This window comes from Trichosurus vulpecula, chromosome X, assembly GCF_011100635.1.
Source record: "Trichosurus vulpecula isolate mTriVul1 chromosome X, mTriVul1.pri, whole genome shotgun sequence".
Lineage (NCBI taxonomy): Eukaryota > Metazoa > Chordata > Mammalia > Diprotodontia > Phalangeridae > Trichosurus > Trichosurus vulpecula.
This window is the reverse complement of record NC_050582.1, coordinates 15,236,347-15,308,435: the sequence shown is the minus strand read 5'-3', so window position 1 is coordinate 15,308,435 and position 72,089 is coordinate 15,236,347.

Below are 72,089 nucleotides of genomic sequence, written 5' to 3'. Positions count from 1 at the left end.
ATTTTAACTCTCTATACCAGCTCTGTATTATCTGCACATTAAATAAGCATGCCATTTATGTCTTTATTCAAGTCACCAGTAAAGATATTAAATCCACAGGGACAGGGTGGGACCTGTCAGTATACATGCAGGAATGGGCAGTGACAGGCATTCACGGCCCTTTGTATACTGAGTCAGAATCCCACCCCGCCCCCTCTACTCAAGGGAGAGGCTTTTATATCCATTAGGGGCTAAGTGGAAAATCATTCCTATAGCTTCGGATTTTTATTCAGGAACCAGGAAAATTTCCTTAGGCTAACCTAGAAGAAGGCATCAGTGAAAAGAGAGAGGCAGCAGCTTGGGACAGGAGGTACATGCCTTCTCCATCTCTTGTGGGAAAGTCAGGAGCTGAGAGAAGCTCATTTCTGGGAAATAGAAAATTAAGTGCAAAAGCACTTAATCAAGCAATCAATCAACAAACATTTATTAGGTGTATACTACATGCCAGGGAGGCATTGTGCTATGTGCTGAGGATACAAAGGCAAAAAGGCAACAGTTCTTGTCCTCAAGGTGCTTTCATTCTATCAGTGGAAACATCAAGTACATGAATAATTAAATATGAAATATAGAAAATGTATACAAAGAAAATAAAAAAGGAATTTCAGTGGAAGGAGGGCACCCAATAACTGGGGGACTGGGGAGATCATTTAAGTCCTCCTCTCAGATATAGCCCTTAAGCTGACCTTTAAAAGAAATTGGGGATTTTGAGCAGTAGAGGTGAGAAAGGAGTGTATTCCAGTTATGGGGGAATGGCATGTGTAAAGATACAAGATAGAAGATAGAATATCACATAAGCACATAACAAGTAAGCTAGTTTGGCCAGACTGTGAAGTGAGTGGAGGGGAATAATAGGTAATAGGAATAGAATGTAGGCTGGAACAAAAATGTGAAGAGTTTTAAATGACAAACAGAAGAGTTTGTATTATACCCTAGAAGCAAGTGGGAGCCACTGCAGCTTCTAGAGAAGGAAAGTGGTATGGTCAGACCTGTCTGTGCTTTGAGAATATTATTTTGGCAGCTATGTGGTAGAAGGATTGGTGGAAGGAAGGATATAATTGTGGCAGGGAGATCAATTAGAAAGCTACTCCATTAGTCTAGGAAAGAAGTGGTAAACTAGCACTGTGGCCATGTGAATAGAGAAGAGAGGAAGGATGCCAGATATGTTGTAGTCATAAATTTGCCTAAAAGACTATTTTACGGAGAACTTACACTCACACGGAGATCAGAAGAAACAATACAAGGACACTCTCAAGGCCTCCCTGAAGAACTCTGGAAATGATTGTGGGACAAGGGAGACTGCCCAGCATCGCATGCCAGCATCAAAGGAGGTGCTGTGCTCTATGAGCAAATCAGAATTGTAGTGCCTCAAAAGAAACATGAGATGTGCAAATTTGGAGACATCTCCACTCCAAATGTTCACATAAGCTATTTGTGCCCGACCTGTGGTGGAGCCTTCTAAGCTCATACTGATCTGATCAGCTCCAGTCAGACTCACTAGACCTTGAACCAAATATAGTGATGTCATTTTGGTCAATCTTTGAGAACTAAGGAAAACAACCGGAGATAAATTCTGTGAAACTTGGAAACTGACTGGATTTGTGGGGTGAGGAATTTAAAATGCCAATGAAATCATGAAACTAGGTGAGTTCAGAGATTGTAATATCCTCAACAGAAATAAGGAAGTTTGGGAGAAAAGATAAAGAGTTCCATATTGGACATGTTCAGTTGAGATGCCTATGGGACATCCAATTAGAAATGTCCAAGAAGCAGTTGTAGAATTGGAGCTCAGGAGAAACTAGGACTGAAGGTTATCTACGTAGAAATGATAACTAAACTGACACGAGCTGGTGAAATCACTAAAAAATAGTATAGGGAGAGAGTGAGAAGGCGGCCCAGGACATTTAGGTTCAATGGCTACCTTTCATTCTAGTTGTGGCATGATGGGCATTTTTCTACTAAGCTACAAATGGAATCTTTGGTTTCTGATATATCTTAGTGACTACCATCCATCATGCTTACAAAGAAATAATCTATAACATGATGGATTCATTCAATTCACTGTAAACATATCTGGAAAAATTATGGGAATCATTTGGAATTTTTGGAGTAGCTTCCTCAGAGATAACCATGTGCTATAATTAATGATGAATCACAAGTCAGCTTCTTCACTAAGGAAGTCCTTGAAGGTCATAAAGAGGCTGTCCAGCTTTCACTTGAAATGCTCTAGATGGGGGAATCCACTATGTCCTTTTTGTAAAAATCCTTCTAAAGGTTAGTATATATTTTAAATTGTTAAAAATTAAGCAAACGAATTTTAAGTACATTTATCATTTAATACAGCAGTTGTCATTCATCAGTAGAATAGTATTTTATATCGTGACTAGTAATTCATTCTTTTTTTCTTTTATTGTTTTTTATTTTTATTTTCAGTTCCAATTTTCTCCTTCTTTCCATCTCTTCTCTCACCCATGGTGAAGATGATACGATACTCATTAGACATATGAAGTCATGCAAGACATTTCCACATTAGTCAGGTTGTAAAAATAAATAAGTAAAGGCAAAAATGAAACAAGAAAAAAATATATATGCTTCAATATGTACTCAGAGCCCATCCACTCTTTGGAAGTGAATAGCATTTTTCATCATATACATTTGAAAATGTATTGGGTCACATACTGATCAGAGTAGCTAAGTCATTCACAGCTGATCACGATTATGGCATTGCTGTTATTGTGTACAAATGTTCTCCTCGTTCTGCTCGCTTCACTTTGCATCAGTTCATGTAAGTCTTTCCAGGTTTTTCTGAGAGTATCCTGCTTGTTATTTCTTATAGAATAATAGTGGTCCATCACAATCTTATACCACAACTTGTTCAGCCATTCTCCAATTGATGGGCATCCCCTCCGTTTCCAATTCTTTTCTACCACAAAAAGAGCTGCTAGAAATATTGCTGTATATATGGGTGCTTTTCTTTTTTTAAATCTCTTTAGTATATTTTTCATGTCCCCTCCAGCATCTGTCATTTTTCTTTTCTGTTAACTAATCTGATAGATGTGAGGTGGTAGCTCAAAATTGTCTTAATTTGCATTTCACTAATCAATAGTGATTTAGAGCATGTTTTCTTATGACTATTAATTTTTTGGGTTTCTTCTCCTGAAAACTGCCTGTTCATATGCTTTGACTGACAATGGCATGATCTTAAAGTCCATTTACATTCTGGTTGCTTTTGTGGTTGTCTTCCAGCTTCTAAACATTCTTTTGTAAATGTGATATGGACACAGTATTTCAAGAGAAGTCAAACTGGGGCAGAATAGAGGCAGCTAGGTGGCACAGTGGATAGAGTGCCAGGCTTGGAATCAGGAAGATTCACCTTCCTGAGTTCAAATCTGGCCTCAGACACTTCCTAGCTGTGTGACCCTGGGGATGTAGCTTCACCCTGTTTGCCTCAGTTTCCTCATCTGTAAAATGATCTGGAGAAGGAAATGGCAAACCAATTTTTTATCTTTGCCAAGAAAACCCCACATGGGGTCACAAGGAGTCAGATAGGACTGAAACAACTAAACAACAATAGAATAATCACCTCCCTAGGCCTGGACACCATACCTTTCTTGATGGCTATAATATAACACCAGCGCCTCATACTGAGCTTCAGGTCTGCTAAAGCCACCAAATCTTTTTCAATTTATCAACTTTTTAGTCAAGGTTCTCCCACCCTAATTTATAATCTGAACAAATAGTGTGATTAAACAACTGAAAGGCCCAGTCACTCCCCACAACACCCTAAAATGAGTATAGGAATACCTTTCTCTGCTCCCCAAAATACTCCACTGATCAATTCATTCATTTCAAATACAGTAATAAGTGGGGGTATAAGAAAAGAGAATTACACAAGGAGAAGTGGAATAACAGTCACCATCAATGACATATATGACTGAAAAAGATGGGTCGTTTGTGTGGCAAGAAGGGGAAACAACTGGGGGATAACCATGTGCTCCAAGATGAGCAGGTGTAGATAAATGGTGATCTGCATCATAAGAGGGAATATACCCACCTCGAATCAATGAGATCACAGAGTCATTAAAGTCCCAGAGGAGAAGAAAAGAGAAAATGATTTTTAAAACTGGCAAGCAAAAAAAAATTCCACAATTGTAGACTTCACAGAAATGTGATAGAATTACCCTTTTGTACTTCCATGACCTTTAGAAACAATGAGACTTCAGAAAATGTTCTTATCAGTTTGCTCTGTTAAAAATACCTATAAATTCATTATTCAAGGATGTTCCATTTTGTCTGGAGATAAGACCTTAATGAAAAGCTGCCTTTACTTACTTAGTAGACACTCAATCAGTTAGATGAACTAACTGAGATGACTTTAAATTATTTATTAGGCCTTAATGTTTCATTTCCGTGGAGAGCAAGGTAGCACCAGAATGGTTTCAGTTCGTTAAGTGACCCACTAAATGATGGCACATGGCTCTTTTAGGGAAAACATCCTTTGAGGGAAAGGGGGACCAGTTATTCATTTTCTATTTCTGATCTTTGGGAGAAAAAGCCAAAAAAGTTTTTCACTGAAAAACCAAGGTTAACTTGTCAAACTCGAAATAGACAGTAATAAATTATATAGAGACAAGTTTAAGTTCAGGTATTAATGCTAAAAGAGTGGGGGCATATTTTGTAGAGGAACTTTGAGGTTAATAAATCTACCTCCTACTTTCTTGGTATGTATGCCAGGACTCTATCCTGGGCCCTCTTCTTTTTTCCTTCTCCTCTCTCTTGGAGAGTTCACTCTCATAGGTTAAATTCCCATCTCTATACTGATGATTTCCCAAATATTTATATGTAGCCCTAATCTCCTTTGTGAATTCCAACCACAAGGTACTGGCTGCCTGCTATATCTACCCCACAGGTATCTCAAGCTCAACGTATTCAAAACAGAACTTAGTATCTTTTCATCTGCAAAATCTATCCCACTTCCAACCCCGTCCCCATTTCTGTTGAGGGTCTCACCATGTTCTTAGTCAATCAATGCCATGACCTATGAGTCAAGTCACCCCTTTCCATTCAGCCAATCTGGAGGCCATCCTACCATGTGTTCTCTCCATCTAGACCAGCATGTGTCACACTGAACCTAATCTAAACCTTTGGACTTCATTCTTCCAGAATCCATGCTCCAGACCCTGGTAAAGTTAATCTACTCATATCTGTAGTGCCCACCCTAGGACCCAATCTGGTTTGACTGGTTACTAAATGTGAGGAAATAAGCCCTCTAAGTGAATAGATCACATAAGTCTCAGCTTTACATTTCAATTAGCCAGTCCATTTTGTCACCTGCCTGCTGCCACCTTCGCACTTCCTCCCCATCTGCCCCTTACCCAACTCAACAAAACTCCCCTCCCTGGGTCAACTCTGCCCTATATGTCCTGTCTTGTTTTATTAGAATGTAAACTCCTTGAAGGCAGGGACCATCTCTTTTTAAAGCTTTGAAACTCCAGCATTTAGTACAGTGCTTGGACATAAAAATTACTTAATAAATGCTCATCTATTCATTTCCTCATTTCTCATATCTAGCCAGTTACCAAGAGTTTGTTGTGCCTACCTGCATATCTCTTATATCCAACCCCTTCTCTCCAATTACTGATCAGAACCCAGAATGAGGCTCATCAGGACTACTGCAAACACTTTCTAATTGATTTCCCTGATTTTCATCTCTCCCTATCCAACCTGTAAAGAACCTCCAAAAGGTGATGAGGACCTGTACCAGAGGGACAGCTATGTGAATGAAGAGAAGAAGACCTATAAGAAAGTTGTTGTGATAGAAATGACAAGATTGGATGATAGATTGGACTTGTGGGATGAATGTATAGTGGACAATGTTCCTTAAGCTGTGAGCCTGGATGATTTGGGAGGATGATGATGATGTTCTCCATAGTAATAAGGTAGTTAGGAGGGGGAGAGTTTGGTGAAGAAAGATGACAACTTTTTTTGGATATTTTGAATTTGAGATGCCTACTAGTTCAAAATGTCCAAGAGGCAGTTGAAGATGTGAGACTGGAGGTCAGGGGAGAAATTAGCACTAGATACAGATGGAGAATCATCTGTATAAATATTACACATATTACATGTGAACTCATGAGATGACAAAAGAAGATATTATAGAGATAAAAGACTAGAGTCTATCACAGAGCCTTGAGGGGTACCCATGGTTAGTACATATGACCTAGATAAAGAACCAGCAAAGGAGACTGAAAAAGAACAGTCAGACACAAGGGAGGAGAGAGAGGAGAGGACACTGTCTTGAAAACTTAGAGAGAAGATAATATCCAGAAGAAGTTGATCTACATGACAAAGGCTTTGGAAAGGTCAAGGAAGATCAGAATTGAGGAAAGGCTATTAGATTTCACAATGAAGAGATCACTAGTAACTTGGAGAAAACAGTTTCAGTTGAATGATGTTGGAAGCCAAATTGCAAAAACAAATGAGAAGAGTTGTTATCACCAATGCAAGATGATTTTCATAAGAAGTTGAGCAACAAAGAAGTGGAGAACTATAGGATGATAGCTAGTGGGGAGGGTATGATTATGTAAGGTTTTTTAATAGGATGATAAAAACATGGCCATATTTCCACAGCAGGGAAGGAACCAGTAGACAGCACAAGACTGGAGAGAGAGAGAGAGAGAGAGAGAGGGAGAGAAGATGATAGTTGAGGCAATCTGATGGATATAGACTGATATAGAAAGGTTGGCCTTGGCAAAGGAAAGAGACACCTCTTCATGAAGTTCACTTGCCAGGTATGTTGGAGGGGAATACCCATTGAGGCTCATACTAGGTTAGACTAGATGCCCTCAGAGGGCCCTTCCAACTCTGAAATTTTATGATAAAAAGTCTATATAAAATATCAATGTTCTATCTGTTATAGGGCCTAGCACATTTGGTGCTACATGGATACTTGTTTAATGGACGACTAAATGTCGCTTCTACTCTCTGGACTCCAAATTCCTCATCTTATAATCAGAAGGTGCTAGGGGATTTTTCAGGCCCCTTCTATCTCTCAAATTCCCAAATTATGGTACACGCCATAAGATTTTGATTTGACTTTACTGTTTTTCCTTGCTGATATGGGGAATGGTAGACTATGTCTACTTAGAGAGGGCCTTTACCTCATCATGGAGTGTGGAACTTCTTACTATAGGAAAATACATTCTGATGCCTGCAAATACCTTGAGAGCTGTCTCTGGGTGAGAAAAAGTGCAGTGTGTTCATGGTACATTCAAGAATGCAGACAGAGTATTCTTCAGACAACTATCACTGGCTTTTCCCCTCTTTCTGGTGGTCTGCCTAGGTGACAAACATTACTTGGTGGAGGGAATATTGACAAAAAGATTCCAGTGTTTATTCTGTCAGGACAACACATTTTGTCAGAGTAAAAATATGGTAAAATAATAGGGCTTCTTTGAAAGATGGTTTCTCAAGCATACGGAAAGATGTAAAGTATGCTCACCATGCTGAAATAAACTTTTAACCTCTTCCAAATATCATCCATTTAGGTGCCAACAATAAAAGCCCTAATGTAAAAATCTCCTAAGATACAAGATAAATGCTAATGAAGGTGTGGGGCTGAGAATCAATGTAAAAGAGACTGGAAATTCAAAAAGATCAAGACTAGTCAGAGGATGGGGAAGAAAAATGAAGAAGCAAGAGAACCACATACCTTGTATGAGGAGTGAACAACAGGACTGGATGAAGATAAGTGCATTATTAAATAATTTTAGAAACTGACAAATGGCTCCAGTCATAGAACAGCAATGTTAGCATATAAATTATTTTAAGACAGAGCAGGTAGGGGGAGAAGGGCCTTGGAATATAACTGTATGTCAGCTACTGTAAATTTCCTCGAGTCAAAATTGTCAGTTCCAGTGAGTATAATATGAACTATATACATTAGCAATTCATTTTGAGAACTTCCTTGCCCTGCCAAAAACATCAGCCAAACTGACCAGGCTCTTCATTTAATAGGGACGGGAGGGAGTCTCATTAATGGAATCTTTGAGTTGGCAGGCACTACAGATGTTATTGAATCCAACCTCCAACAGGATACAAGAATCTTCTCTACAGCACTGCTGTCAGGTGGTCACCGAGCTTTTGCTTCCTCATTCACATTCCATCTTGGGATAATTCTAATAAATGAAAAGTTCTTGACATGGACCTCAAATCTGTCTCTGTATGACCTACTGGTTTTAGTATTACACACATTATAAATCTAAGTCTTCTTTTCCCTGTGACCCACATGGTAAGAAGTTCCTACTTTCCAAGGGTTCCAGAAAGTAAAGAGAGCCCCCCCCCACTTCTTGCACAAACCCTGCCAGATCTTCTCATTTGGCAGTCCTCTCTCTGTTCTTGACAGGGTCTTCTCCTAGTGGGACCCCCTTGTGGGCTTCTGGCAAACCCAAGCTCCCCAAAGAGATGAAGCCTGCACTCCACTATTCATGCAGCTTAAAATCACATGAGCTTCGGGGGCAGCCATATCACCCTGTTTTGTTGTATAAGACTTGCTGTCCACTAAAGCCCCTAAAGGTTTTTCATGTAGAGTGGCCACTATTAATTCAGCTCTTCCTCCTCCTGCACTTCCCAGTTATATCTGGCATATTCTTTCATGCTTTTGATGAAATAATCCTTTTGGATCTTGTTTCCACCATCAAATACTTTGGCTAAGCCCACATTCTTCCTGTCATCTGTAAATGTGATTAGCATGGCATTTGTGTCTTCAGCCAGGGTTGTGGGAAAGAAGTGGTTACTCTCTCAGGTATAACTCTCAGCTGACTGAATGTTTTCTATTGGTCTCCTCCCTATCATTTTCCTCCACTCTTCTCTGCTTACTCACTTTCAATCAGTCCCACCAACCTTTTTGCTGTTATTGTTCAGTCATTTTCAGTCCTGTCTAATCCATTTAGGGTTTTCTTGAATATTGGAGCAGCATGCAATGTCCTTCTCCAGCTCATTTTACAGATGAGGAAACCGAGGCAAAAAAAAGGTGAAGTGACTTGCCCAGGATCACTTAGCTAGTAAGTGTCTGAGGCTGGATTTGAATCCAAGAAGATGAGTTTTTCTAACTCCAAGCCTGGTACTCTATCCATTGCGTCATCTAGCTGCCTCCCTTTCCCCCACTAACCTTAGACTGCCCCTTTTCCCCTACATCAGCCACACAATGCTTTGCTTGGGAAATCACACACTTGAGATCAGTTATACCACTTTACTTAGAAAAGCTTTGCCCCTTGCACCCACAATGTTGAACAGAATGTGGGGGCTTAATTTCAATCCTATTCTGCCAAATAAAATTTTTAACACTAACTCATTAATGAAAAGAGTTATATATCACTTTTGAGAAAAAGACATTTAAATATAATCTGCATAATTATGATACAATTAACTGTTAATTTTCCTGATTGAAAAAAAGTTACTAAGTGACATCTGAGACCTGTAGAGAACTAACACACTTACAAAATTCAGATCTATTCAAATAATCACAGACCTAGTACTTAAACAATCCTTAGAAATCATGTATTTCAAACACTTCATTTTATAGATGAGGAAACAAGCCCAAACAGATTAAGTGACTTGTCCAAGTTCACACAGGCAGTATAAGGTCCAGGATTTGAATCCAAGTCTTCTGACTCTCAATCCAATTTTTTTTCCACTGCAACACATAGCCTCTAATAGAAGTGGCCAAAGGATTTGAACAGGCAGTTTTCAAAAGAAAAAATGCAAAATATCAACAACATCTGAAAAATTGCTCAAAATCACTAATCAGAGAAACACAAATTAAAGAAACCCGGAGCTGTCACTTTGCATCCATAAAATGTCATAGATGGTAAAAGGTGGAGAAATACAAAGTTAGAGAAACCATAGGGAAGCAGTGCGCTATTTCCTTGTTGGTTGACTCTCATTTGGAATTATGAAAGAAAAGTTACTGAAATGTTAATTGCCTTAGACCCAGAAGTCCAGCCTAAAGAACTGATATCACCAAAGAGGTTGACGTCAGCAAGAAAAGAGCCTTACATGGTATACCAAAATATACAAAATGGCATTATTTGTAGGAATCAAAAACTGGAAACAAAGCATGTGCCCAACAATTGGGGATGAGTTAAACAGTGTGGTCTAGGTACGTGATGGAATATTACTGTACCACGGGGAATGGTGAATAGGAAGAACTCAGGGATGACTAGTAAGAAATGGTCCAGAGACAGAAGAATCATGTATACACACAGTACAATATAAATGGAAAGTGACAAGAGCCAGGTCACATACAGTTGACAACGAAGGTACCATATCATCAAAGCTAACTAATGTGTCTATCCTTCTTCTCTGTTTCAAACTTTTCAACTACAAAACTGGAAAGCTGAAGATACTAATTACCTCCAGAGAAAGAACTGATAAAAAAGTAAGTAGAGGATTGTTTTACATAAATAAATATATATGTGGCAAATGGTGAGCCTTCTCTAGGGCAAGGTGGGGAGGGAGAAAAAAATAAAAAGTGCACAGCAGAGAACAAAAGAAAACTCAGAAGGAAGCACAGGAAAGCAGGGTAGTTTTGAATACAATGTATAGTATTTCTTACATTTTTAAACAAATTAAAAAATGTGAAATAAAGATTCATGGTTTCATACTGAATCTTCTTTTTATGTTGTGCCATATACATGGAAATGCTTTTTTTTTCCTTTTTGTATTTAAATTGAAAATGAATTTAAAAAGTGGCAAGTGACCCATATGATTGGTTGCAGGCATGCCATTAGGCAGTATTGCTTTTTAAGGTAACATATTTTGCAGGGATGGAAAGTAGTATCTGTTGTGTTACAACGAAATCATCCAATAAATTGATGCTTGAAGGGATCTGTAGTAGTAGAGGTGATTCTGTTTTGTTTTTTTTTTTTTGGAGGGGGAAGGCAGGGCAATTGAGATTAAGTGACTTGCCCAAGGTCACACAGCTAGTAAATGTGTCAAATGTCTGAGGCCAGATTTGAACTTAGGTCCTCCTAACTCCAGGGCCATTGCTCTGTTCACTGCACCACCTAGCTGCCCCTGTAAAGGTGATTCTGAGAGAGTAGTGTGATACCCCTTTAACAAGGCAGATTTCAACCTGTATTGTGACTCTAGTCATAAATCCTAAAGAGGGGGTCCACCCAATATTCTAGGGGCCTTCTCTATGTCTTGTTACATGGTATAGGTGGCACACGGGTTACCTATCAGTTACCTTTCTCTCTTGCTACATAAATTATCCACTTCCTTTCCTGCTTATGCATCTCTGTGATGTTTTCCTTCTTGCTGCTTCTCATGTATAATTCTTCACTGGCAATATGGCACAACCTACCGACATTCAAAACCATTTTAAGAGCTAGCAAAATAACCCAAGTTTAAGACTCACAGGACTGTTTATGAGATTTAAAAATTATATCTACATCTTTGCACTGGGTTACTTAAGCAAGTTTCTCATGTAGTCTTCTATATACACCTATAACAAAGCCAATATGGTCCATGAGAGGGAAAATGTGTTAATCCTTTATAATATATTTATATTAAGTCCCCATAGTACAAACTCGTTTCTTTTTACAGTTTTGAATGAAACAGTGAAATAATTATGGTGGTGACCAGTGGTTCAAAATTGAACACCAATATGGAGCCAGCTAAATTTAGAGATGTTCATCACCAGGTTGTCTTTGGGCTAATAATGTATTCTTTCACTCACCACAGCTTTTGAAGGAAGAGTTGTACTGGGCTTACAGTAAATGTTGGTGGAATATGTAACCCAAATGATAAGAGAGGAAATCTTCTGCGTACTGAAAAGAACCTGAGACTTGGGCTCAATCCCAATTCTGCTACTTAGTAGCCATGCAGAACCAATGTCTTTACACTTGTGGCAATACAAAAAAGCCACATGTTGTAGTGGGTGCAGTACTGATCCTGGAGTAGCCAGGAACCTCTCGGTTTGAATTCTGCCTCAAGAACTTCCTATTTGTAACTGATCAGTGCAAAGCATTGAATCTCCCTGGCTCTTAGTTTCCTCATATGCAAAATGAGAGTTTGGGACTAAATGGTAGCTAAGTTCACCATCAGCTCTTGATTCATGACCCCAGGAGCCTATGACTCCAATACCCCAATTGGTGATAAGGTGCATAAAGAATTGGAAATTGTGCTAAAGAAAATGGAGATGGGAAAAGCAGCCAGATGTGACAGATTATACGCAGAAACAGTCCATTCTGGAAGCAAGAGACTTTTAAGAGCATTAAGAGATCAAGATACTTAACAGATTCTAAAGATACTTGAAAGAAATACCAAATGAGGAGAAAAAATAACGGGCGTCAATATTACAAAAAAGGGAAGGTTGCATTAACTAGTGACTAATAGGCCAACTTTTATATCTCTACAAAATCTTCACCAGAATACTTAACATGTGTATCAAGGCTGTCCTTGATGAAAAAAAAAATAGAAGGGAATGAGAAGGATTTCAACATGACATTTTACAAAGGCCATATCTTTATAGGCACAAACTGGATTGAACGGTCCAGAGAAGAAAATATCTTGCTGTGCTTATTCTGTGTTGATTCTAAAAGGCATGTATGCCATAAAGTAGTAGTAATAACAATAACAGTAATAAATAGTAATATTTAAATAGCAGCAGCTAGGTGGTTCAGTGGATAAAGTGCTGAGCCTGGAGTCAGGAAAACTCATCTTCTTGAGTTCAAATCTGGCTTCAGGTACTTCCTAGCTGTGGGACCCTAGGCAAGTCACTTAACCTTTTTGCCTCAGTTTCCTCATTTATAAAATGAGCTGGAGAAGGAAATGGCAAACCGCTTTAGTATGTTCACCAATCAAACCCCAAATAGAGTCAAAAAAAGTCAGACACAACTGAAAATGACTGAACAATAACAAACAATGTTTAAATGTGGCTTTAACATTTATAAAGCATTTTATATACATTATCTCATTTGATTCTCATAACAACCCTGTGAAATATGTGCCTATGTATCATTGGCCCCATTTCATAGACAAAGAAACTGAGATGCAGAGAAGTTATTTAAGTGACTTGCCCAGGGTCACACAACTAAAATATGTCAGAGGTGGGATTCAAACCCAGCTCTTCCCAACATCAAATCCTGCACCCTATCTACTGTACCCCACTGCCTCCACAAATATAACCACAAATAGGAGATTTATAGGGTCCAAGGACAGATTTCGGGGGTCTGTGAATTTGGATAAGAAAAAAATCTTCATTTTCAATAACTTCTTCTTGAAATTTAGCATTTTTAAGAAGGGGTTCATGGCCTTCCCAAGACTGCCAAATGGGTACCTGGCATACCTTAAAAAGGTTAAGTGCCTTTGCCTTAATGGTTTGACTCCAACAAGATTTGTTTCCCATACATATGTTAAAATCTTACAAGATTCCTCAAAAGATTTAACAATAGATATGTTTGTTAACTTCTGATTATGAATATCAAGTGAAGCATAAAACAGAGGCCACCTTTACTAAGAATATCCAAGACAGAGTCAAGTAGAAGGGAGATTCTCCGGGATGCTCAGGACCTCAGACAAGGAGCTGCCATATGCAGGTGACATTTTACTGGGTGCCTCAAGTCATGGAACATTGCAAAGACCCTCAAATAATATCTAACATCTCAGAAAAAGGTTAAACCTAACACTTCACATGGGGAAAAAGTGGACAAAGAATGCCTATTGTCCAGATAATGCTAGACAGTTACCTGAATAGTCCTTTGAGCTGATTCACTGGTACATCCCTCTTGGGCAGACAGCAGAGATGGACAATGACTAGGCTCAGGACTAAACAGAAGAAAGAAAGGGGGCTCTATTGCCTTTGAGAAATTGTGCGAACTTTCAATAGCTCCTAGTCTCTCAATGGAACAAAAACCCATCTTTTTTAGCACCAATGTTCCTCAAAAAAGATGCTATAAGGCTGTGGATCATAGAAAAGCAAAATCTCCATGGAATTAAAATTGCAGGTTACCTGAAGGATAATGAATGGAGAGATGCATGATAGGAAAAAATAAGCAGGAACACCATATGAATGGTGATTTGTGTGAATAAAGTGGTAAAAAATTCATCAAAGAGATATACAACATTTTCATGACTTCACATGTATAATCAAGGAAGGGGGGAAGGAGGAAAGGAGAGAATCTGGAACTCAGAAAAATTTTTAAATGAATGTTAAAATTATTTTTATATGTAATTGAGAAAAATATTTTTAAATTAAAAAAGAATCTATCCTACCACCACCACCAAAGAGATATAAGACTAGAAACAGAGATAAGATGGTCATTCAGAGAGAGCGAAGGATAACCAATGCTAAACTGGCACCCACGTAATATCCAGATATAAAGATGAAGGCGTCCATTTCTCCTCCCTACCATTTGATACACTTCAAGAAATGCTAACTAAAACAAGATAACAAAAACAGAAGCATAAGCATTAGCAAAGAGGAGAAAAAAATTATCCCTGTTTGTTGCTGACGTGCTATACTTAGAAAACCCCAGGGAATCAGTGAAGAAACTAATTAAGGCAATTAAGAGCATTGATAAAGTAGCAGGATACAAAAAATGAATCTATTAATTGTCAACATTTCTATAGCATAATAAAAAGAATGAAATGCTAATAAGAAAAATTATTTTCAAAATGATTACAAAATGCAAAAAGCTTCTAAGAGTTAACTTACCAAAAATATACAAGATTTATTGAGATGCAGTACTCAAGGTGTGTTCTCATCAGGGCAAAGTACAGTGGGACTATCACCTCCTCCTTCCCATAAGTTATGCCTCTCACAATAAAGCCTAAGATTGCAGTTTTTTTTTAGCTGCCACATCACATTGCTGACTCATGAACTTACAGTCCATTACAATCCATTAAAACATCCATTTGTGTGTGTATGTGAATTGCTGTCTAACCATGCCTTGATCATCTTGTACTTGCGAAGTTGACTATATGCACCCAAGTATAAGCCTTTACATTTATCCCTACTGTGTTTTATCATTTTAGCCCAAGCCCATCAAGATCTTTTTGTTTGTCTGTTTGTTTTTGTATCCCGATTCCAACATCTACTTTATTAGTTATCCCTCCCAGCTTCATGTTGGTTCTTGACCTCATCCTGTCCTCTCCTCCTTCCTTGCAATCAAGCATGTTGTTAAGTTCTCGTACTTGCAATACACTCTCCTTGTTGAAGACCCACCTAGGTGCCATCTCTACCACAAAACCTTGTCTGACTTTCTCAGCTGAAGCAATCTCTCTGTGCCCAAATTTTCTTGCCACAGTACTTTGTCTGGCTTCCTCCTTTGCACTTGCATGACAATTTACTTTGTAAAATACTTATTTGTTTAAGTTTTATCATATTTACTACTTGACTATAATCCATTTGAGGGCTGGGACTGCACACCATATGATCAATTTAATTCAAACATTTTTAAGAGGTAGGACCAGATAATGGAGACCTAGCTCTGTGACCCCAGCACTTAGTAAATGTTTGCTGAACTGAATTAAAGGTCAATGCTTTGAGCTACTATTTATGGACATTAGAAAAATTCCTCCCTCCTCTACCCCATTCCCATTTCTGGCCTGTTGATTATTTTAGGAGTTAATCATATCATTGATGCATGTCTAAATTGGATTCATTTACTTAAAGGACTGCTTCCTGAAGGACCAGTACAGTGAAAGCTTGTGTTCCTTCCACGGTCCCCGGATAACAAACATGATGCTTGGGTACATAGAAAAAGATTTTCTTTAAGATTAAGTTCATGTGTCAAATATTTTTAAAATTAAAGAAATAAATGCAAGAGCAGAGCATCATTCTTCCAGGCCACTTTGCCATGATTATGACATTCCCCTGGGTTTCTGAAGCACCACTTCCAACAGCCAATGTTTTTTAAAGCCCAAAGGACCATGAAAAGACAGATCAAAAGATCTGCAGAATAGCAGATGCAAGATACTTTTTTACTATATAAGTGTTAGTAGAAGTACCCAGATAACAACATTTTTGTCGGTCTTTTTTTTCTAAATAAAATAGCTCTATCTTCTTCACACTAGGAATTAACTCACTTTCTCAAGACTATAGCTGAACAAAGTTAAGCAAAGAAGGTTTAGGAGTAGCCACAAATGGTGTGGGATGAATTCTCTAAAAATAAGACAAAACCTATTTTACCATCCTATAAAGAACTGAGATGTTTTATAACAGTCCTTCCTAGAAATAAAAAGGACATCTATTTCATCCTTCATTCCCAAATCTATAGTCTACTTACTACCTAGAACCTACATTCTGTAGACAACATAAGGGCTTGTGCACTGACATAATCCTCTCCTTCAAGTGGATGAACCTCTGCCAATTTTTTTTCTGAATAGTCTTGATGGTCCCAGTTATGCCAATATAAGAAGCACACAGGAGATCATAGCCCTCAACCCTCAGGGCAGGGAATAATGCCTTCTCCCTCATGGCAATTAAAGAGGGGATAGTCCAACTATGGCAATATTCCCAACAATAGAGGTGGGCAACCTACCAAAGTTGCATTTATTCACCAAAGGGAATGATGAAGGAAGAAGAGGGAATATGTCACCCAGTCCACAGAATCTTCTAGAAGTATAATAGTGGTAGGTGTTTAGGAGGAAGAGGGATGGGGGAGGACTCACCTCTTGGCCTCAGGAGATGAAAGATGAGTCCATTTTAAAACCCACCTACTCAGGTTTCTCCCAGAAAGATGGCAGAAGAGTGAGTGGCTATCTCAGCTGAGCCCCACCCCACCTCCTCAAAATGAGAAATGTGCCAAATAAGGGAGGTGAAACTGAAAAAGAAACAAGGAGGGGAAGAAATATCTTTCCATAATGTAATTAAACCTTGTGAAAAAAAACAAAAACAAAACCAGAAGGCTCCATGATGATCCAACTATTTCTAATCATGCCCAGTCTATCCTGTGCCCAGTACAGACAACACATCTGAATTTCAAGCTTTGGCTCTGGCAGTTTTATGTAATATTCTCTTAGTAGGAAACTAATCTAAAACACACATACACACATCTACCCCTAAAAAACAGGGGGAGCACTGAAATTGCCCAATCCAATAATGGAGAAAGTGGGCAAACATGGAAAGCAGGGGATATTGGCAGCACAAAGTCAGTGAGAGGTGAAGGAACATTCATATCGAGAGCAAAAGAGGGTATAATCAATCTGCAGCTATCACCCCTCAGAGTTTTTCCATAGCAGATATCAAGCCAGACCTACCACCTCACCTTCTGAGAGGTCATTGAATCCATCAAGACTCAGGTAGCAGTAGATAAAGTTGGGTCCTAACCATTAGAGTAGCTATTTCAGCTACTTGAAACTAAGAAGAAAGGGAAGAAAATAAAGAAAAAAAGAAGTAGACTGAGTTACAAGCTCAGCCTTCCCTGCATAAGAATAAAGGAATAAAACTATAAGCTATTATGTATTAGTTCAGTGGAGTGGCCAAAGGATATAAAGTTTCTAAAAAAAAAAACAGTACAAGCTAGCAAAAAATACATGAAAAAAATTTCCAACTACAAATAAATGATAAAAGAAATGCAAATGAAAACAAATAGGATATTTCACCTCACATCTACCCAAGTGGCAAAGTTGATAAAGACAAAAGTGGTCACTGCTGGAGGGGTTGTAGACAGACAGGAACAGTAATATACCACTGATGGAGCCATGAATTTGTATAACTATATGAGAAATTGTTTTAATTTACTTGAGAGAAGTCACTAAACTGTTCATACCCATTCACCCAGCAACTTCACTACTACATACTTACTCCAGAGAGGTTAAATACAGAAAAATGAGTTCTATATATAAAGTACGTTATGTGGTAGAAAAAAACAAGCACACCCAGTAAGAAAGTTGGTGCCCACAGTTTTGGAAATGGCTAAAATGTTGTAATATAAGAATATAATATAACATTTAAATATAAAGAAATATGAGAAGATCTGTCTGAACTGATATAAAATGAAACAAACAGAAACAGGACAATATTAAGCACAATTATAATGATTTAAATGAAGGCAGTTGAATTCAACTTAACTGTAAGGATGTTCTCTTGGTTCTAGAGAATAGATTATGAGAAATATTTGTCTCCTCTCAACAGAGAAGTGAAGAACTATGGGTATGGAATGTTATATATACTGTCAGATACCACTGTTATATTGGTTTTGTTTAATTGTGCTTTCTTTAATATAAGGGAAGGCTTATTTTAAAAAAAAGAGTGTTAAAAACAAAAGGTACCAATGAAACATTCAAAAATAGATAGTAGTACGTGAGAGGGAAGGTGATAAAACCTTATGCCATTATCAGTGAACATCAGTTCACCGTGAACCATGGAAGTGAGAAATTTACTGTAATAGAAGGACCACCATTGGAGATTCAAGAAATCTGGATTCTAGTGCTGGCTCTGCCACCAACTAGCTAGGTGACCTTGAACCAGTTACTTGCCTTCTCTGGGTTAAGGTTTCCCCATTTGTATAGTGAGGGGGTCGGGATAAATGATCTCTAGGCTCCCTTCCTACTTTAAAATTATGAGATTCTACATTAGGCCTAGCAGCCTCTGAGAGCAATTGGGAGACATAACGAAGCCAACTCACACACAGATAGAAGGAGCAATTCATCCACTAGTGAATATATTCTTATGGGTAATGTAGGTCCAGGAGGTCTAGAGAACAGGGATAAATGTAGGGGAGATGGGGCCCTGAAGCCTGAGGCAACTAGATATTAGGGAAATTGGGCGCAAAACAGCCGTGAGTCTTGTCTGTCTTTGACTAAAAGAGACAGTGAGATATGCTCCAAACATCAATAGATTTTGAGTCAGAGGTCCTGGATTTGAATTCCGACTCTGCCGCTTATCAGCTATAATGCTGGACAAACCACATCACCTCTCTTGTCTTCTGTTTTTATCTCTAGGATGAGGATTATCAGACTAGATGGCCTTTAAGGTCCCCTTCAGCTCTAGAGCTCTGGTCCTTTAAGATTCAATTATTTTTCAGAAAATGGAATATGGAATTTTTTTTCAGAATCACAAGAGTAGGTAACTTCAAGTAAGACTTTGATACCCTCCAAAATATTCCCTCCCTTGTCTCCCACATTGAGACTTGATCCAGTCCCCCAAGGACCAACAGAACAATAAAAACAGAGATAACCTTTCATGCCCAAGTTGTCATGGTGTGTCTTTCTTTGACTCTAAATCACAATGTGCATTATGAGACATGCATCGTGAAGCTACATTGTTAACCTCTGGCTAGTTTCCAGTGGATTTCAATCAGATTTCACCAGATCAGGAAGGCCAACAAGACTGTTCAGTTAGAAAAAAATAGAATGGAATTCCTGATTCCAAGTCAAACTATTGTTCTCTTTGCATCAATCAGTACCTGAAAAAGGAGGAAGGGATTTTCACTGTCCATTCACTCCCTAAAAATAAGAAATATGATAACTGTAGTAGACCTACAGCAAATGCCTTTGAGCATCATGTAACTGCTCTTTCCATCTGCCATGTACTTCCACAGTGGAAAAACAGACACCTGTGAATAACTTTGCTAATTAGACATTGTGTTGACAGCCTGGATGCTTTAATTCTTAAGAAAACATCATTTTCTGTTTTTTTTTATTTTTTGGGCAGGGAGCCAATCAGCATTAAATGACTTGTTCAGGGTCACACAGCTAGTAAGTCAGTCCTCCCAACTCCAGAGCAAAAATATCATTTTCAATCATAATCCTGATCTGTAAAAAATCTTTCCTAGTTTTCTTTGCTATGTCTTCATCCCTCCACAGACTACCCCCCAACTGCCCCAAACCAATGAGGCTCATAGTAATCTGCTTTGTGGACCTCTTTGTCCTCAGTTTAAGCTTTGCTAAACTTTAAGACAGAAGTTAAGCCTCACTAGCTGGACTTTTGCTCCTGTTCTGGATTCCATTTAACTATTTGAGTCTCTTCAATGGCTACTGAACCCTTAATAATACTACATGATTTTCTCATAAGGAGCCAGAGTTTCCCATCTATCCTGCTCATCCTCCATAGGAGCTCTGTCACCTAATGGTGCCTCACAAGAACATCTCTCCCACCTTTCAGATCCCTATTGCCCTAAGACAGCATAGAAAGATAATGGAGTAGGTCCTTAGAAGGTTTTGCTTTTGTCAAAGGCTTCTATGTGAGCTCAGTCTCTGATATGGGTTCCTAATATTTCATTCAAAATTTAAAGAATTCTTGGAGACAGTCTTTGGAATAGGAGTCACAAAATCTTCATGCCATGTCTAAAGATTGATAACCTGTAGATATGGCCTACATGAATGGTCCTCATGGAAATAGGGCTCCAGCTCTGGATTAGCACCTTGATTTGTCCTGGGAGTGTCTTGATCCCAAAGAGAGGAGATCAGGCTTTTCTCACTCTCTCTGGCTTGTTATGCCCCCATTGCAGAGCAGAATACTGGGGAAAATCTGGAAAACTTAAATCTTAGCTATGGCTCATGTCTAGAATCTTTCCAAAAGGAATAACAGAGGCACATCTACAAAAAAATAGTAAATGTACAAAATAGATATCAGGTATAGGACAGCTACTCATTTCTTCCACAACTAAAAAAGAAATGCTTAATACACAAAACACTCATACAGGTATATAAAAAATAATTAAAAAACAAAAAGTCATAACCCTTTCCATTGATTATACTCCTTTGGATGGTAAAACAACTTTGTAAGACTGATGAAATGGTATTTCACATTCACCCTGGATCTGTACAATATAAGCAACTCCCAAAAAGTCCAAATAATCAGGCCAGCCAAAAGAATTCTTTAGGTTTGGAATGATTCCATCAAAGAAAGAAGTACAGAGTAGAAGAGAGAGCCAGAGACTTGAGGTTCAGTCTCAGACTTATTTAGGCAAGCACATATCACATCCATTCACTTGTAGCAGTCATTGCTGATGGGAATGGGAAAGGAATTCCATCCCCTTTCCTGGAAGCCAAGGGAAGAATTAGTATTACTGGACACGAAGGAAGGAAGGAGGCAGGGGAAGAGGAGGAGGAGGAGGAGGAGAAAAAGGAGAAGGAGGAAGAGGAGGAGAGCAGGAGGGAGGGAGGGAAAGAGAAAGAGAGAGAGAGAGACAGAGAGAGAGAGAGAGAGAGAGAGAGAGAGAGACAGAGAGAGGTTTCTCTTCAGTTTTTCTCACAGTCCACTGAGTGGGGTTGCTCTGCCTGGCTCAGCCACCAATCATCTTCAACAAAACTCCCCAGTCATGGAGACCAAGGAATCACCCAGAAGGTATTCCATCACACATGTCTTTCATCAAGAGGCCAGAGCACATTTCCCACAAAAGGATCAAACACACATGCACAACTCTAGGAGTTGCCCCATTATAGCTTGGGAATACACTAAAAAACTTTTTTTTCCCTAAGTTAAGACAGTAACCACAAAATGAAGAGAACACGGGTAGCTGCAGAGCCAGAAAATGATTTATTCATTGGACCTCCATCATCCAAAAGAGGATCACTTCCTACTTAAACCATTCAGATGCCATTACTCAAAGTCAAATTCTTATCCATTCCAGGCACTGACATTTCATATAGGTATCCAAAGTACTGACTAATAAAATGTCAAAGGATATTTTGACAATATACTGTGCAATGTAAATAATGTTTCTATTAAGCCCAATTACAGAGTTAGAGCTGAAAGGGAAATTACAAGTCACCTAGTTCAACGTTCTCATTTTACAGAAAAGGAACCCAAGTCCCAGAGAAGGGAACCAAGGTGTTTTCCAAGGTCACAGGGAACTTTAACTTTTGCAAAACACTTTTCATATATTATCTCATTCGGGAGTCACAATAATCCTGCCAAGTAGGTGCCATTAAAACCCCCATTTTACAGCTAAGGAAACCAAGGTTCACAAAGATTAAGTGACTTACTCAAAATGTAGTCCAAAGGAGAGCTAGCTTTGAATACATTTAAGGTGAGATTTAATCCTAGGTCATCACCCCAAGTCAACAAACCTGCTACTCTTTCTAATTTACCAAAGTTAACAAAATATTTACATTTTAGCACCAACTTGGATGAAAGTTATCAACAGTAAAGTAATTACCATTATTTTCTGCTTTACTTTAGTAAAAGAACCAGAGCCATTTTATTTTATTTTGGTTTTGTTCTTTTATTTATTTTTTATTTAGTATTTTATTTTTCCCTAATTACATGTAAAAACAATTTTTAACATTTTTTTTAAACTTCGAGTTCCTAATTTTCTCCCTTCCTCCCTCCCCATCCCCCCATTGAGAAGGCAATCAATTCAATATAGGTTACACATATGTGGCCATACAAAACATATTTCCTTAATAGTCATGTTGTAAAAGAAAATACAGAAGAAAACTCAAGAAAAAATAAAGTAAAAAATATGCTTCAATCTGTATTCAGACATCATCCATTCTTTCTCCAGGAACAGATAGCTTTTTTGATCATAAGTCCTTCAGAGCTTTCTGGGATCATTGTATTGCTGAAAATAGCTAAGTCATTCACAGCTGATCATCTTACAATATTGCCGTTACTTTGTTTGTACACAGTACATTTCACTTTGTATCAGCCCATGCAAGTCTTTCCAGGTTTTTCTGAGAGCATACTGCTCATCATTCCTTATAATACAATAGTATTCTGTCATAGTCACATATGACAACTTTTTCAGACATTCCCCAACTGATGGATATATCCTCAATTTCTAACTCTTTGCCCCCACAAAAGAGCTGCTATAAATATTTTTGTATATATTGGTCCTTTTCTTTTTTGTATTTTATCTCTTTTGGAATACAGACCTAGGAGTGGTATTGCTAAGTCAAAGAGTATACATGGTTTTATAGCCTTTTGGGCATACTTCCAAATTGCTTTACAGTATGGTTTAATCAGTTCACAACTTCACCAACAGTGTATTAATGTCTCATTTTTCCCACATCCCCTCCAACATTTGCCATTTTCCTTTTCTGTCCTATTAGTCAATCTGCTAGGTAGATTCCAATTTGCATTCCTCCAATCAATGGTAAGAATATTTTTTTCATATGGCTATAGATAGCTTTGATTACTTCATCTGAAAACTGATTATACCTTTTGATCATTTATTAATTGGGGACTGGCTCTTATTTTTATAAATTTGACTCAGTTCTTTATATGTTTGAGAAATGAGGCCTTTATCAGAGAAACTTACTTTAAAATTTTTTCTCACAGTTAACTATTGCTAACAGTATTTCCCTCCACCCTATTCCTCTTACCCCTTGTTTATTTTATTGTTTCTCTCCTTTCACCCTGTCCTTCCCCAAAAGTGTTTTGCTTCTAACCCCTCCCCCAATCTGCCCTCCCTTCTATCACCATCCCCCTTCTGTTATCCCATTTCCCTTCTGCTTTGCTGTAGGGTAAGACAGATTTCTATACCCAACTGAATGTGTACATTATTCCCTCTTTGAGCCAATTCTGGTGAGATTAAGATTTACTCACTCCTACTCACCTCCCCCTTCTTCCCATCCACTGTAAAAGTTTTTTCTTGTCTCTTTTATGTGAGATAATTTCCCCCATTCTACCTCTCCCTTCCTCTTTCTCCCAGAACATTCATTTCTCAACCCTTAATTTTATTTTTTAGATATCATCTCTTCATATTCAACTCACACCTGTGCCCTCTGTATATACACTCTTTCTAACTACCCTAGTAATGAGAAAGGTCTTATGAATTACAAATATCTTTCCATATAGCAATATAAACAGTATAACCTTATTAAGTCCCTTATGATTTCCATTTTCTGTTTACCTTTTTATGCTGCTCTTGAGTCTTATATTTGAAAGTCAAATTTTCTATTCAGCTTTCATCTTTTCATCAAGAATGCTTTAAAGTCCTCTATCTCATTGAACATCTATTTTTTCCCCTGAAGGATTATACTCATTTTTGCTGGGTAGGTGATTCTTGGTTGTAATCCTAGCTTCTTTGCCTTCTGGAATATAATATTATAAGTCTTCTGATTCTTTAATGTAGAAGCTACTAAATCTTCTGTTATTTTGATTGTGTTTCCACAATACTTGAACTGTTTCTCTCGAGCTGCCTGCAATATTTTCTCCTTGACCTGGGAACTCTGGAATTTGGCTATAATATTCCTGGAAGTTTTCATTTTGGGATTTCTTTCAGGAGATGATCGGTGGACTCTTTCAATTCTGATTTTACTTTCTCGTTCAAGAATATCAGCACAGTTTTCCTTGATAATTTCTTGAAAGATAATGTCTAGACTCTTTTTTTAATTGTGGCTTTCAGATAGTCCAATAATTTTTAAATGATCTCTCCCAAATCTATTTTCCTGGTCAATTGTTGTTCCAATGAGATATTTCACGCTTCTAGTTTTTCATTCTTTTGGTTTTATGTCATTGTTTTTCAATTTGTCATAAAGTCATTAGCTTCCATTTGCTCCATAATAATTTTTAAGAAATTATTTTCTTCATTCAGCTTTTTGACCTATTTTACCATTTGACCTAGTATGTTTTTTAAGGTATTAATTTCTTCATTCATTTTTTTGGATCTCTTAGCAAGCTGTTGACTTGTTTTTCATGGTTTTCTTACATCACTCTCATTTTTCTTCCCAATTTTTCTTCTACCTCTCTTACTTGATTTTCAAAATTCTTTTTGAGCTCTTCGATGGCCTGAGACCAATACATATTTTACCTGGAGGCTTTGAATATAGGAGCTTTGACAACTCTACTGGCCTGTGCTCTGGTCTATGAGTGACCAAAAGCACTCTTCCACCCTGGAACTGTGAGGAGGGTCCCTGCTCCACTGTGGCCCCAAGCTTGGCTATGCTAGTGTTCCTCCTCATCCTAGGACTGTCACCCAGGAATGCAACCTGGATCCGAGTATGGGCAAAGTGATAGAGTACTGCCACAGTGCTAGCAAAAAGACGCCTGTAATCTCCTTCTGACCAGTTATTCAACCCCCTTACCATCTGTGGGCTGGGAGCTCTAGAAGTAGCCACTGCCACTGATTCAGTCACTCTCAAGACTTCCACATGCTTTGCTGGGGCCAGGGCTGTGCTGACACAGCCTACTCTGGACTGTGCCCCTCCCTCACCCTGGTGCAATAGACCTTTCCTGTTGACCTTCCAAGTTGTCTTGGGCTAGAAATTTGTTTCGCTCCATCTTTCTGTGGTTTCTACTGTTCTAGAATTTGTTTAGAGACATTTTTAAAATTTTTTTATTGACCAGAACACAAATACAGAATAGAGAAAAGAAATAAAAACATATCTATCACAAACTTAAATACTGAAAGTTAAATATAAGTAAGAAAGAAAAAAAGCATGTCACGTACATACAAGAACATAAGAGGATTCAAAATATGTAACAATAAATTTTCATTTCAAGAAAGCCTGTATGATAAGTAATACATCTTGTGTTGAGAATTGTCCATCTTTGCTTTCTTGTGTTTTGTTCTCTGCTGTGTACTTTTTAACTTTGTTCTTTTTTCCCTCCCCCACCCCCCACCACCCAGAAGGCTACAATATAGTTTAGATATTTGTATTGATATATACATACACATACAGATATATACATACACTTATACATATATACATGTGTATATAGACATATACTTTCCCACACATACTCTACTCCTGATCTTTGTTTTTATGCTTGTACATATCTTTCATTTCCTATCCCTCTTGCCTCCTCTACTTTACTTCAACCTACTACATCGCCCTCCTATTACTTGCCTACCTCCCCTCCTCCACCAACAACCTTGCCCTTCTATTACTTACCTTCCCCCCTCCAAGGATCTCTCCCCCATCCTCCCATTCCCATTGATCTAAACATGCTTTACCTATTCCCTCTTTCTCCCCTCTAAAAATCCCTCCCTTATCTTAATCCCTCCCTTGTCTTCTCCCCTCACTATAATCCTATCATTTTATTTTATCTAGATTTGGAAGACTTTTATACTCTTCTAAATACATATCTAATGTTCCCTCTTAAACCCATTCCTGATGAAAGTTGGTTACCAGAACTACCAGCCCTCATCCCCCATCTAAGTCCACTGTGTCCTTTCTTCTTCTTGCACCTCTTTTATATAAAATAGTTACTCTTTTTAGCTGTTTCTAAATGACATTACTTTTTGAATTCATATCATAATCAGGTTTGTCCCCTTCTTGCTTATGAACTCAACAATTATTAATAAGAATGTTAGACATACATTTTACATTTTATGTTACATAAAAGGTAAACAGTCTGTTCTTATGAATCCCTTATAGTCAGTCTTTGGTATGTACCTCATGCTTCTCTTGGTTCTTATATGTTGAATCTTCTATTAAGTTGAGGATATTTTTAACAAAGTCTTGAAAGTCTGAAGGTTTGTCAAATGTCCATTTTTTTCATTCAAGATAATACTGGCAGGAAAAGGACCCATACGTACAAAAATATTTATAGCGGCTCTTTTTGTGGTAGCCAAGAATTGGAAATCAAAGGGATGCCCTTCAATTGGGGAATGGCTGAACAAGCTGTGGTACATGAAGGTAATGGAATACTATTGTGCCATAAGAAGTGGGGATGATACTGACTTCATAACAATCTGGAAAAACCTACACGACATAATGCTGAGTGAGCGGAGCAGAGCCAGGAGAACATTGTACACAACCACAGATATATGGATTCCGTGAGGACCAACCCTGACAGACTTCGCTCCTCTCAGTAACACAAAGTGCAGGTACAACTCCAAAGGACTCACAATGGAGAATGCTATCTACATCCAGAGAAAGAACTATGAAGTTTGAATGCAGATTGAGGCACGTTTCATGCTCGCCTTTTTCTCTTCTCTTTTGTTTTTGTTTTTGGGTTTTTTTTTGGTTCTGTTTCTTCTTTCTCATGATTCATTCCATTGGTCATAATTCTTCTCTGCAACTTGACTAGTGTATAAATTAATTCAATGCGAAGTTATTTGTGGTAGTTATATGAGATTCCATGCCATCTTGGGGAGGCAGGGTGGAGGGAGGGGAGAAAATCTGGAACTCAAAATTATGTAGAACCATCTGTTGTAAACTAAAAATAAAAATAAATAATAATAAAAAAGAGTGAAAAAAAAGATAATACTGAAATTTGAAGAGTATGATATTTTTGGCCAGAGCCAGGTCTTTTGCTCTTTGATATATCGTGTTCCAAGACCTGCGGTCCTTTAATGTCTCTGCTGCTGGGACTTGTGTAATTCTAACTGTGGCACCATCATGTTTAAATTGTTTTAATCTTGATGCTTTTAATATTTTATCCTTGAGCTGGGGGTTTTGGAGCTTAACTAGGATATTCCTATGAGTATTCCTCATTGGATCTCTTTTAAGTGGTGTGTGATGTTTTTTTTTTTTCTATTTCTACTTCCCTGCCTTGTTCTAATGCTTCAGGACAATTATTTCTTGTATTACTGTATCAAGATTCTTTTTTTGATCATAACTTTCAGTTACTCTGATTATTTTTATATTTTCTCTTCTTGATCTATTCTCCAAATCCATTGTTTTTCTTATGTTTCACCTTCTCTTCTATTTTTCATTATTCATGTTTTGTTTAATTATTTCTTGATCTCTTATAATTTCACTGGCTTCACTTTGCCCAATTCTAATTTTCAAGGTGTCATTTTCCTCCTTGAGATTCCGGATCTCCTTTTCTAATTGGTTGACTTTCCTTTCATAATCTTCTTCTTTTTCTTGGATTACTTTTATTTGATTTTTTTTAGTTTTTCCTCCATCTCTGTCATTTGATTTTTAGTCTTTTTTAAGATCTTCTATAAATTCTTTTTGGGTAAGTGACCATTTGATGTTGCTCTTTGGGGGTTTCTTTACTTCAATATCCTCCTCTGAAGATGAACCCCGGTCATCTCTATTCCCATAATAGGTTTCTATGGTTGGATTCTTTCTCCTTTGCCTGTGCATTGTTTGTGCAGTAATAACTTGATTTTTGTAATCACCTCTAGCCCTGGGGTATGGGAAATGGTGACTCTTGCCCTAGATCTTCAGTTCCCTCTAGCCTGGAACCAAACCTCCAACCTCTTATAAGTGCCCACAGCAAGGGGCTTTCTGCCCCATTGCTTCTGCACTCACCCAGCATGTGCTGGTTCCTTCTTGCCCCCACTGCTCCTCACAGCACAGCTGGGTCTGGCGTTCCTCCTCAGCAGAGGTTCCCAGAATCTTCCTGGGCTCAAGCACATCACTCCTCTCACTACCCTGGGGCGCAAAGTTCCAGTGGTTGGGGCTGAGGCAGCCTCTCAAACCAACTAACCTGGGGCTTGCCGCTAGTTGTTTAAGTGGCCAGCTTCCTGGCTTGTTGTTAAAACAGAACCTAGCTTGGAGGTGTTTACTCCTTTCGGACACCAAACCTGGTACTGGGATTTTTCTTCAGATCTTCTCAAATTGTCCCAGGAAGATCCTGGTTGTGTCCCTATTCTTCTTTATCTCCACCCACACTTGCCCTAAGGTGTTATTTTAACTCTTTTGGGGGGGCAGGGAGAGGGGGGGAATCTTGAGAGCTTGGAATTTTATGACCTACTCTGCCATCTTCCCAGAACCCTCTCTAGAGTCATTTTAAAAATATATTTGGAGGGGTTTAGGGGAGAGCTCAGGTGAGTCCCTGCCTTTACTCCACCAACTTGGCTCCACCTCAAACCAGAGCCATTTTAAAAGTCAGACCAGGTGCCCTTGCTAATTGCCCACTTAGGCTCTAGATTATAGTCTCTGACAGAGTACTCAAGACTTTCAAAGGAAAGGTGTTAGCATAATGGTTATAATGATTCTTATTTTTTGTCTAAAGGTCAGTCTTCATAGTTCATATTTATTCATTCTGCTGGATTTTAGTGGTTTAGAGCCAATTTGTTGTTAAATGAATATTGAATGCTTAATTGTCCTTCTGCCCTACTGGGCATCAATCATTTTGGCCTCTGATTTACAAAACAGTGTGTACTACAACGTGAGGCTATATTAGTACTGAGAAATAATAAAGTTATGGTTCTCTCCAGCACCTATGAGCTTCCTAAGTGGACCTATATGTGCATATGTTTCACACAGAAGAGCTGATTACAACAGCAACACAGGACCTACCAGGAAGACATTAATGGACAGATTGGAGAACACCTTTTATTCCATTTTATCTTAACACAAAGTATCTGAGTTACATTTGGGCCAACAGTAGATAGTACTTTGCTTAGGAGGGTGGCAACTTCAAGAAATGAATGCAGCAAGATTACACCTCCTCCATAAAGTAGTTAAGAAAAAGAGAGGGGGGCGGAGCGAAGATGGCCACGTGAAAACAGCATCTTACCAGAGGTCTCTCACAAGTTCTATCAGATTCCTCTAAAAAAGTCAGAAGCCGCTAGAGTCTGAGTGGGGCAAATTTCCAAGCCAGGAGGGTCCAAAAGGTCGACAGGAGGGATCTGTAGGCTGGGAGAGCGCTCAGCGGGCAGAGCTGCACTAGACAGCACCAAAACAGAAGCAGCTGCAGAAACCAGCTAGCGTTCCAGGCTGGGAGAAAGCTGGGCACCCGAAACCAGCAGAGATCCCCAGGCCTCCCAACACAGGATGGGAGTCTGTTGAAGCGATGAGAGGCAGCAGCTCAACACCTCTGGCCCTGAGACATCTACTCCTGAGGCTTGCAGCCCAAAGTTCGGAAAGGCACCTTCTTGAATTTCTGGGAGACATAATGGCCAGGTAAACAGCTCTAATCCTTCCCACCCACCACTACTCTCGATCTAGAGAATTCCTGGGGAAAAATGCTGGAATAGAGGAGACAGAAGTGGGGCTTCAGTGGCCAAGCAGTGGGAGTTCCTGACTCCCAGAGGGCAGAGCCAGCAGGAGCCCAGACATACCTTTGCACAGCCAGGGGAAGTGGCAGACAAAAGCACAGACAACAAACAGCTGAGACCACTGCTGAAGAGCAACAGTGCTGGAGAACAGCCCCAGGGGAAAAGGAAACTTCAGGCAGCCAGACCCCTCCCCTACACCTCAGGAAACTGAAGGCTATAATACACAAAGCCAGTAAATAGAATCACAATGCCCAGAACAAGAAACCTGAGACAGAGATCCCTAAACCCCAAAAGCATAAATCCACTATAAAGCCAGGAAAAGCTAAACATGAAGAAGAACATGAAAAAAGCAAGGACCATTGATTCTTTTTATGGAGACAGGGATGATCAAAATACCAATTCAGAAGAGAATAGCATTGACACTATACCCACATATGATACCTCAAAAGGGAATGTGAACTGGTCTCAAGTCCAAAAAGCATTACTGGAAGAGCTAAAGGAGGATTTTAAAAACCAAATTTGGGAGGTAAAAGAAAAAAAAACTGATGAAATCAACTCTTTAAGAAATAAGATCGGCGAAATGGATGCGGAGATTCAGAATCTAAACAGAGAAAATGACACCACGAAAGGTAAAATCAACCAATTGGAAAAGGAGACTGAAAAGCAAAATGAAGTCAGCAACTCACTAAAAATTAAGAATTGAGCAAGTGGAAACTAATGACTCTATGAGGCATCAAGAAGTAGTAAAACAAAATGTAAAGAATGAAAAAATAGAAGAAAATGTGAAACATCTGATTAGAAAAACAACGGACCTGGAAAATAGATCCAGGAGAGACAATTTAAGAATTCTTGCTCTACTGGAAATCCACGACGAAAAAAAAGCCTTGACAGCATCATCAAGGAAATTATCAAAGACAACTGCCCAGAGGTCCTAGAACCAGAGGGTAAAATAGCCATTGAAAGAATCCACTAATCACCCCCTGAAAGAGACCCGAAATTGAAAACTCCAAGAGACATTATAGCCAAATTTCAGAATTACAAAGTCAAGTAGAAAATACTGCAAGCAGCCAAAAAGAAACAATTCAAATATCGTGGAACTATAGTCAGAATCATGCTGGATCTCTCAGCTTCTACATTAAATGACAGGAGAAATTGGAATATGATATTCCAAACGACAAAGAAGCTTGGACTACAACGAAGGATCAACTACCAAGCAAAACTGAGCATAATTTTTCAGGCAAGGAGATGGACATTCAACCAAATAAGGGAATTCCACACCTTAGTGATGAAAAGGCCAGAACTCAATGGAAAAGTTGATCTTAAAATACAAAACTCAAGAGAGACATAAAAAGGGAAACAGAGGGAAAAACCCCCACAAAGCTTATTAATCAATAAGGGCAAATTATTTACATCTTTATATAGGATTATATCATCTTATGTATGTTGTGTGTGTGTGTGTGTGTGTGTGTGTGTATATATATATATATATATATATATATATACACATCATATATATATATATATATATATCATATATATATATATATCAATCTTAAGAATAGTACAGTTATTATGACAATTGAAAGGGATACACACAGACTGTGGATGTCTGTATAAAATAACTGATATAAGGATAAAAAACATAATTAAGAGATGTAAAAGGGAGGATTCTGGGAGAAGAGGTAAGGAGGTAGTAAAAAGGGTAAATTACATCAAATGAAGAGGCACAAAACCACACTATAGCAGAGGGGGAAAAGGGGAGGAAGAAGAGCAGTATTTGAGCTTCACTCTCATCGGATTTGGTTCAAGAAGGGAATAACATACCCTGATAAGTATAGAAATCTAACTTGTCCTAGAGGCAGTAGGAGGGAAAAGGGGGAAAAAGGAAGGGGGTGGTCAGAAGGGAGGGAAGAAGGAGCAAGTGGAAAATGATAAGATAAAGGAGGGGAATCAAGAGAGAGGGTAAACTGAGGAAGGTGGTGGTCAAAAGCAAAACTTTGTTGAGGAGTGGAAGGGGAAGTGGAGAAATAAAAGCATAAATGGGTGAAATAGGATGAAGAAAAAGACACAGATAGTAATTATAACTGTGAATATGAATGGGATGAACTCTCCCATAAAACGGAAGCAGACAGCAGAATGGATTAAAAAGCATAATCCTACAATATGCGGTTTACAAGAAACACATGTGAAACAGGGGGATACACACAGGGTAAAGGTCAAAGGCTGGATGAAAATATGCTGTGCTTCAGCTAAAGTAAAAAAAAAAAAAGCAGGGGTAGCAATCCTAATCTCAGACAAAGCAAAAGTAAAGATAGATCTAATTAACGGAGATAAGGAAGGACACTACATCCTGCTAAAAGGCACCATAAACAATGAAGCAATATCATTGTTTAACATATATGCACCAAGTGGTATGGCATGCAAATTCTCAGAGGAGAGGTTAAGGAAGTTACAGGAAGAAATAGACAGCAAAACTATAATATTGGGAGACCTCAACCTCCCCCTCTCTGAACTTGATAAATCTAGGATCAAAACAAACAAGAAAGAAGTTAAGGAGGTGAACAGAATTTTAGAAAAGGCAGATATGATAGACCTCTGGAGAAAACTGAATGGGGATAAAAAGAAATATCCATTTTTCTCAGCGGTACATGGCACATACTCAAAAACTGACCATGTACTAGGGAATAAAAACCTCACAATCCAGTGTAGAAAGGCAGTAGTCAAAGTATCCTTTTCAGATCATGATGCAATAAAAATTATTTGTAATAAAGAACCATGGAAAAATAAGCTAAAATTAATTGGAAACTAAATAATCTAATTCTAAAGAATGAGTGGGCCAAAGAACAAATCAGAGAAACAATTAATAACTTCATTAAAGAGAATGACAATACTGAGACAACATACCAAAACTTATGGGATGCAGCAAAAGCAGTTCTTAGGGGAAGTTTTATATCTCTAAATGCTTACATGAATAAAATACAGAAAAGGAGGTCAATGAATTGGGCATGGAACTGAAAAAGTTGGAAAAAGAACAAACTGAAAATCCCCAATTAAATAACAAATTAGAAATACTGAAAATTGAAGGAGAGATTAATAAAATTGAAATCAAGAAAACTATTGAATTAATAAATAAAACCAAGAGCTGGTTTTATGAAAAAACCAATAAAATTCATAAACCTTTGGTCAATCTGATTAAAAAAAAGAAAGAAGAAAATCAAATTACCAGTATCAAAAATGATAAGGGTGACTTCGCCGCCAATGAAGAGGATATTAAAAGAATCATTAGGAATTATTTTGCCCAATTTTATGCCCATAAATTTGACAACCTTATGGATATGGATGAATATCTATAAAAGTATATATTACCCAGGTTAACAGAAGAGGAAGTAAAATTCCTAAATAACACCATCTCAGAAAAAGAAATTGAGCAAGCCATCAATGAACTCCTAGGAAAAAATCTCCAGGGCCAGATGGTTTTACATATCAAATTTATCAAACATTTAAAGAACAATAAATCCCTATACTTTATAGACTATTTGGGAAAATAGGTGAAGAAAGAGTCCTACCAAATTCTTTTTATGACACAAATATGGTACTAATACCCAAACCAGGAAGAGTCAAAACAGAGAAAGAAAATTATAGACCAATTTCCCTAATGAATATTGATGCAAAAAATTTTAAGTAAGATATTAGCAAAAAGATTGCAGCAACTTCTCAGGAGAACAATACACTACAACCAGGTAGAATTTATTCCAGGAATGCAAGGCTGGTTCAATATTAGGAAAACTATCAGCATAATTGATCATAACAACCACAAAACTAGCAGAAACCATATGATCATCTCAATAGATGCAGAAAAAGACTTTGATAAAATACAACACCCATTCCTATTAAAAACACCAGAAATCATAGAAATAAATGGAGCCTTCCTTGCAATTAAAAATAGCATCTATCTAAAACCATCAACAAGCATTATTTGTAATGGGGATAAGCTAGATATATTCCAAATAAGATCAGGAGTGAAACAAGGATGTCTATTATCACCCCTACTATTCAATCTGGCACTAGAAATGTTAGCTGTAGCAATAAGAGAAGAAAAAGAAATTGAAGGAATTAGAATAGGCTAAGAAGAAACTAAATTATCACTTTTTGCGGATGATATGATGATTTACTTAGAGAAGTGTAGAGAATCAAGTAAAAAACTACTTGAAATAATAAACAACTTTAGCAAAGTTGCAGGATATAGAATAAACCCACATAAATCCTTGGCATTCCTATACATTACTAACAAAGCCCAACAGAAAGAGATAGAAAGAGAAATTCCATTAAAAATTACTGTAGACACTATAAAATATTTGGGAGTCTATCTGCCAAGACAAACCCAGGGCCTATATGAACATAATTATGAAACACTTTTCATGTGAATAAAGTCAGATCTAAATGAATGGAAAAATATCAGTTACTCATGGGTAGGCCAAGCTAATATAATAAAAATGACAATTTTACCTAAATTAATTTATCTATTCAGTGCCATACCAATCGAACTACTGAAAAATTATTTTACAGAGCTGGATAAAATAATGACAAAATTCATCTGGAAGAACAAGAGGTCTAGAATATCTAGGGAATTAACGAAAAGAAATGCTAGGGAAGGTGGTCTAGCCATACCAGATATTAAACTGTACTACAAGGCAGCACTCATCAAAACTACCTGGTACTGGCTAAGAAACAGAGCTGTGGATCAGTGGAATAGGATAGGTACACAAGACGCAGAAGTCAACGACTAAAGCAATCTACTCTTTGATAAACCCAAAGAATCCAGCTTCTGGGCTAAGAATTCACTATTTCACAAAAACTGCTGGGAAACTGGAAAATGGTAGGGCAGAAACTGGGCATAGACCAATATCTTATACCATGTACCAAAATATAGTCAAAATGGGTTCATGATTTAGGAATACAGGCTGAGAGTATTAAGTAATTTGGGAGAGCAAGGAATAGTTTACCTATCAGAATTATGGGAAAGAAAAGAATTCATGACACAACAAGAGATAGAGAGCATTACAAAATGTAAAATAGATAATTTTGATTATATTAAAATGAAATGTTTTTCTATAAAAAAGCTAATGCAACGAAGATTAGGAGGGAAGCAGAAAATTGGGAGAAAATCTTTACAACTAGTGTCTCTGATAAAGGCCTCATCTGTAAAATATACAGGGAACTGAGCCAAATTTATAGGAATACGAGTCATTCCCCAATTGAGAAATGGTCAAAGGATATTAACAGGCAGTTTTCAGAGGAAGAAATTAAAGATATCTATAGGCATATGAAAAATGCTCAAAATCACTACTGATTAGAGAAATGCAAATCAAAACAACTCTTAGGTACCACATCTCTCCTGTCAGATTGGCTAAATGATAAAACAGGAAAATGATCAATGCTGGAGGTGATATGGGAAAATTGGAACATTTCTACATTGCTGGTGAAGTTGTAAACTGATACAGCCATTCTGGAAAGCAATTTGGAACTATGCCCAAAAGGCTATAAAAATGTTCATACACTTTGATCCACAAATACCACTTCTAGGGTTTTATCCCAAAGATATCACACACGTGGGAAAAGGACCCATATATACAAAAATATTTACAGCGGCTCTTTTTGTAGTAGCAAAGAACTGGAAATCAAGGGGATGCCCATCAACTGGGGAATGGCTGAACAATGGAATACTATTGTGCTATAAGAAATGGGGATAATACGGACTTCATAGTAACCTGGAAAAACCTATACGATATAATACTGAGTGAATGGTGCCGAACCAGGAGAACATTATACACAACCACAGATATATGGATTCTGTGGTGACTAACCCTGATAGACTTTTCTCTTCTCAGCTATACAAGGTGCAAAGACAACTCCAAAGGACTCATGTTAGAGAGAGCTATCTACATCCAGAGGAAGAACTATGGAGTCTGAATGCAGATTGAGGCACACTTTATGTTCACCTTTTTTTCCCTTTTTTTTTCTCTTTTGCTTTTGTTTTTTGGTTCTGTTTCTTCTTTCTCCTGATTCATTCCATTGCTCATAATTCTTCTTTACAACTTGACTATTGTGCAAATAAGTTCGATGTGAAGTTATATAAAGAAGATATATCAGATTCCATGCTGTCTTGGGTAGGGAGGTAGGGAGTGGGGGAAGGAAATCTGGAACTCAAAATTAGGCGGATCTGAGTGTTGTAAACTAAAAATAAAAAATCTTAATTATAAAAAAAAGAAGAAGAGAAATGTTTTTCTTGGGCTATACAGAAAATGGCAAGCTGCAACTCAAAGATACTTTGAATGTGAATACAAATTCAATACAGAGCAAAATTGAATGTAGACACATTAGTACAGAATGATAGACTAGAGTCAATATGCAGCCTACAGAAATGTTTTTATTTGAGTTTAACACTACTGGACTAGAGGACTTCTCTAAAGGTAACTAGATTATAAGGACAGTAACTATGTATCTATATCTATACATTTCCATGCCTAGTTTCCATATATATTTATATGTAATGTGCACGTATTGTTTTCTTTAAACAATAATACTGGGCACATTTGATGTTAACTCAGAATCATAATAACAACATACATGTTAATTATAGCTATGTCAATAAGAAGTAATAAAACTGATGTTAAATATACAAGAATACTTTATTACCTTTTATAAGTAATATTGCTGTTGTTGCTGAACTCTTTCAGTTGTGTCTAACTCTTCGTGACCCCATTTGGGGTTTTGGTTGCAAAGATACTGGGGTCGTTTGCCATTTCCTTCGCCAGCTCATTTTACAGATTAAGAAATGGAGACAAACAGGGAAAAGTGACTTGCCCAGGGTCACACTGCTAGTGTCTGAGGCCAGATTTGAACTCAGGTCTTCCTGACTCCAGGCCCAGCACTCTATCCATTGTACGACATAGCTGTCCATATAAAATTAATATACAGGAGAAAGAGCTCTGTATATAGAGTCCAAGGACATGGATTTGAAACTGAGCTCTATTGAACTTCTTCGCATTTTGCTTTGCCCATCTATAAAATGAGTGTTGTACTAAATGAATCCTGAAGTCCCTTCGGTCCCCCAGATTTGAATACCCCAGTTTCAATGTATTTTGCAGGCTCTCATCTACTCAAAACCATAGCATCACAAGACCCTATCAATGTGATTACTTTTACTAGGAAGTCAAAGGCAGTCAGTCAATAAGCATTTATTATGTTCCATGCACTGTGCTACATGCTAGGGATATAAATTGCTAGGGATAAGTATCTGCTCTCAAGGAATTTATATTTTATAGGGGCAGAAAAATACATACACAGATAAGTATACACAAAATATATGTACAATCAATAAGTGTGTGTGTGTGTGTGTGTGTGTGTGTGTGTGTGTGTAGGCACTAGTATTTGGTAATTCTATTTTTTATTTGAAATTTTATTTTTATTTTCAGCTCCAAATTCTCTCGTTTCCATCATCCCTCCCTTACCTATTGAGATGGTAAGAAATACAATATTCATTACACATTTAAGGTCATGCAAAACATGTTTCCACAACAGCCATGCCTCTCCCTGAAAAAAGTAAGTAAAGGAAATAAAGATAAAATGCTTTCGTACAAACAAAACCAATGCAACCAAGATTAGAAGGAAAGTAGAAAACTAGGAAACAATCTTTACAGCAAGTGTCTCTGATAAAGGCTTCATTTCTGAAATATATAGAAAACTAAGTCAAGTTAATAAGAATGCAATCCATTCCCCAATTGAGAAACGGTTAAAGGATATGAACAGGCAGTTTTCAGATGAAGATAGAATAGGTGGGGTAAATTTTTAAGAAAGGTCAGGGATCTCCCCTATAATATGCTATTTGATAATCATTTCTCTCACTAGAGATAATACAGACCAGGAGAGTGACATGATTACTAGGGAATAACTGATGCATCTTAATACTCGTAACAGTACATAGAATTGCTCTATTATAGTGAGTTGTAAGTTCTAAAAAGCACTAACAAGTGATAATGACATTTATTGTTACTTCTTGTGTTTGACAGTTTTACCTTTGATAAATAGTAAACTTTTTCTTGCCAGATCACTAGGCAGCAAGCTGCAAAGTATTGACAATCTCCAGATTTATTACTTCTCTAATAATAAATTGAGTATTTGGGAAACAGCTGGTATAGTACCCGGAATGCTACGTGGGAAGGCAGAAAGCCCTTGGTTGAAGTTCTGCTCTTGACAGTTAAGGGGGAACTAGGTGGTGCTGCAGTGCATAGAGCACTAGGCCTAGAGTCAGGAAGACTCACCTGTCTAAGTTCCAACCTGGTCTCAGACACCTACTAGCTCGGTGACCCTGGGCAAGTCACTTCACACTGTTTGCCTTGGTTTCTTCGTCTATAAAATGAGCTGGAGAAGGACATGGCAAACCATTCCAGGATCTCTGCCAAGAAAACCCCAAACGGGGTCAGGAAAAGTCAGACATGACTGAAACGGCTAGATAACAACAATCTGAGACTTAAGCAGCTGTGTACCCCAGGGCAAACCACTACCAATCACTAAGCCTAAAGCACTTTGGTAAGACTAGGTGATAGAGAGCTAGGGATATGCTGAAATAGGGGAACCCCACACTCACAAAGTCACAGATCTCTGATGTATTCACTTTGAGGGGGGAAGTGTTAGAGATTGGGCCCATGACAGGACTAGGAGCAGATAGACCTCAATATGCATCTCCAGACATTGTTTCTAGAACGTGGAAGTACCTAATATTTGAGCTCAGGACTTCAATTCAGGCCCAGGGTTATTACCTCTCTTATGTAGGCACTAGAGCAGGATTAAAAAGCTTTTATTTTGTCCACACTAAGTTATTAGCCTTCACCAGAGTCTTCCCCCAATGCCTCAGCATGGTGAAGAGGTGGTCCTGATTTCTGGAAGGCCGGGTCAGTGGGGCTCAAGCTCCAGAAGGTCCTACCAAATGGAAAGGGTTTGAGCATAGACCCTGAATGGACTATACATGGGTTGCCCAAGGACTTGCCCAGCTAAGTTCCCAAAGGTTCATCACTAGCTTGGCCACAGGATGCCACATTTTTCAGCCATAGAAACTTTCAAAAATGTCTGGGTGGGGGTGGTCACAATCTGCATTGGTATAGGGTGCAGCTATACCAAAGCAATCATGGCTACATGAAGTGCAGAAGGACTGAGGTACTGACACTCTACCACTAAGCACAGGGCTGTTCTAGTTTCCCAAGTCTTTTCATGAGGTGCTGAGAGAGATTCATAAGGAAGAAACTAGAGCGTGATCAAATATGAGAACCAACTGGGACTATAAGCTTATAAGTAGTGCCAGGAGCTTCTGAGGGGATGGATTTGGGAGAGTGAGCTAAGACAGAAGTGATGGAGAAAGCAGGATTCGGAGGTGATCAGAACCGGGTGGGGATGATGGCTCTAGGAACAGGGAATGCTCCAGGGACAGCACAACAGGGAGGGAAATCTGCAGAAATCAGGATAGAGAAGAACCTGCCTTGCCTTGAAAAGAACAAAGCCATGTCTCACAAATCTTCTATCGGATGTTAGTTAGAAGTCAGCACTTATCCTCTTGTTGAAGCAAGCTCAGCCCAGCCCAAGAAGGGGCAGAATGTCTATGCCAAAGCGTAACACTGGGTCAAACTGGAGCCAAGGCAAGATACTGATGGGTCCAAAGGAGAGCATTGTCTATTTGGGAGTTAGTGGGAGACACAATCTGATAAAAAACAGTACTTATTACTTGAAAAATAAAAATAATAAACTTTTTTTGTTTTTGTTTTGGAGGGTCAAAGGCAGGGCATTTGGGGTTAAGTGACTTGCCCAAGGTCACACAGCTAGTAAGTGTGTCAAGTGTCTGAGGCTGGATTTGAACTCAGGTCCTCCTGACTCCAGGGCCGGTACTCTACTCACTGCGCCACCTAGCTGCCCCATAAACATTTTTTTTAACATGTAAGGAATGACCTGTTCAGATAAGTATTTTAGACATTTCAATTTGGAAGCTTAGTGGAGGAAGGAAGAAGGAGCAGGAACCAACTAGGACACTTCATCAGAGAGGTGATGAGGGCCTGACTTCAGATTCCAAAGATGCTAGAGAGATAACACTGCAAAACTTAGCAACTGGCTGGAAAAGGGAGAAGTAAAAGAGAGGGAAACATCAAGGATGAATCCAAGGTCACGAAGGAAGGTGACTAAAGGATGGTGAGACCCTCAACAGAAATTCCGAAGTCTGGAAGAATTCTAGGTTCATGGCTACAATTTGGAATTGTCTGAGTTTTAAATGCCCACTGGACATCCGGATGAAGATGGCCATTGGACAGATGATGATGCAGAAAGAACAGCGTTATCTTTCCAGTCTTCTCTTTAGCTCAAACAAGTCCATTTCCTCCATCTAATTCTCCCATGTCACAATTTTAAAGGCCTAACCCTAACCCTTACCTGGACACTATCCAGCTTAACAGTGGCCCTCCTAAAATGTAGCCCCCAGACCTGAAGACTACAGGCATATTTTGACACGGAGTGGGTCTAGCAGATCTATGCCTCTTCTAAAGCTACTCAGAAAATAGAGTTTTCTTGGCTGCCGTATCACGCCACTGACTTAATAGGCTTAAAGGCCACTAAGACCTTTCTTTCCTTTCAGAATAAGGGACATTCCTCCATAGTCGAAGCTCCTGGCATAGAGTAGATTCCTTCTGCTTCTTCAGACCCCTTTTTTCTTTGCTGTGTTTACACTGAAGCCCTTTTACCTGAGAACCTAAAGAGTACAGAGGCATTCCTGAAACTGCAAGGAGGGAGAGGATTGTGTCAGTTGGTCACGGCAGAAAGATCAACGTCACGTACTCTTTAGTGTTCCCTGCAAAGTCGTCCCTATTTTCCACACTTTCTGACACGGAGATGGTTATCTGTTAGAGGGTGCCCTGAAGAAGTGTTTTGGCGAAACAACAGTAACAATGATGCTAACCACCACAGCAAGGATGACCATGAGAACAGTAACCCGGAGGAGTTCACCACAGCAAGGCTCGCCTCAATTCCCCAGGAGCTGGAGCAGGTCAGCGCCTCAAATCGAAAGTCAAAATCTTTTTTCGATCTTTCTGACAGCTTTCCTGAGCTGGCCATCTGCATTAGTTCGGCATGTCTGCCATGTGACAAGTTCTATTTGTCATGCAGATAATTGTAACCACTTTATTTTCCAAGTAACACATTCCATCATGAAATGCAACAGTGTTCAGCACAGAGTGGACAAGTTCTTTAATATACACAGGGCAGTGAATGATACTGAAAACTATTTGTGACTGACAACCAAAGTATGAGTCATGTCAGAATATTTTCTCCTCCCTGCATAGGGGAAAAAAGATTCGCATGTTATAACCTAGAAATATTTGAAATAATATACGGATAGTGTTACATTTCAAATTTTCTTTTAATTTAACCGCTTCCTTCCTCACTGCTGCAGCTAAACACTTCCTTTAGCATTTGAAACAAGCTCTTTAGGTTATTCCATCACAATGAATTTTCCATTTAAGGCGAAATGCAAACAAGGCTATATCAGATGTTTCTGAGATGATTGAAGGTGATTAAAGATTTTTATCTACAAAAGTATGGCTAAATCCATGCTTGATGCATTTTGGCAGGATGCAAGATGGCCTTTCATTTCCTGTTAGTTGAAAATATCCAAGTTTTTTCTTTACAACTGCTCCTGGATGTGATATAATCTACCAATCACAATAATAACAGCATTTCTATGGGCCTTTTAATTTACTATCAGTTATTATTCCTCAGGTTTTACAAAGTAGAAAACTGAGGTTGTATAGGCCAGTAAAACAGTAGAATAAAAGTTCTTTGTGGGAAGTAACTGTTTTCATTCTTTTAAATTTGTTTTAAAATTGCTAAAGCTCAGCACAGTGCCTCATACATAGTAACCCCTTAAGAAATGCTTACTGAATTAGACAATTGAACTGAATTAAGTAACTTGCTCAAGGTTACAAAATAAGGCCAGGATTGTAACTCAGGTCTTTTGACTCCCAGTTCTGTTGAGTGAGAATCAGTGAGAAGATGTCTACAGCTTCGATGGATGCTTTTCCAAGCTATGAAGACATCACTAGCAAAGGATTTCCTCCTCTTTCCCATTTTTCCTTCTGCTCTCATGTTCCACAATGTGACAGATTTATTATAAAAAAATTATTATTTATTATAAAAAATCAAGGCTTTCTCCTATGGATGCTGAGTTACCATTTCTTCAATGATATTTTTATTTATCTCTAATGTAGCTTTAAGGCACAATTTCTGAAACTTTAAAGAAAATGGGGAAGGGAGAGAGGGAAGGAAGGAAAGAAGAAGACAGGCAGAGAGGGAGATAGAAAGGAAGAGAAAGAAGGAAAAAAGAGAAAAAAATAAATCTGAAGCTTTCTGACAGAGCAATCCAGAGATGGTAAGAGATCTGCCCAGGGTCACAGCTAATGGAAGTCAGAGGGGCCATCAGAAGCCAAGGATTCCTTACTTCAGGTACAATACCATCTACAACTGCATTGTGCCTCTCAAAGCTTTCTGATCATTACTTTCTGGATAGAGAAAGGCAATTTCTGGAGCAACCAAAAAACAATAATACCATCTGTGCTCTTTGCATGTGAATCTCACATACATGGTACATTCATCCATTTATTTATTGAACAAGTAGTTATGTAACAAATTTGTCAAGGCTGGAGGTGTCAATTTGTTAGTCATCTGCATAGATGTATTAGCCAAAGACACAAGGAAAAAATGACTTTTTAAAGACGGAAAGAATATTGAGAAACTGAGAGTGGAAGGGGAATAGAACCATGGCAAAGGAGACCGAAAAGTCACAGATTGTGGTGATGAGGTCAATCACAAGGACCTCACACAGAGTAGGCACTTAAAATATTTCTGGTGAACTAAACTGAACCAAAGGAAAATATCTTTTGATGCTAGAGACTACTGCTCAGTTCTTCCTGCTCAGTGAGGCCATTATGATACAGCTGACAATGGCCCTTGTATGACCACAGAATTCACTATCTCCCACAGCAATGCCTAGCTCATATACTTTAAAAGGATCTTCGCAAAACTCGCTGAAGCTAGTATTTATTTAATCTCTGTTTGGCTCATCTGGAGAATATTCTTGTTCTGGGTAACAAAGAATTGGGCATTCTAGGCACAAGGGAATCAGAAGTTAATTAATTTTCATGCAGGTTCCTTTTGTGGGGAAGGTTGGGAGTAAGAGACATAAGTCCTGACATGTGATTTTATCAGTGTGGGATACTCCCAGTGTGGGAAACTCTTCACAGTCATGCAAATGGGTGACCCAAATATAATTTGGGTATTTTTGGAGAGGTGCCTAAGCCACCGAAGGATTAAGTGACCTGGCCAGGGTAGCACAGCAATGATGTGCCAGAGGCAACACTTGAAGGGAGATCTCCCTGACTCTATGTCCAGCCCTCTTTCCATTATGCTGCATAAGGTAGAGTTTTATATTTTCTGTGATAAGTGGTAATTGATGTCCAAAAATAAGTCTTGACAAAAGATGATCCGGTGAAGCAGGAAATATCGAGCCACTCCAGTATCTTTGCTAAGAAAAGCCCATGGACAGTGTACCTGACGTGCCATGATCCACTGGGTCTGGAGGTGTGAGATACAACTAGACGACTGAACAACAACAAAAATTCATGTCTGTTATAAAGGAGGGCACTCTAAAACTAGAATATCTACTGAATCCCAACAACATAACCATGCTGGATAACAAAGAGGTTAACATATCATAGCAAACACCCAATACCTTTTAAACCAACATTTGGAATATTTTAGGGAGTGTGAGCTTGCTCTGTCTTTGGAAACGCATATGCTATAGCTAAAAGAATCAAAATGGGGAGGATTCAGGGTCCAAGAAGAAATGTTTTCCGCCAAATTGAATTTTCAAAAAGGGAAAGGATCTCATAGTGATTGTTATTTGGGATACCTCCATGTCCATAGTCCTTTTAGTAGTAAAAAAGAGAGACTAAGAGGACTCTAAAAAGCAAAAGAATTACAAGAGTCTTTTAGAAGGATATGCACAGTTGGGGGAAATGATCTGCTTGAAGCTGGAACCTTTCAGAGCCTGTGGCTAGTGCTATCAGGAAGAGTGAATTTTGTTCCCTGCTGCCAGACTTAAAAATACACATAGACTCCAAATTACATTGAGTCTTTAAAGTGCTGAAGGTGAAAGCATTTATTAGCTGGAGTCCTTCTAGAAGATAATTCTCTCTCAAAAAGGGTTAGGTGTTTAGGAAAGGGCAACTTCCCAGCAAGAACAAAACTTCAAAAAACTAATCATTAGCTTTCTTTTCCCTGGTGGACTTTTCCATTACAGCTGAACTTGCTTCTATTCCTCACCTCTCTCCTCACCAACCCCCAAAACTTATAGTTGTTGTCTGGGCAAGGAAGGAAGATCCTTGCCAACAGTCCTAAGGAAAATAAAAGAGAGCAATAGTCAATAGTGGAGGAGCTGTTCAAAGTCAGGTGTGCTGCTACGCTAATGGGTGAGCTGTGAATTGTTCTACCCATTCTACAGAAGTATTTCGAACTATGGTAGAAGAGTGAATAAACTGTTCATACCTTTTGAATCAGGGATCCCTCTTTATGGTGTGGATCACAAGGAGGAGAAAGATGGTGACCCAGATCCCATAGATGCCAAAATATTTTAAGAAGCACTTTTAGGGTAGCAAAAACACAGGAAATAAAATGGAGAATGGCTAAAGAAACTTTAGGTTTCTGACATAAAGGAATATTATTGCACCATAAGAAATAATGAAGATAAAAAATGTAGGGAGATTTGGTATTCTGATAAAGAGTGACATAAACAATGAGTAAACAAGCATTTAGTACCTACTGTTTGCCAAAAAACTACCCTCAAGATGCATATGGAATGCTGGAGTAGAAAACATGGACATATAGATATGGATAGATATAGATACATACACCTAAAATACATAGAAAGTAACAGAGAAGGAGAGGCACTAGTAGCTGGATGGATTTTTTAAAGCCTTCATGCAGAAGGTGATGTTTTAGTTGAGTTTAGGAAAAAAAACAACAACTAGGAATTGTAAGGGTTGTTAGTGAGGAGGAAGTGCATTCCAGGTGTGGGCGGAGGGGGAACCTGAGCAAAGACATGGAGATGGGAAATAGACTAATGTGTATCCAGAAGAGCAGTCTGGATGGATCATACAGCTAGAAGTATATGTTGGGGACAGGTGACAAAGGGCTTTAAATAACAAAGAAAGAAATGTAAAGGGAACCACTGGAGTTCACTGGGTGGAAGGGTGATATGAGAAGAACTATAAAATTTCTTTCATGGCGGGATTAGAGAAGGGAGTGACTTGAAGAGAATCCCCAAAGTGAGTACAAGTGAAAGGTGCTGAAGGCCTAAACCAAAATGGTAGCCATATGAGTAAAGCAGAGGAGATACATGGGAGAGATGGTGTAGAGCCAGAAATCATAAGAAATAGCAACTGACTAGATATGGGAGGACAAGCAGAACCAAGAGAACAATAACACTATAAGGACTTCAGAACTCTGAGGAATACAATGACTCAGACTGACACCAGAAGACTGAGAGGTGGCAAACCACCGATGAAAAGGGAGCCATCCGCCATGAGTCACGATTGATGGGTCAGTTTGTTTTGTTTATTGTCACAACTAGTTCTCTCTGTCCATGTGGGAGGGGTGATAGTTCCTGGAAAATGACCACAAAGAACAAAAAAGAATAAAGCATTTTTTAAAAGAAAGATGATTATGGCCAGGCCCCAGCAGAGAGAAGTCTAATACATGGGTGTTACATTTCTATAACACTTTGCACTTTGCAAAGCACATTCACATTCATTACCCTCACAATAATCCTCTATGGTAGACAGGACAGGCATTATTATCCCCATTCTATTGGTAAAGAAATGGAGGCTGAGAGCTGGAGTATGTCTGACTTGCTCAAGGTCATACATGTGCAAGGAAATGGGAGTTATACCTAGAACTAGTTTATTCTCAGAGTATAAAAGGCTGGGGGAGGGGATGGGGGCAGATTTGCCACAGGACACTGCCATTCCAGCTCTTTCTAGCTGTACGTAGGGTAACGTTGTTCCATTTGTGAAAAAAAAAAGATTTCAATTATGTGATGTCATCAGTATCCGTGTGTTATCTATCCAGTTCTATTCTGAGCCCTGATTTCAGAGCAAACCCAGTCAATGCTACTGGATTTCAAATATGAAAAATGAGCTATGAACAACAAATGTTGGGGAAGCTATTGTCCCTTGAAATGAAATAGAACTGGGCGAGAAAAAAGGAAAAATGAGGAATACCATTTAGAAAAGCTTCTTTGCTCTTCCCTCAGTAAGATAACAGTCACACATAACTGATTTTACTAAAAGAAATCCAGAAGCTTCTCCATAAGACACAATTATCATTACTTTTCTTTGACCATTACCGCCATTTGGACACAAGACGAAGCCAATCAAATAATGTGCAGTGGGTCTGAAGCTGTTCTTCTACCATCTTCCTTCTGTGATGCTTCATCAGATGGGGTGGGGTATCACCCTGGAGGCTACCCTGAGTTCTCAAAGGTTACAACAGAAGAGCATTAATACTAACAGGCCAGAGCAGGTTGGGGCCAGTGACCAGTAAGGGGTCAGCTGGTTGCTGACCTTAGCCCAGCTAAAATTAAAGATGTTCCTCACTCCTAGTGTGAACTTCAAGTGATTTTGGCTCTGACCAGGTTAATTCATGGTACCACCTACTAAGTTGTGAGGGGCTTTGATGGGCAAAAAGCAGCACAGATCCTTGAAATGCTTACTGTTGCTTGCATTTATTCATACAAGCAAGCCCAGAGCCTATGACATGGTGTAGTCCAAAGGCTAGGCCTCTGAGTCAAGGAGTTCCAAATTCTGGTTCTGGCTAGGCCACCAACAACTGAATCTAATTGGGTACAAGTCATTTCCCTTTCTGGGTCTCAAGTGCAAAATAAGAGAGTCAGACCAGATGAGCTCCCAGGGCCCTTCCAGCTTGAGCCATGAATGACATCTCTAGAGGAATGTCCTGGGATTTCCTGGAGAGGGGAATCCCAAACTGCCTCTTACTTACAGGATAAAGTCCTAGGTAGTTGCCTGCAGCACACTGAGATTAAGTGACTTGCCCAAGGTCATACCACTAGTTAGTATCAGAGGTAGGCCCTAAACTTTGATACTATTGTCACCAAGCTGAACATTCTATTGTATGTATTACACTGTCCTTAAATGTAACATCTCTGATACAACAAATAAAGGTGATCCTTAAGTGAAAAACATCCTCCCTGACTTAATGACACTTTCAATATTTGCCAGAGCCTATGCCCTGCTGTCCTAACTTTTAGAAGCCAATGGTACCTCTGTGCCATGATAGGGAGCTAAAGGAGGATGTTAGTAGATGACAGATAATTACCAAGCCAAAAATAGCAAATGCACCAGTCCCAAGCCTCCAACAGAAATCTCAACCATCGACAAAGAGCCACGTTGTCTCCTCAAGGTCAGATTTTATTTGGCAGCTCTATACATCGACTGTTGAAAGCATTTTGGTGCAGAGTTGCTGATATTTCACTTCTGGGTGGGAAGCTGCTGCTGTTAACTTCTTCATTTCATGTTTGCCTGCTTTATGTTTCAATAAACAAACATTAAGTGCCTAGTTAGTTGTTGAAGGAATTAAGGGGATAGGAAGGGAAGTAGTTAGTTGTGGGACTAGAGTGAATCGCAATGACTCCATCTCTTGACTCAGTTCTGGAGCTAGCTCAGTTCCCTTTCTATTCAATTATAGGTCCAGTCCAACTTTGGTCCTGTGAGAAAAGTTCATTCAATTGTGGGAATGGAGAGAAAACTCTGTATCATTGTTTAGACTTAGGCCTGCGTGGCTGGGAAGCTAGACACCTCCCCCTGCTGCTTAGAGACCCATAACCAAGGACCAAGTTATGCTGATCAGAAACCCACTCGGTTCCAAAAACTGACATAAGGAGATTTCTCACAATTCTACATTTCAAGCAATACATGTCTTAACTGAAAACTGGCCCCATACTGATCAGTCAGTGATTTTTCTATGTTCCTTTGACTGTTCATGGACATTTGGGGAAGGGACACCTCTTCTTCTGATTTCAGGGAACTGCACCTGTTCAGTCTCTCCCTCTCAACTTGGAAAGTCCCTAATCTTTCATCTGATTAGAAATCAGATTGCATAATGTATTGTTTCCCCTTAATTAACTGGCCATATTTGATTAACTTTTTAATGTATAAAAGCCTATCTCCCCTTGTATTTAGGGTCCAGCCCTAAGCTGACGAAGGGGCCTGGTCCTGGTTTGTTAGGCAACTGGCATGTACTGCTTACCAAATCAATATGCCCAGAAGATGGAACCTCTGCTTCTCTAGTCGTTTCATCTCTCACCTGCCATATTGTTTCATCTGGTCCTCAGATAGCCTAGTCTCCAGTCCCATTACCACGGTGGTCACATTCCTCTGGACATACCATAGCTTATCAATGTCCTTTTCTAAACAGAACCCAGCACTGAACATGATGCTCCCCCTAATAGAATGCAAGCTCCTTTTTGTCTCTGTATTCCCAGTGCCTAACACCTGGCACAGAAGAGACACTTAACAAATGCTTGTGGACTGACTGATGTGGATTGTCAAGGGCAGAGAACAGGAGGACCACAAACTCTGGGTAGGAAACTGGTCCAAAGTCAAGAGTTTATGAAGTGGATACAAGAAGTTAAAAACAGAGTATTTTTTAAAGTAGAAAAAAATCAAGTCAACCAATACCCTGGTTGATTAGACCCTTACAAAATATGGTAACTCCAGGATTGCATTTTTACAGCAATCACATTTTCCAAATCAGTACATTTCTGGCACCTTATATTTTCTCACCACCGCCCCCCTATATCCATTTTTAAATGGCAGAATTCTTCTGCTATGTTCAAAACAAGATGCTTTCAAAGAACGGGTGGCATCGTTAAAAGCTTCACAGCTAAACAGCAAACAGAACTTCCACCTTTACCAAGAGTTTTGTCGTTGCTGCTAATCCCACAATCATTACTACATCAATGCTGTACCTGAGAATCTTATTTCTGCCCATTGATTGACTTGGAAAGTGACACTTAGACTCTAGCGACAGATTCTCCCATTTTCTTAGACAGAATGTTCCCCCCTCCCATCCCCTAACAAGTTGACTTGTTTGAAAAGCTTTTTTCAAAAATGCCTCAGGTTTTTTTATGTCTTATCACAACTAAATCTGACTTGGGATAAAGGGAAAACATTTTCATCTTAGCTTGTAAGGCGAGGATATGAAAGGGACTCACAGGGATACACACTTTCAAGAAGAACAAAATCATTTTTAACGTGCAAAAATGGCTGGTGAAGTGTCACCCATGCCTCCAATTACATTTCCAGCATATGTTTATCCAGATTGCACAATACTTGGCTTTGCTATCCCATCATGATAACTCTTTATCTTGGATACTTAGCTACTTCCTGAAAGTATGCAAGGCAAGAAGAAGACTGCCATGGCACCAAGAAAAATGGCACTAATACAGTCCTGGCTCAACTGGCAAAAGCAAGGCTTCTACGTTTTATTATAATGGGCAATCTTTTCTCACATTGTTCAGTCTCAACAAATGCAGAGTTTCAAAAGATGAATTTTAGCCAGTGCTAAATTCAATCTCATACTACATGTGACCAAAGAGCTCTCACCTTCCTCTGGCATTTTGAGGCTGACGCAGTGCCTTCCTCATGCCAACCCTAGCAGGAAGTGATCCAAGTGTTAATATCTCTATTTCACAGTTGAGGAAGCTTAGCCTTCCACTCAAAATCCCTAGAGGGTTCAAGTCTTCTGTTTGCTGCTCACTGACTGGGACCTTGAGCAAATCACTGCACTTCTGGGGGCCTCAGTGTCCTCAGCTACAAAATGAGGATAATCTACTATTTTGCAGAGTTGTGTTGAGGATGAAGTTAGAAAGGCAGAATAAAAATCATGATAAGAAACACTGATACAGAGTTTCAAGGTTTTGCAAAGCATTTTCTAGATATTATTTCATTTGATCCTCACAACAACCCTATAGATGAGGAAACTGAGGCAAATAGGAGTTAAGTGAATTGCCCAGGGTCATACACCAATTAAACTTTAAGGTTGGATTTAACTTAGGTCTTCTTGACTCTAGGCCTGATGCTTTACCAGAGGTGGGGAACCTGCAGCCTCATGTGGCCCTCTAGGTCCTCAAGTGGGGCCCTTTGACTGAATCCAAACTTCACAGAACAAATCCTCTCAATAAAAGGATTTGTTCTGTAAAACTTGGACTCAGTCAAAGGGCTGCACCTAAGGACCTAGAGGACTGAGTCCACTTCACCACAGAGCTGTCTCATATCCAGACTTCTATATCCTTCTGAGATAGTGATTGTAAGGCACTAGAGAAACATGAGCAAGGTTAGAAGACTTGCCTAGGTGTTAGGGAACATACACAATCTCCCAGTACAGATTGCTGCCATAACAGAAAGCCTGATGCCATTTGGCTTCAAACTCAAGTCTCCATTGGCCATCCAAGAGCCTACAAGGCACTGGCCTAGTAGGCAAGCTCATAGTCAGGAGCCCATTTGAACGGAGCCACACTGGTTGTCAGACCACAGGAGCAGGCTCTGACAGATCATATCACTATTACGCTAAAAATAATTATCTGCTTTTCAGTTATTCAGTAGAGTCTGATTCTTTGTTACCCCATATGGGGCTTTCTTGGCAAAGATACTGGAGTGGCTTGCCATTTCCTTCACCCATGGATTAAAGTGAACAGAAATTAAGTGACTTGCCCAGGGTCACATACCTAGTGAGTGTGTGAGGTTGGATTTGAATTCAGGTCTTCCAGACTCCAGGGCCAATGCTCTATCCACTAAGTCATCTAGCTGCCTCAAAAATAATACATACAAGATTGTTATTATTTAGTACTTTCCAGTTGCAGAGTACTCAGAACACATGATGCCACCTGTCCCTTACAACAATCTCATTAGGTATATAATTATATTTGCTATCCCATCATGATAACTCTTTATCTTGGATACTTATAAGCATTATAATTATAAGCATTATTACCTCCATTTTACAGATAGGGAAACTAAGTCTCAGAGAACTGAAGGGACATGCCTAAGAGGGCAGAGCTGGGATTCAAACTTAGGTTCTTTAACAGCAAAATAATTGTTCTTTATAAAGAGGAAGTTCAATTGCCCAATTCTCCACCTGGAAAAACCTACAGGAATGAAGAGGAGTACAGGCTCTATCTTATCCGGGAAGAACATGGGAAGTAAGGGGTTAACGGATGCCCTATGATCTCTTCCAGGGAAGGTCATTCCAGTCAATGCCACATCAGGGCATCAGGAAGTGGAAAGTTTTATTTGTAGGGCAAGACCTTTCATTTCTGGGGTGCTCTACACAGAGAAAGAGATCTGAGCAAGGAGGCAGGGCTGAGGAGCCACTCAGAGCACAGAAAAGAGCAGAGCCAAGAATCGAGGAACCCTAACCCTAGGCTTCTAGGAGTGTGATAAACACCCCAGTAACCAGAGGAAGGAGACTTGAGTGAAATAAATATTAACAGAGAGGAAGCATAGAGTAGCAGAAGTAGTTCTGAACTTGGGGTCAAGAAGACCAAGGATCAAATCCAACCTTACTGTGGTGGCTGTGGGACAATTGGTAATTCATTCAACTTCTCTGAGCCTCAGTTTTCTCTTCTGTAAAATGTAGATAATAATACCTGCTATACTTCCCTTGCAAGGGTATTCTGAGGATCACATGACATATATAAAACCTTTTGCAAACTTTGGAGTACTACTGAAATGTCAATTATTATCAATGAAAATCATTTCAATAACAGAGGCCCTAGACAAAGGAAATTGTTTTGTCCATTCCACATAGTAGGAACTCACTAAAGACTTGCTGAAGGGATATACCTATTTTTAAAAAAATGCATGCCTTTCTTTTATTTGGATTACTACCAGTCGATTTTTTAAAAGATAATTTATTTATCTTTTTTAAAACATGTTCATAGTAAGGGCATTAGCTTAACTTTTTTCCAAATCAGTTTTCTAAGCTCCTTCCTTTCTAATTATTCTTTTGCTAGAAATCTGTAACTTTTTCTTTGCTAGTAATATAATTACCTGGTGGTTGTTTTTTAAACTTTCAGCCAATGGTGAATCTATTTTCTCTCCTTAAACAGAAATATTTTTTGGATTCCCCAGGCAGAATATTCTCTCTCACATGATTTGGAAAGCTGTTAGTCCATTTGGTAGTTTAATCGCACCGGATTTCCAAATTGGCCAAATGTAGCACTCTATTACCTTCTAATGGGTGACTAAAGGACATTTTCTTTCATTTACTACCTAAAAACAATGGAAATCAATTAGCCAGGTCTGCTGACTGGAGATTTTTCACCTGGCATAAAGCTCCAGGAGAGATTTACTCAGTCTTGAGGTATACGAAATCTGTGTCACCAGGGTTTTATCTTATCCTATGCTGCTGTTCAAGATACTAATGAAAAGATGTCAGTAAAGTGGTTGACCATTTCCTTCTGTTGCCTTTTGGATATTTACAATGCTATTTCAATCCTTATTTAAATTAGAATTTTAAAAGTAGCAATATGCATTTTATAAAAATGTAATTGTCATTCCCAGAAACTGTTATCCATATGTGATTTGCACACAACCTGATACTTCTCCAGAGAATATTCTGAATCAAGGTTAGTAGGCCTGAATGATTATGCTTCAATATTACAGAGTTCTTGAACGCCGAATACAGAAGGTAATTTAAACAACCTGGAATTCCTTGCTTATTCTCTTCAGACAAATACACATTGCACCCACTAGGAATTAAGGAAAGTAGTACCCTCTGAAATGGGCCAGTTCTCAGTGCCAGGGTGAGTTGTTAATGAGGAGAGTGCCCCATCTGCCTATAGTGGGGAAGAGGGATGGAGAGGCCCTGAGGGCCTTCCGTGTGGATATGTAACTCATGTGTCAGCAGGCCAATATTTAAGACTGCCAGACTTCTACTGGCTACAGGAACCTGGCAGTCCAGTAAGCTGGCACCAACTCTCCCACTTCCAAAAATCTCAGTCAAGCAATATATAAGGAACTGCATTAGCAACAAACAATTCAGCAAAGCCTAAAGTAAAACCAGAAAATTGGAAAATCATTGAATGTCACAGCTAGAGGAGAACTAGCTGTACTTTATCGATCTTAAAACATTACAAAATAGGATATAAGAGGAAGTGTAAATAGCATTGAACACTAGCTTTGGAGACCAGAAGACCTGGGTTCAAACCTATCTCTAACACCTATAAAATGTATGACTACACTGGGTCTAAAGGACTTATTTTCTGACAAGAAAAGTGTTTCTTACATGATTATGATTTAGTAATAAATGCTCTCAAATGGTGACATGAGCCATCACACAGCTAATAACTTCTGGAGGTAAAGTTGGAACCTAAACCCAGGATTTTGGCATTTCTCCCACACTGTCAAAATGAAGGAGAGCCACACCTAAAAGGTCTGCCTCTTTCGGCACCCAACAGCACTCCACCTGTAATAGATGCTCAACAATGTTTCACAGGGGAATAAGGCTCTCTGCTCCTATGTTTCATTACCATAACAGCAGATTGTTTTACTCTGGGTAATCCCTTTGCTTCTGAGGATTTTGCCCAAACTGCGAAGTAGGCATCTTCTTTTTCTTCACAGGAAGTCCTTTCCTGTTCTTCCAGAGGTTCCCTAATTGTCTGAGTCCGATCAATTCAATAAGCAACAGAAAGTGCTTGCTCCATATGACGTATCCTACTAGGAACTGAGGAAGCAGAGATATTAACATAACAGTTCCTGGCTTCAGGGAGTTCACATTGTGCTGGAAGGATGTGCCCAAGAAGCTACAAGGAACAGGGAGGAAAGTGAGAGCAGTAACAACTGGGAGAGGGGAGGAAGAAATCAGAGAAGGCTGCATGAAGGTGGTGGCCATGAAGCAGGAGTGGGAGGAGATGAAGAAGAAGTAAATTCCAGACTTATGCAAATGTACAGAGCTGAAAGACAGAATACTGAATTCACAAAAGAACTAGTCAAGTCAGCTCAGTTTAGCTGGAGTGGACAATTTCTCAGGATGTGTAATATGCAGTAAGGCTAGAAAGAATGCTGGGAGCCAGATGTGGAGGGTCTCACAGCTCAGGCTAAGGAGCAGAGATGAAGAGGTCACAGAAATGAGATATAGCAAAAAAGCAAATCAAAACTTGGCAACTAACTAGATGTAGATGAGAGCTGTAGGAGCCAAGAATGCCTTATACCTTATCAATCTGGGTGACTGGCTGAGTGGTCCCCTTAACAAAAATGGGAAGCTCAGGGGAAGGATATGTTTGGAGACAAAGGTAAAGTTTTTATATACTGAATTTAAGATGCCAATGAGACAGTGTGACATAATGGATCATGATCAAGTCTTGGAGTCAGGAAGACCAAGGTTCAAATTCTGTCTCTGACCCACACTGACTGTGATCCTGGGCAAATGTCTTTTCAGAAGGGCTATATATACACTTCAGGCAACTTCAGAGTTGTCCCAGACAACCCACTAAGCCCCTAAGTTGCAGAGAAGCTGTCAGTCTGCATTGGTCCGGGAATTTTTATACCAATGAAATCACAGTTCTAGAAAACCCGCAAATGGGACATTTTGGAGGGACTGTCTGCTGCTACTGTTGTTCTGTCACTTCAGGGGTATCTGACTCTTGGTGACCCCATTTGGGGTTTTCTTGGCAAAGATCCTGGAGTGGTTTGCCATTTCCCTCTCCAGCTCATTTTACAGACGAGGAAACGGAGGCAAACAGGGTTAAGTTCCATCCCCAGGGTCACACAGTTTGTAAGTGCCTGAGGCCAGATTTGAACTCGGGAAGATGAGTCTTCCTATCTTCAGGCTTGCACTGTTTGGTACCACTTAGCTGCCCAAGTGTCTAGCAGTAAGTAAATACGTGATCCGAGCTCAGAGGCGAAATTAGAGGTTGCATATGTAAACTTGGGAAATATGTCTATCAGTGTCACCATCTATACAGATATCTACATAAAGAGATATTGAAATCTAGGGATTTGCCAGTAAGAGGGAAGACAGAGGAAGACAGCATGAGGGGATGGCAGGATCATAGGTGGGGTGGGGAGAAAAGACACGAGAGAGAACGATGATCAGAAAGGTTTGCTAGCAGTAGTGCCATAGAGAAACTGATCCCTGCAAGCCACATATTAATGGAGAAAACCACAAATTAACATTCTGCACACTGTATTGTATTTTTATTTATTGTTAAAAACATTTCCCAATTATATTTTAATCTGGTTCTGGATGCACTGGAAGTTCTGCAGGCACCTTGCTTGCAGCCTGTGACCAAGAGTTGGACACCTCTATGCCAGATGACAAGAGTGGGGCACAGCTGAGGGCTTGAGTAGAAGCATTGGTCCCAGTAAGGAAAACAGCTATCTCTTTCCTCAAAGACAAAAGAAGGAGAAGATGGATAAAGAGGTAGGAGAGAAGTGAGTGCTGGCAGTACATGGTCTCCATTTGCTCTGGACTTCCTCTAATGCTACTGAGCAGTTCAGAAACAGAAGCAGAGAAAGCGAGTGGTGGTAGTGATTTGGGTTGAGAAGTCCAATTGGCAGGAGGAAAAGGGTATAAAGGAGTCAAGGGTAGAGGAGACTTTCTATCACAACATGTTAAAATAAGGTCAAGGCTGCTAAGGGGGGAAGGTGAAGCCAAGACTGAGCATCGTGGGAAGGGCAGAGGGACTGGAACTTACAGTAAGGATAGTAAGGATAAAGAATAGTTCAGGAGGACTGAGGCACAAGAGATATAGAGAACAGAGAGCAATTCCAGTGCCAGCCCCAAGGAGGTGAGAGCTAAGATAAGACTACCTCTGTGAAGGGCTAAGATACAATGAATCTTGACATCCTGAGAGGTGACAAGGCTAAAAAGATAGGAGGGCAGGATGTTTGCAAAGATATCAGTGGGTCTAGTGAAGTCTGCAGCTAGGGAGGTAAAGTTGGGCTGGGAAGGTTGGAAGGCTGGGCTTCCTTGAAAGGAAGGAGAATGGGAGGTTATTAAATCATAGCCACAAGGATCTAGACTGGGTGAGAGAGATGGGTGTGGAAAGAGCAGGGAGGCAGAGGAACATGTCTACTCTTCTTCTTGGCCCAGTGTGTTAGGAGATATGAAAAAAGGAGTAACTGATACTGGATGCAGAGTTTAGGGCTTAAGGCTTGGTTAGACTGAGTTAGATAAGAAACAGAGTTTAAGGAAAGGAGATTGGCCCCAAGGGTCTACACCTCAGTTACTGACAAGCTGTCAGGTAACTCCGTAAATGGGAATCTGGAGAGAACTTCATAGAGGCAGCATGGAATAGGGTGGTGATTTCCAAACTTTTCTGCTTCAGGATCCCTTCATTCTCAAAAAAATACCAAAGAGCTTTTGTTTTTACGGCTTATAAATATCAACATTCACCATATTCAAAATTAAAATGCCTTAGAATTATTTTGAAAACAATTTAGACCCCCCTGATTCTTTGAAAGGGTCTTGTGAACCCCAAGGGGTTCCTGGATCACAGTTTTTGAACTACTGGTATATGGAAAAGTCCTCTAGACTAGGAATCAGAAAAGTTAAGTTCAGAGCTTAACTCTGCCATTAACTAACTTTGTGACTTTGAACAAGTCACTTTCCCTTTCTGTGCCTCAGTTTCCCATTATGTAAAATGAAGGAGTTGGATCCTGAAGGTTCCTTTCAGCTCTACCATTGTATGGTTCTACACAGGACTATAAATAACATATACATGAATAAGTCTTAAGAGCCCAGGAATCAGGGTTGGCAGGAAACATAGTGTTCAAGTCTAACCCTCTCATTACACAGATAACGAAATTGAGGCCAGAGAGAGGAAGCGGCTTTAAACCTACATCCTTTGACTCTTTCACCATACCACACTGCTTCTCAAACCAAGCCCCCTACCCTCACTCCAGCCCAAACCCTTAGGATGCTGACTTCCCTTTTCATACTAGTCAGAATCCCAGAAACATGAGCTGCTGTGCCAGACCCATTAGGCCAAGCACATGGTCAGAGATCACCTCCTGGAATGGCATATGCTGAGCTGCTCCTTCCCTCTCACACAAGCTTAAGCTGCTGGTCACCTCAGCCACAGCATTTGCATTAGCACCGCAGGGAAGGATCAGGATGAGAAGAGGAACCAGGGATGGCAGGCCACATCGTTCCAATTAGGAATAACAGGCAAGTGTCAGCACCGAGTGCCAGGTAACTCATGAGGCCATTGTTGTGTCCCTGTAGATGCTCCAGAGAGCCTAGCAGCACAATTGGCATTTTGCTGGGATGGGCAGCAAAGCACGCAGAGACCATTTGGGAATCTGAGGAGCAGATGGTGTTGTGTGTGCAAATCGAATGACAAATAATGTATTAATTTATGGGCACTATGCAAAAATCCAACATCACTGGCACAGCACGCGACAAAAACATGTGGCCAGGGACAGCCCTGCTGAGCAGCTGGGAAAGGTCAGAGCACTGGGCACCAGGCTCAGGGAAGGAGGGAAGGGGCAGCACCCAACCTAGGTAACTGTCCAACGGGCTAATTCCTCTGACTGTCACACTCATGTGCATGCTACCTTATCAAAATCCACAAGATTTCATGCTGAAAGATCACTACTTTTCAAACTTTGTTTTAGGTCTGAAATTATTTCAATTAGAAATCTCTGAGTCTCATTCATATCCTAGCACCACACTTGAAGTAGCTTGAGAAACCACAGGGATGTGGAAACATATCGACTTAACTGTGGCAGGACTCATGGTGCACGAAGCCAGTGGGCCACTTTGATAAGTTCTTCCCAGGCTCATAACTAGGGCAGGGTAACTGGGACTTTGCCCAAGGGTGCAAAAATTCAAAGAGTAATGACATTTCTAGTCCTTTTGTCAACTAGAAACAAGTGTACATGGCCTTTCTATATAAAAGATCATTAGGGAAGGGAAGAAGCATTTATTAAGCACCTACCATGTGCCATTTAATCCTCACAACAACCTTGTAGGGTAGGTGCTATTGTTACACTTATTTTATAGTTGAGGAAATTGAGGCAAACAGAGGTTAAGTGACTTGCCCAGGTTCACACAGATAAGTGTCTGAAACTGGATTGGAACTTGGGTCTTCCTGATTCCAGGCCTCGTGCTCTGGGCACTGTGTCACCTCCTCCGTGTGAAATTCGCCCAGACCTGCCTGGGCCCAGGGCCACACAATAGCTACCTCCCCAGCAGCATTTAAGAGAGCCTTTCATATGATTTGTCCTGGGTGTGTTTTCTGCTACTCATTTCAGGCACCACAAACTGCTCATTATGGCTCTGACTGGCAAATGATGATTTGATTGTTGCCTTATTTGATAGAGAAAAAGTTCAAGTGAAGGAAAAAAATGCATGAGGCATCAATAAAGGGATACCACCCTTCCCTATCTCTAAGGATCTCCAAGCTCTAGATAAATGAGATCATTACCACCACCACTGCCATTCCCCAAACACCATTTTGAGTGATGCTTTTTTAATGTTCCAACTGGAGATGCCAAGAATATATGTCTCCATATCACTGTCTGAGGAACAAGGCAGATCTCCTCCAATAAAACACAAATTCATTGAAGTCAGGGGCTACCCAACTTTTGTCTTTGTATCTCCAGGGTCTAGTACAGGGCCTGGCACGTAGAAGCATTTGATACAAGCTTGGTGACAAAATCCTGGTACTCGTATGCCCAAGCTTCAGTGTCATAGAAAGGGTTCCTTAAACATAGGGAGTCAAGGGGAAATGACCCCGATGCTTTGGACATCTACTAGTCCACTTAAAAGTCACCAGAGAGTCACTGTGGATTAGTGGGACCACAGTCAGTCTTGGGGTCAGGAATACACGGGTTCCAGCCCCACCTCTGGGAGATAATGGCTACGTGATCACAGGAGGGAAATCAGTTGATCTCTGAATACAGCAGCTAACTCTCTAAGATGATAAATTGTTAGTCTGCATTCAGAGAAGGCGTTGCATTGTGGGAGCTCTCCAAAGTAATAAAATCAAGGTCAGAGAGGAGAAGTCTACTAAACTTTCAGTTTTCCGCAGACAGCTGGTAGTGCAATAGATAGAGCACTAGGCTTGGAGTAAGAAAGATCTGAGTTCAAATCTAATTCACTAGCTGTGTGACCCTTGGGCAAGTCACTTAACTTTTGTTTGCCTCAGTTTCCTTAACTGAAAAAACAGGGATAATAATAGCATCTGCCTTGCAGGGTTGTTGTAAGGATCAAATGAGATAAGACTTGTAAAAAGCACATAGTAGCAACTATATAAATAACTATTTCTTTTCCTTCCCTTCATCCACCTCTCCCTTTTCCAATGTGTTGCCAGGGCCTTGAGTTTGAACAAATGTTTTAAAGAGTCCTAAAATGGCCCATGGTCAAATGCTTACAAAGTGCAAGGACACATCCAAATGAGATGGACACTTCTTGGTAAAATGAAGTCCTGTGCATACCTGCTCAGATCTCAAGAATGGAAGAAGGTTCCCATTGTACATAAAAGGTAAATGAAAGGTTCTCCTATAACCAGTGCAAAATGAAAATTGATAATTGCAAGCCCCAAATAGGAGGGTGTCTTAGTCTGCAATTGTGTTAATCAGAAGTTATTAATCATGTAAGTGAATTTGTGGAAACCAAAAAGGAATGCAAGAGGAATCTTGCTCCATATTTCAGTTAGCTTGTCATCGTAGATTTACCTTGATCGAGCTTTTATTGAAGCATATACTTCAAGTTTAAAATTGCTCTAAAGAAAGTAGCAGGAAACACAGAATCATTCCCTTATGACTTTCATGTTAAAAAAAAAACAGCAGGTTAGCTGAATGGTTGAGAATTATACTGAACACAGGGAAGAATCAGAGAATATTAAGTAATGCCTTGAGGTAAGAATAAGGATGTCTTTCTGATTTTCCTTCAGTTGAAAAGCTTTCTGCACAAGCGAAAATTCTCTTGAATTTGCCCTCTGTGTCACCCAAGAAGAAGGAACTTTCTGACTTTCATATGTACTGTTCACTGGGTGTTGTTCTGATCCGGTACCAAGCAAAAGAGTGTGGGCCAGGAGGGAGGCAGCCTTGCTGAAGCCACTGGGCCTTTTGACAGCTTTACATCTACCTTTCCAGTTATCCCTCAATGGAAGTAAGCCCTGATTAATTAACTGGACCTGATTGAAGCGATCTCCCTTTCCGAAGGGGAGAAGATAGAAGTGTTTGCTCCCCTTTCACTCCAGTGCACAAAAGAATTCATAAACCAAGCTCTATAAACTTCCTGTCTTGGATCACACAGATACAAAACACAAACTTTCTCTTTCAGTGTCACCTTCAACTTTTACTCCCACAATTCAAGGAAGGCCTGCACGGGGCCATTCTTGACTTCTTGAAAGACACCTAGGCAGCCTAAGAGTGATCGCAGAATAGGGAATAGGAAGCAGCCTTAGAGATCATGGAGCCCAACTCATTCATTCCGCAGAAGATACTCTGGCTTGCTCCCCTTTCTGCCCCACTCCCAGCACCCCTCAGAGGGTAATGAGACAAACAGGTAATGAGAGGGAGAGCAAGGACTGAGCTCACATCTCTGGCTGCAAATCCCATTTCAGCACTGTGGTTCCGTACTCCACATACAGAAAGGACAAGGTATCAACTAATGTTGTCACATCCTGGATCCCATCCCTCGAAGTGGCTGGTATGCTGCAGCCCCAATCGGGTCAATTAGCTGCCCCCCCACTCACAGAAGTACTGTGAAAACTTCTAAGGAGAGCTGTCAAGGCAGAGGACTTGCAGTGAAACAGATGTTCTCCAAAGCAAAGCGGTGGATGGACTGTGTGTGCAGAATGAGGGTTACGTTGTACAGCATGCTCAATGTGTCATTCTATTTAGTTACATGCTTAATTGCATTTCCTCATTATAAGGCAATGTTTGACTGGGGAAGGCCATGATATAGGGGAAAAGGAGTTACATTAAAATATTTTTTTTCTTTTTTAAAGAGAGAGAGGGCTCAGATTCAATCTGGCTAAGATTGTTCTGGCCCATTTGTCAACACAAGCGTCAAAAAATGGTGAGATTTCTTAAAAGTCTACCCAATACGGCAAATCTTTAATAAACTTTGTTTTTCTTGGCTGTAAAAAAAGAGAGAGAGACAAAACTGGCATCAATTCAGGTTATCTTTGGAAGACAGTCTATCAGATGCACTGAGACGTACATTTCTGCATTCTTTCTTCTATAGACGCCCAGCTTCTTGATCTAGTTCTCAGTCTTCATTTTCCCCCTAGCCACAGTAGAACTGCGGCACATATGAGTCAATCACAACTAACCCCTGAGGAGGAATGAGTTAAACAGAGGGGCAGTCATATATCCAGAGATGGAGACCAAGGAGACACTAAATATGTGATCTGCTAACCTCACAGAACAAATGGGGCCAGTGACTACTGCCTGGCTCTCCTAAAAATGTTAATCCAAAGAACTTTCCTTAGAGAAACATGTTATTTAAAAGCACAGAAAATATTAGGCGATGGATGTAAGGGGACTTCACAAGGAAGCATTAGCCCTAACAACTTGTTTGAAAATAGCTGTAAATGATGAAGAAAAAATCAATAGGACATATGCTGGTGACTCAGGGAAGTGATGTGAGAAACTAATGGACAATTGAAGCACGAAAATGAGGAAATAAAGGAGAAAGTCTTAAGGTCCTTTGTTTCCTCTTGTGATGCCCAAGTGAATTCTCTGTCCCTGGCATGAAGCAGGGTCAAATTACCAGAAGAGTCCCTCTGGACACTGAGGCTAATCTCATGTTCTGTTCAAGTGGCCAGGAGGACCAGGTGCCAAAGACCTTTTAGAAAGGAGTAGAGACTGAGGGATGAGTCAGTGAGTGGGATTAAGAAGGAAGAAGCTGAATTGGCACTAACACCAAGCACATCCTTCACTGAGAAAAGTTTCACTAAGTGGAGTCTGACATCAGACTGGATTCAGCAACTCAACTGGACAAATACTTATTAAGTGTTTCCTAGATGAAAGGCACTCACTGTACCAACGGCCTGGGGATATATGAAAAATGGCACAGGCCATTCTCTCGATGGGCTCATGGTATCTCCTGGGGGGGAGGAGACATGGCCACAAGTATGGTACAAGGCAAAACGAAGAAAATGATTCAAAGTGCTATGAGAAATTTTAGGAGGGAGGAATTATTTTCAGCATTAGGGAAGGGCAGGTGTGTTAAGGAAGGCTTCAGGAAAGAGCTATCTCTGGACTTAGGCCTTTAATGAGGGAGGGATATCCAGGTGAAAACAGTAAATTTAAGATCCTCAAGAAAGAACACTCTCTGCATTTCGCCAGAAGTTGAACACCACTGTGATGGAGATCATTTATACTTAGGCAGCTAGGTGGTGCCACAGTGGATAGAGCACCAGGCATGGAGTCAGGAAGAGCTGAATTCAAATCCAGACTCAAACACAGGCTGTGTAACCCTGAGCAAGTCACTTAGCCTCTTATTGCCTCACAAAATAAGCTCTATATAAATATTAGCTATGCTTAGCAAGGACCATAGTTTTAAAGTTGGAAAGAACAGAAGAGGTCATTTAACCCCGACTCTTTCATTTATAGACAAGGATTCTGAGAGTCAGAGAAGTTAAGCACTTATGTGAGGTCATATGGGTAGTGTGTGGGAGAGCTGGAGCTGAATTTCAGGTCCCCGATTCCAAAATGACTTTCTACAACGTAGGAATCAGGACACCTGCATTCTGGTTCTGCCTCTGCCACCAAATTAACTGTGTGTCCTTGGGCACTTCACTCTGAGCCTCAGTTCTCTCTTCTGGAAGACACACTAATATTGATCTTCACCAACTACCTCAGAAATGTTTTGTGATGTTCAAAGTAGGTGTTGTTCAGTCCTTTCAGTTGTCTCCAATTCTTTATGATCCCAGCAAAGATACTGGAGTGGGAAAAAGAGTTACATTAAAATATTTTTCCTTCTCCAGCTCATTTTACAGATGAGGAAACTGAGGCAAACAGGATGAAGTGACACTTGGTATCTGAGGGCAGCTTTGAACTCATGTCGTCCTGACTCCAGGGCCAGCACTCTATCCACTGTACCACGTAGCTGCCCTACTGGTTGTATGACTCTACACAAATCACATTGCTTTTCTAGATTATACATCTTTAAAAGGAGGGGCTTAATTTAGATCAGGGGTTCTTGACTTGAAGCCTAAGGATCCTTCTCAGAATGGTATTAAATGTTCAAAATAAAATATAAAGGAAATCAATTGCATTAAAATATTTCTCAAGAAAAATTTTTTTTAACATGGTGCTGAGGGTCTCTTCCAGCTCCAAGTCTATGATGCTATGAAAAATTCATGTACATCTACATTTTAGCAATGCTTTGAAATAACAACACCTCTACAATGATTTTAATGGAATTTTAGATTCTATTTTAACATTAAATCTTCTCACCATCTATTCAGAAACAAAAATCATTACAATGTATACAAAATCACGCAGACAATTGGACTAAAGCAAATTACACCTCAGACAAACACATATATTTTTCCTTCAGAGACACCTCATAGGAACAGAAAATCCTCATTTATCTCTTCTCATGGAGAGGATTTGTACATAGGATGGCTAAGTGAGCCCCTTAACTAATACCACACTCCTGATTAGCCCCTGGTTCCAACTCCCTCCAGCACATAACCTTTACAAGAAATGCTAATCAGCTGCCCAATCGACTGGTACAAGTGGCGCCTCCACATGCCTGCTCCTCTCCAGCCAGAACGTGTCTCTTCCAGCCCACGCCTGCCTTTGGACCAACTGGCTAATGAACAGTGATGTGGTCCAAGACAAGGCAGCAGGGGGGAAGATGCAGGCTCCAAAACAAAGGGCAGGGATCATTATGGAGTCTGCTTCTGCCTGGCTGACAGAAGACGTGACAGCAGCTCCTCTGCCAGGTAAGAAAAGTCCAATGCTGAGGAGAAAGAAAGCCAAGACTCCATCTGATGATGGAGCCTTCACCCTAGTATACCATGCACGTACACGGTGTACTTTTCCACTTGGGCAAAGAAAACAGGTTCTTTCATCCAGACCACGTGCAGGGAAAAATACATACATCCACACATACACACATATGTGTACAGCACTCTGTTGTTTCACTATGGTGACAAATAGACAAGATTTTATAAAATATTATGCAATTAGCATTTCTCCAATGATGAATTCTTTAGCTAAATTGAATGGGAATGAGAGAAAACATTTTTTACCCCAACCATAAAATTTACAGCCTCTGTCATCAACAGCAATTCATTTTCATGTGTTAATTTTGTCACGTAGGCCATTTACCGGTAAACAGACAAAAAACAATTTGTATTTGAAAAAGTTAACACAAAAAGCCTTGTGACTTTTTCTGAGAAATTTTCATTTAGCTTGGAAAAGATTCTGGGCAGACTGGGATTTAGAAGAGCATGAGTTCCTTTTAAAAGGGACCCAACTAAAAGTTCTTGTAATTATCATTCTGCCTGCACTTAATGCTAACTGTACCATGACCCACCTCCCTTTCCCTCATTCAGTTTGTAAAAATCGAGACATTTAAAGAAATGAACAATGTCTTAACTGCCTTGGCTGGAAGGTACACAATAGGCCAGATTGAATTATAAAGGAACACTAATAGAAGCTTCTGATTTGGGGGTGGGGGTGGAAAGGGATGCTTCATGCTGTTTCCATCTGCCGAATGTGACCCCTCTTGAAAATCCTCCACTCGTCCTATTGCTAGTCTCAGCTGAGAGCCGCTGCTTAGCCAGACCTTGAAGAATTTGAAAACAAAACGAAACATAACAAAAGGAAACCACCCTCCTCTGTGTGTTTGACAATAACTAACGTTTTGGCAGAAAGCTCTTTAGGGTCATCATCTCATTGAATATCTGTAGGTGGTTTGGGTATTATCTGCCTACTTCACAGCCAGGTGAGCAGGGCCTGGGAGGAAGGAAATGACTTACCCAGAGACAACCCCATTGACATTCCGAGGCCAAATTGGGATCCAGGGACCCCACTCCAGCTCTAACTTTCTTTCTACTATATGGTACTGCCTCTTAAATGCGCTTTGATGGCAAGAGAAAAATTAGAGAGAATCTGAAGTCTGAAACTGATGGAGAAAGTTTATAATATAAAATGATAACCCACAAAGTAGGGAAAACAACCAATCTGGAAGTAATCAGTTCAATTTAATTCAACCCAATGGGCACTTATTAAGCACATGCAATCAGCAACTTCAGATGCTGGGGGTACAAAGACAAAAAAGAAACATCTTTGACCTCAAGTCACTGACATTTTTCTGGGGGAAAACAAAGAAGCACAAAATTTACACAAAGTGAAGAGAAAGTCCATGTATCCTTATCCATATCTAGCTACCTCTATATCTATAAACAGACGAAAGAGATATCTATTCCTTCCCTACCCCCCCACCCCCGCGACCGCCACCAACCCTGGGCAGAGACAGGCATTTCTCTAGGGCAGAAATGGGGAAAGGTCTTATTGGGCCTTGAACAGAACAGGAACTCTAAGAGGACAGGTGAGAAGGGAATGTGTTCTAATTTGGGGATAACCTGTGCAGAGCCTGGGAGCCAGATGATGGATATTGAAATTTACGGAGTGTGCCCCTCCTGCCCCCACCGTTTCCAGTCTGGCTTGTTTTCCAGACACCTGTTGATCAGCGTGCTCGGGGAAATGGAAGCAGGCTAGAGGAGCTGGCTTTGGATGTTTTACATGGGGATGAATACACTCTTCAAAGGCGCCCAATTTATAAGCAGTAGTTAAAGCAAGCTGGTCCACTACAGTGTTCAAACTCAAAGAGTGAAATCTTATTTTATAACAAGATGCTTAGAAGCAGTCTGCTGTTGCTCCATTTGGTTACAGTAGAATGGTTAAGGAGAGGTAGCCGGTGGCTCAGTAGATAGAGCACTGGCCCTGAAGTTAAGAAGACCTAAAAATCCAGCCTCAGACAATTCCTAGCTGTGAGACCTTGGGCAAGTCCCTTAGCCTCTGACTGACAAAATGGATCCACTGGAGAGGGGGATGGCAAACCATTCCAGTATCTTTACTAAGAAAACCCCAAATGGGGCCACAAAGGGTGGGATAGGACTGGAAAACAAAGACTGGTTAAGAAGATTCTTGTTCCTCTTAAAAGTAAGGTATACTTGGAGGGAGCAAAAGAACCCTGTTAAGTTAGTTTTTTTCCTATGAATTCCAGCCAGCATTTAAGACCTTGCTGTCTAATGTTAGTTCAAGGAAAAACAATTAGTAAAGCCCTGGATTGTGTTTGTTTGCATGGCTATTGCGAGAAACCGGAAGTGGTGGCTTCTTGGTTTGGTTGAAGAAGCCAGGCCTTACTTCTCCAGGCATAGGAAAGAAGAATTTGCATTTTACATGTACAGCTCTGCACTCTAGGAAGCCAGGCTCATCAAATCCAGGGAATGCAGCTTTTAGGTTTCGGGATGTGATTTGACTCATTTTCTATCAAATTGGTATAATAATGAGCTATGTTACAATGACTTTAATACTAATGGCCATTGATCAAAGCAGTCCTTAGTAGCCTTCAGAACATAAAAGCACAATTAAACCATTGTTCTTTCAGACTATGTTTGGTCTCTGGCCACAGAGCAGACACTCAATAAAAGATGGATTAATTGATAAATGATGTTCTATTGTATAGACTTAGCTAATTTTGTTATTTTGAATGGAATATTTGTCAGTTATGGAAGGCAGCTCAAACCTGGGGGGGGTTACTGCTGGAAATATTTGCATATGAAAGGAAGGAACAAAAGATTTGAGGGAGAGGAGAATGACTTCCTAGGTGCCTATAATTCCCTTTTTCTTTGGACTTTCCCCAACCACTCTTGTACATGGGAGACCCAGAGAATTTGGTGAGTTCAAAGAAGCTGTGGGAACACAGACCACACAAACCTTTTCAGTTTGTTAGAATTTGGGAGGGTCTCCCCTGCCCCCCAAAAAGTGAGTTTGAAGGTGAATTCAGGTCAATACTCAGGAACTGAAAGGGTTGAAAGGCGATTTTTTAAAAAAAAATACTTTATTGGTATTTTCTGTTTCTTCTATCACCACTATATCCCATGTATCGCCCTCTTCCCCGCTCCTGAGAGCCATCTCATATGATAAACAGTATTTTTTAGAGAGGGAAAAAATCAGAACAACTGATGGATACATTGAAACAGTTCAAAAATCTCTGCAATGTGTAAAATTGTGGGCCTCCCACTTCCACGAAAGGGTGAGTTAGGGGAGTCTTCTCATACCTCACCATCTGAATCCTGCTTGATCTCTATGATTTTGTTGCATTTATTGATTTCTCACTGTGTCACTGTTCTTTCCATTTGCACTGTTGTAGTCACTGAGCATACTGTTTTCTGCTTCCTTCACTACATACTTTTTTATATAGATCCTTCCATACTTCTCTGTATTAGTCATACACATCACTTCTTACAGCAGTCATATTGCACCACATTCATATACCACCACTTGTTTAGCCATTCCCCAAGTGGTGGGCATCCATTTTGTTTCTGATTCTTAACTGTCACAAAAGTGCTGTGATAAATATTTTAGAATATATGGGGACTTTCTTCTTATCAATTGGTTCCCTAGGGGTATAAGCTCAGAAATGGAGTCTCTGGTTCAAAGGGTATGGACATTTTTAGTCACTTTATTTGCATAATTCCAAATTACTTTCCAAAATGGTTGTACCATTCCATAGCTCCATGAACAATGAGTTACTATGCCTTTCATTCCATAACTCCTTCAACAATAACTATTGCTGGATTGTTGTTTTTCTGATATTTTTGCTAACTTGCAGGGTTTGAGGTGAATAAAGGGAACTGTCTAACCCTAAGTGTGATAAATCCTTAAAGTGCTTCCATCTGACTACCAGGAAGGAGTGACTTTACAATCAATCTAAATGCCAGTGGTTTCTACTTAGGTGATTGGTTGGTACATGTTCCAAAAGTATGTAGCCCCTGACACTATGGTCTACTATGAAATGAGAAGTATGTCTGACATAAAGCTCTCCAAATGTAAATGTATCTGGGTCTATAGAGTTGGATTCAAGTGTGATATGGTTGCCTGTCTCTAAGAAGTATGGTGCACCACACTCCCACCTGCACTGGAAGTTTTTTTTTTCTCCTTCCAATCACAAGATTACCCTTAGAAGTAACTCTTTGATGGGTTCTGAAGATAAACGGAGTCCAGAGAAAGCAGTTTTCTCTATTGGGAGGGGTCATGATCTCTGAGGCTACCAGGGTCAGTTCATTGCCCACTACTTCTCTGGCTGATTCTGCTACTAATTCTGACTGTGATGGATCTCTGGTCACTTAGGCACTCTCTGGGAATATTTATTCACTTGAGTTTTTGAAAGAATTAAGATAAAAAGAAAGAGAGGTGTGGTACTTATGGAAACAGTGACTGGGTGGGAGTTAGGGCAGCCACCCCTCCCCCCAACTTGAAAGTCCACCACAATTCTGCCTCACTCCCTGTCAGGAAGGAAAGGAAGCTATAACAATAACAACAAATGAGGAGAGGCTCATATCTCTGCTACTCTTAAAGAAAAGACTAGAGCTGAAGCCCAGGAGTGGCAGCAGTAAGAACACCCCCAAAGAGAGAGGAAGTAGAGGAGAATAGGAGAGACATGACACCTAAGTGAGATTACCCAAAGTAATCACCTCCAATTTAAACTATACAGTAATGTGTTCTACTATTCTCCAATTTTGATGCCCTGCGTGTGTGTGCGAGTGCATGCATGTGCACATGTACCTGCTTGTATTATCTATCTTCTGCATATAATAAGAAAGCTAGGTGGTACAATGGATACAGCACCAAATCTAGAGTCAGGAAGAATCATTTTCCTGAGTTCAAATTTGATACTTACTAGCTGTATGACCCTGGGGAAGTTACTTCACCCTGTTTGCCTCAGTTTCCTCATCTGTAAAATGAGCTGGAGAAGGAAATGACAAATCACTCTAGTATCCTTGCCAAGAAAACCCCAAATGGGATCATGAAAAGTTGTAAACAACTGAACAACAAAAATTCATGTAATATATACATATTACATGTATGTACAAAACAAATCTCCAACCGCCATACTGATCTTATGTGTACATAGTTGTATGTGTATCCCCTGACTGCCAACCCCATTAGAATGTAAACTCCTTGAAGGCAGAGACTATTTTGGGTTTTCTTTGTATCTGGAACACTTAGTAAAGTAGAAGCCCACAGTACATGTCTACTAAATACTGCTTGTTGAGGAGGTTGATGATGCCCAATCGGGAATAGGCACAGCAGAGCAGCACAATGCTAACAGCAGCATATCTCAGTACATCCTGAGCAGCAGAAGCATGAGCTGCCCATGCACATGACTGTTTGTATTTCCTAAGCATGTTCCCCCATCATTGTGCATCACTATGCATGTCCACTCTTGCTTATAGATCTGTAGAAGAATGTGCCTCTTCTCTCATTTCTATATTTATTATGCTATTTCATTAAATGGATTTGTTTTGAACTAATTGTGTTCTTTAGCTGATCAATTAAAGTAAACACACTTCAAGGGGCTCAGGAGCTATCATTCTGAAAGGATACAGATCCACAAAGTAACCTTGACCATGAGCTAGCTCTCCTCAAGAGTCCACATGTGAGATGGACGACAGCCCAGAACTGCCTAGATACTAGAGATGTCCCTCACTCCTTTCCTCCCCCTCAGTCTATGGTTTGAAGTGAAAAGGAACAGTGTTTCCTGCTTGAAATTAAAGGACTTATCTCTAACAAGGACACATGTTAGGAATTGGCTCAAACTTGGAAAAACAAATCCACAACACTGTGTTCTCAGGGTGAAAGTATTATGATCATAACTTCCGACTGCCTTTAACAAATGCAGACCTGCTAGAGAGCAATCTTAATAACTATTCACATGCAGGAACACTGCCCAGGCCCTAACAGTGACCCTAGCCAAAACAGCACCTACTTCACCACTGATTCCCACCCAAATAAGTCTCTGGACTGCTGCTCTCCCTTCCTGCTGGGGCTCCCTTGTTGCTCATTTTATGTCTTCTATTGCTCCTCTGCCATAGCTCTCCTTCCTTCACCACTACATAGACCTCTGGAATTTCCTGACTTTTGGTCCAGCTCCTGGCCTTGGAATTCTCCATCATAAGCCAAATGTAAGCAGAGTGAGTGAAGGAAGTCTGAGGGTGTGCTTCAGCTGCCTTTCCCTTTAGAATTCTAATTCCCTTTCTCTCTTAGCATTTTCTGGCCACTCTTTTACAAGGCTCCTTCCTCCTCCGTTCCTCCAAAGCAATCTTCCTTCCTCTAGATGAGTCTGACTTAGTACCAGACACCAAGTCCCGGAACCGAAATCTCCTGCCAAGTATGGGTTGCTTCCTTAACATACTTGAGAGCAGGAACTAAGGTGAAATAACTTGTCTCAGGTTGTGACCATCAATAGAGACAGTACTTTTATTCCTTCCATAGCTAGAAGATGAGCTTGAGACCTACTTTTAACAACTAGTTAAAAGAAGAAGCTACCAGAATGAAGAGCTTCCTGAACCCTGCCCCACCTGCACTTCCTAATGACCACATTCCAGGTGAGATCCTGCCTGGCCTTTGTCCCACCCCAGGAACAGTCTGCTCTGTGGGCTGGGAATCTCTGTCTTCCTGAAGCATACTGGTGGCTTTCTGTCTCCTCCCTTCCCCTTACATTTTGAAGGCCAATCTAAGAATGTGTCTAAGAACCCTGATTTGAAGATACCTTTAATAGTGCTTATTTGGTATGGCTCTGTTAGACTTTACATGTTTGGGTTCAAGCCTATCAGGGTAACCTGAGCACTCTAGCTACTTTATCCCACAGGCCAGAATAACAGAAATCAAAAATAAAAACCCCAAAGTGGAAATGCTTTAGACTGTCAGTCATGCAGCATTTCAGCAATCTAAACAAACAGGCCAATCCAGGAGAAGCTGGTAAAGTAGTTACATGGTAAGAGAACTTTAAGAACAGGGGAGAAAGAAGTTATTTTTCTAGGGATACAGGCATAAGAAGAATGGCACAATCAAAATGTCAATATTTTGCTATCAATCCATCACATTGAAATGAAAAGATCATAGGTTGTGAATCTGCTTAAAAAAACTTAAAAAAAACCTCAAAGAGCTAACAATAGGAATGTAAATAATGAAAATGACTCAGACACAAGATTTAGTGCATGCGGTGCCATGCGGCTTGTAAGACAGAGAAAAGAAAGGAGAGATAATAAAGGAAGCAATGAGATCAGTGTTGCTCACTCCCTAAAAAAGTCTGCTTGAGGAAAGCTAAACAGAATAGAGCCATCATTCATCAACTCAACTCAACAAGTATTGTTCTATCCCCCCAAGCTGTGCTAATCTCTGTGGGAGATGCAAATGAAGCTGCCCTTGAGGGTCTTACAGTTAGATGGGGGAACAAAGTTCTATCATAAAATAAGGTACATATGATCAGATGACCCAATGACTCCACTGATAAGTTCTGGAGGAGTTCATTTATGATCACATAATCATGCTAAGAAGGGTCATTTCCGGTGGGCTTTGGAGAACAGGAGGATGAGTCCCATTCCGTATAAGCTGTAACAGAAAAGAAGGGCATGTAATCTCAGCCTCATTCAGGGAGTGATGAAAGTTTTGTAAAATGAAAACTAAGAACAGCAAAGAAGCACCACAGAATGGAAGGCTAGGATGTTGTGGCTAAATCCCAGCCTGGCAGGGAAACACACTGACTCCAACTTATGCCTCCAGAAATAGGAGAATGGTGATGATGGTAACAAGAGGTAATGCTGGTCTCACTGACCTACAGATAGGAAGCAATGCTAAGAAATCACTCCTGCTCTTGCCTAACGATTTTTCAAACTTGAGCAGAATGGGTATTTGCATGGCCTCCAAGCCTGGCAGTCCTTTCTATTCCCTAGGCAGTGGCTGCAGCTGACTGTAGAGTATGCTATACTGTGCTTCACCAGCACTGCTAAGCCAGCTCCCCTTGTAGAACTGACAGCAGTGTGTGGGATGAAAGACCCTCACCAATTAAAAAGTTAATTTATAATAAGGAGCTATC